Consider the following 60,948-nt stretch of genomic DNA (forward strand, 5'->3'; position numbering starts at 1 on the left):
ACTTGTCTTGTGTGCCGGGACATTCCGCTTACCTCTCACAACACTTCAGTCACGCATCGAGCCTAGGCCTGTTTGCAGCGAAGTGTACCTGCAGGCGGGATGTGGGAAGTACAGGCCATAAGCTCAACACTCAAAAGTGTGTACGCCTGGGAGGCAGATGTCTGCTATCCACTCGTACATGGGAGGTAGAAACTAGCTGCACTCTGATAGAAGAAGGCCGTTGGAAATCGCTGTATTCAACTCAGATATGCGTGAGTTCAGGCCCAACGCTTCCACATGCTTTTCTCACCACATCTCCCAGCACCTAACATAAGGATGTTAGCCTCTACGTCTACAGTCTGGCAGGATGCGGGAGGGAGGGTCCTGCCCTGAGCTCTGCTCTCAAAAGGAAGCATGCCTGCAAGCTAGCTTTCCACTAGCTGAGTTGTTATGGCCGTGAAAAAGAAGCAGCATTGTAAGTCAGGACGTTCCGTCAATACCGCTCTACCACCCCTGGAGACACAAACGTTGAAGACTGCACCTTGGCCCTTGCGTCCCACGAGCTTCCGACAAACAAGTCTAGTGAGGATATTCGTAAATCCATGTGCAGGCAGTGTGGAACTGGGAAGCACCGCGTGTCAGCTCACCTCACAGGAGGAAGTTCCCCAGAGAGATAGCTTTCAACAAGGTACTCGGGTTTGGAAGTTAGTATGCAGCTCCCTTCTGAGGGAGGAATTGCTCGGAAGTCGCTGGGATTGAGCTAAGAGTCACGTGCCGCTCACAAAGCTTGCGTCCCGTATCGAACGAAATCCTTTGGAAGCGAAGCATACAGGCGGTCAACGTGTGGGAGGTACAAACCATAAGCTCAATCCAAAGGAGTGCGCATGCCTTGGAGGCAGCCGTCTGCTGGGCGCGAAACTGACAAGGCAGACACTTGGGTCTCACTTCGCTACTGTCCCGCATACAACGAAATGCTGTGGAAGCGGACCGTACAGGCAGTCAGGATGGCCGAGGTAAAGGCCATGAGCTCAACTCTCAAACTGTGTATGCTTTGCAGGCCGATGTCTGCTAGGCACTTATTCAGGGGAGCTAGAACCGAGCTACACTCAAACTGAACAAGGACGTTGGCAATCGCTGTGTTGAACTCAGATACACGAGAGTGCAGGCCTGTCACTTCCACAAGATTTTCACAAAACCCCTTCCAGCACCTCACGTACTTATGCTACGACCTATGTCTACGGGCAGTCAGGATGCGGGAGGGTTCTGCCCTGACCTCAGCTCTCACGAGGAAGCATGCCTAGAAGCCAGCTTTCAACCAGCTGCGTTCTCATGGCAGTGAGAACGCAGCAGTATTCTGAGTCAGGAGGTTCCAAGATTACCACTCTCCTGCACCTGGACATACCCTCCAGGCCTGCATTGTTCCACTTGTGTCTCAGAAGCCTCTGACAAACGTCTGTGGTGAAGATGTTGGAAACTCATTCTGCAGGCAGTGTGGACCTGTGAGGGACTGAGTGTGAGCTCAACTCTCAGAAGTAAGTTGCCTGTGGACAGGGCGTTCAGCCAGCTTCTCACCTATGGAACTTCGTGTGTAGCACCAGTCTCAGACAGAAATTACTAGGAAATCGCTGGATTGAGCTTGGAGGCACTTGTCTTGTGTGCCGGGACATTCCGCTTACCTCTCACAACACTTCAGTCACGCATCGAGCCTAGGCCTGTTTGCAGCGAAGTGTACCTGCAGGCGGGATGTGGGAAGTACAGGCCATAAGCTCAACACTCAAAAGTGTGTACGCCTGGGAGGCAGATGTCTGCTATCCACTCGTACATGGGAGGTAGAAACTAGCTGCACTCTGATAGAAGAAGGCCGTTGGAAATCGCTGTATTCAACTCAGATATGCGTGAGTTCAGGCCCAACGCTTCCACATGCTTTTCTCACCACATCTCCCAGCACCTAACATAAGGATGTTAGCCTCTACGTCTACAGTCTGACAGGATGCGGGAGGGAGGGTCCTGCCCTGAGCTCTGCTCTCAAAAGGAAGCATGCCTGCAAGCTAGCTTTCCACTAGCTGAGTTGTTATGGCCGTGAAAAAGAAGCAGCATTGTAAGTCAGGACGTTCCGTCAATACCGCTCTACCACCCCTGGAGACACAAACGTTGAAGACTGCACCTTGGCCCTTGCGTTCCACGAGCTTCCGACAAACAAGTCTAGTGAGGATATTCGTAAATCCATGTGCAGGCAGTGTGGAACTGGGAAGCACCGCGTGTCAGCTCACCTCACAGGAGGAAGTTCCCCAGAGAGATAGCTTTCAACAAGGTACTCGGGTTTGGAAGTTAGTATGCAGCTCCCTTCTGAGGGAGGAATTGCTCGGAAGTCGCTGGGATTGAGCTAAGAGTCACGTGCCGCTCACAAAGCTTGCGTCCCGTATCGAACGAAATCCTTTGGAAGCGAAGCATACAGGCGGTCAACGTGTGGGAGGTACAAACCATAAGCTCAATCCAAAGGAGTGCGCATGCCTTGGAGGCAGCCGTCTGCTGGGCGCGAAACTGACAAGGCAGACACTTGGGTCTCACTTCGCTACTGTCCCGCATAAAACGAAATGCTGTGGAAGCGGACCGTACAGGCAGTCAGGATGGCCGAGGTAAAGGCCATGAGCTCAACTCTCAAACTGTGTATGCTTTGCAGGCCGATGTCTGCTAGGCACTTATTCAGGGGAGCTAGAACCGAGCTACACTCAAACTGAACAAGGACGTTGGCAATCGCTGTGTTGAACTCAGATACACGAGAGTGCAGGCCTGTCACTTCCACAAGATTTTCACAAAACCCCTTCCAGCACCTCACGTACTTATGCTACGACCTATGTCTACGGGCAGTCAGGATGCGGGAGGGTTCTGCCCTGACCTCAGCTCTCACGAGGAAGCATGCCTAGAAGCCAGCTTTCAACCAGCTGCGTTCTCATGGCAGTGAGAACGCAGCAGTATTCTGAGTCAGGAGGTTCCAAGATTACCACTCTCCTGCACCTGGACATACCCTCCAGGTCTGCATTGTTCCACTTGTGTCTCAGAAGCCTCTGACAAACGTCTGTGGTGAAGATGTTGGAAACTCATTCTGCAGGCAGTGTGGACCTGTGAGGGACTGAGTGTGAGCTCAACTCTCAGAAGTAAGTTGCCTGTGGACAGGGCGTTCAGCCAGCTTCTCACCTATGGAACTTCGTGTGTAGCACCAGTCTCAGACAGAAATTACTAGGAAATCGCTGGATTGAGCTTGGAGGCACTTGTCTTGTGTGCCGGGACATTCCGCTTACCTCTCACAACACTTCAGTCACGCATCGAGCCTAGGCCTGTTTGCAGCGAAGTGTACCTGCAGGCGGGATGTGGGAAGTACAGGCCATAAGCTCAACACTCAAAAGTGTGTACGCCTGGGAGGCAGATGTCTGCTATCCACTCGTACATGGGAGGTAGAAACTAGCTGCACTCTGATAGAAGAAGGCCGTTGGAAATCGCTGTATTCAACTCAGATATGCGTGAGTTCAGGCCCAACGCTTCCACATGCTTTTCTCACCACATCTCCCAGCACCTAACATAAGGATGTTAGCCTCTACGTCTACAGTCTGGCAGGATGCGGGAGGGAGGGTCCTGCCCTGAGCTCTGCTCTCAAAAGGAAGCATGCCTGCAAGCTAGCTTTCCACTAGCTGAGTTGTTATGGCCGTGAAAAAGAAGCAGCATTGTAAGTCAGGACGTTCCGTCAATACCGCTCTACCACCCCTGGAGACACAAACGTTGAAGACTGCACCTTGGCCCTTGCGTCCCACGAGCTTCCGACAAACAAGTCTAGTGAGGATATTCGTAAATCCATGTGCAGGCAGTGTGGAACTGGGAAGCACCGCGTGTCAGCTCACCTCACAGGAGGAAGTTCCCCAGAGAGATAGCTTTCAACAAGGTACTCGGGTTTGGAAGTTAGTATGCAGCTCCCTTCTGAGGGAGGAATTGCTCGGAAGTCGCTGGGATTGAGCTAAGAGTCACGTGCCGCTCACAAAGCTTGCGTCCCGTATCGAACGAAATCCTTTGGAAGCGAAGCATACAGGCGGTCAACGTGTGGGAGGTACAAACCATAAGCTCAATCCAAAGGAGTGCGCATGCCTTGGAGGCAGCCGTCTGCTGGGCGCGAAACTGACAAGGCAGACACTTGGGTCTCACTTCGCTACTGTCCCGCATACAACGAAATGCTGTGGAAGCGGACCGTACAGGCAGTCAGGATGGCCGAGGTAAAGGCCATGAGCTCAACTCTCAAACTGTGTATGCTTTGCAGGCCGATGTCTGCTAGGCACTTATTCAGGGGAGCTAGAACCGAGCTACACTCAAACTGAACAAGGACGTTGGCAATCGCTGTGTTGAACTCAGATACACGAGAGTGCAGGCCTGTCACTTCCACAAGATTTTCACAAAACCCCTTCCAGCACCTCACGTACTTATGCTACGACCTATGTCTACGGGCAGTCAGGATGCGGGAGGGTTCTGCCCTGACCTCAGCTCTCACGAGGAAGCATGCCTAGAAGCCAGCTTTCAACCAGCTGCGTTCTCACTGAGTCAGGAGGTTCCAAGATTACCACTCTCCTGCACCTGGACATACCCTCCAGGTCTGCATTGTTCCACTTGTGTCTCAGAAGCCTCTGACAAACGTCTGTGGTGAAGATGTTGGAAACTCATTCTGCAGGCAGTGTGGACCTGTGAGGGACTGAGTGTGAGCTCAACTCTCAGAAGTAAGTTGCCTGTGGACAGGGCGTTCAGCCAGCTTCTCACCTATGGAACTTCGTGTGTAGCACCAGTCTCAGACAGAAATTACTAGGAAATCGCTGGATTGAGCTTGGAGGCACTTGTCTTGTGTGCCGGGACATTCCGCTTACCTCTCACAACACTTCAGTCACGCATCGAGCCTAGGCCTGTTTGCAGCGAAGTGTACCTGCAGGCGGGATGTGGGAAGTACAGGCCATAAGCTCAACACTCAAAAGTGTGTACGCCTGGGAGGCAGATGTCTGCTATCCACTCGTACATGGGAGGTAGAAACTAGCTGCACTCTGATAGAAGAAGGCCGTTGGAAATCGCTGTATTCAACTCAGATATGCGTGAGTTCAGGCCCAACGCTTCCACATGCTTTTCTCACCACATCTCCCAGCACCTAACATAAGGATGTTAGCCTCTACGTCTACAGTCTGGCAGGATGCGGGAGGGAGGGTCCTGCCCTGAGCTCTGCTCTCAAAAGGAAGCATGCCTGCAAGCTAGCTTTCCACTAGCTGAGTTGTTATGGCCGTGAAAAAGAAGCAGCATTGTAAGTCAGGACGTTCCGTCAATACCGCTCTACCACCCCTGGAGACACAAACGTTGAAGACTGCACCTTGGCCCTTGCGTCCCACGAGCTTCCGACAAACAAGTCTAGTGAGGATATTCGTAAATCCATGTGCAGGCAGTGTGGAACTGGGAAGCACCGCGTGTCAGCTCACCTCACAGGAGGAAGTTCCCCAGAGAGATAGCTTTCAACAAGGTACTCGGGTTTGGAAGTTAGTATGCAGCTCCCTTCTGAGGGAGGAATTGCTCGGAAGTCGCTGGGATTGAGCTAAGAGTCACGTGCCGCTCACAAAGCTTGCGTCCCGTATCGAACGAAATCCTTTGGAAGCGAAGCATACAGGCGGTCAACGTGTGGGAGGTACAAACCATAAGCTCAATCCAAAGGAGTGCGCATGCCTTGGAGGCAGCCGTCTGCTGGGCGCGAAACTGACAAGGCAGACACTTGGGTCTCACTTCGCTACTGTCCCGCATACAACGAAATGCTGTGGAAGCGGACCGTACAGGCAGTCAGGATGGCCGAGGTAAAGGCCATGAGCTCAACTCTCAAACTGTGTATGCTTTGCAGGCCGATGTCTGCTAGGCACTTATTCAGGGGAGCTAGAACCGAGCTACACTCAAACTGAACAAGGACGTTGGCAATCGCTGTGTTGAACTCAGATACACGAGAGTGCAGGCCTGTCACTTCCACAAGATTTTCACAAAACCCCTTCCAGCACCTCACGTACTTATGCTACGACCTATGTCTACGGGCAGTCAGGATGCGGGAGGGTTCTGCCCTGACCTCAGCTCTCACGAGGAAGCATGCCTAGAAGCCAGCTTTCAACCAGCTGCGTTCTCATGGCAGTGAGAACGCAGCAGTATTCTGAGTCAGGAGGTTCCAAGATTACCACTCTCCTGCACCTGGACATACCCTCCAGGTCTGCATTGTTCCACTTGTGTCTCAGAAGCCTCTGACAAACGTCTGTGGTGAAGATGTTGGAAACTCATTCTGCAGGCAGTGTGGACCTGTGAGGGACTGAGTGTGAGCTCAACTCTCAGAAGTAAGTTGCCTGTGGACAGGGCGTTCAGCCAGCTTCTCACCTATGGAACTTCGTGTGTAGCACCAGTCTCAGACAGAAATTACTAGGAAATCGCTGGATTGAGCTTGGAGGCACTTGTCTTGTGTGCCGGGACATTCCGCTTACCTCTCACAACACTTCAGTCACGCATCGAGCCTAGGCCTGTTTGCAGCGAAGTGTACCTGCAGGCGGGATGTGGGAAGTACAGGCCATAAGCTCAACACTCAAAAGTGTGTACGCCTGGGAGGCAGATGTCTGCTATCCACTCGTACATGGGAGGTAGAAACTAGCTGCACTCTGATAGAAGAAGGCCGTTGGAAATCGCTGTATTCAACTCAGATATGCGTGAGTTCAGGCCCAACGCTTCCACATGCTTTTCTCACCACATCTCCCAGCACCTAACATAAGGATGTTAGCCTCTACGTCTACAGTCTGGCAGGATGCGGGAGGGAGGGTCCTGCCCTGAGCTCTGCTCTCAAAAGGAAGCATGCCTGCAAGCTAGCTTTCCACTAGCTGAGTTGTTATGGCCGTGAAAAAGAAGCAGCATTGTAAGTCAGGACGTTCCGTCAATACCGCTCTACCACCCCTGGAGACACAAACGTTGAAGACTGCACCTTGGCCCTTGCGTCCCACGAGCTTCCGACAAACAAGTCTAGTGAGGATATTCGTAAATCCATGTGCAGGCAGTGTGGAACTGGGAAGCACCGCGTGTCAGCTCACCTCACAGGAGGAAGTTCCCCAGAGAGATAGCTTTCAACAAGGTACTCGGGTTTGGAAGTTAGTATGCAGCTCCCTTCTGAGGGAGGAATTGCTCGGAAGTCGCTGGGATTGAGCTAAGAGTCACGTGCCGCTCACAAAGCTTGCGTCCCGTATCGAACGAAATCCTTTGGAAGCGAAGCATACAGGCGGTCAACGTGTGGGAGGTACAAACCATAAGCTCAATCCAAAGGAGTGCGCATGCCTTGGAGGCAGCCGTCTGCTGGGCGCGAAACTGACAAGGCAGACACTTGGGTCTCACTTCGCTACTGTCCCGCATACAACGAAATGCTGTGGAAGCGGACCGTACAGGCAGTCAGGATGGCCGAGGTAAAGGCCATGAGCTCAACTCTCAAACTGTGTATGCTTTGCAGGCCGATGTCTGCTAGGCACTTATTCAGGGGAGCTAGAACCGAGCTACACTCAAACTGAACAAGGACGTTGGCAATCGCTGTGTTGAACTCAGATACACGAGAGTGCAGGCCTGTCACTTCCACAAGATTTTCACAAAACCCCTTCCAGCACCTCACGTACTTATGCTACGACCTATGTCTACGGGCAGTCAGGATGCGGGAGGGTTCTGCCCTGACCTCAGCTCTCACGAGGAAGCATGCCTAGAAGCCAGCTTTCAACCAGCTGCGTTCTCACTGAGTCAGGAGGTTCCAAGATTACCACTCTCCTGCACCTGGACATACCCTCCAGGTCTGCATTGTTCCACTTGTGTCTCAGAAGCCTCTGACAAACGTCTGTGGTGAAGATGTTGGAAACTCATTCTGCAGGCAGTGTGGACCTGTGAGGGACTGAGTGTGAGCTCAACTCTCAGAAGTAAGTTGCCTGTGGACAGGGCGTTCAGCCAGCTTCTCACCTATGGAACTTCGTGTGTAGCACCAGTCTCAGACAGAAATTACTAGGAAATCGCTGGATTGAGCTTGGAGGCACTTGTCTTGTGTGCCGGGACATTCCGCTTACCTCTCACAACACTTCAGTCACGCATCGAGCCTAGGCCTGTTTGCAGCGAAGTGTACCTGCAGGCGGGATGTGGGAAGTACAGGCCATAAGCTCAACACTCAAAAGTGTGTACGCCTGGGAGGCAGATGTCTGCTATCCACTCGTACATGGGAGGTAGAAACTAGCTGCACTCTGATAGAAGAAGGCCGTTGGAAATCGCTGTATTCAACTCAGATATGCGTGAGTTCAGGCCCAACGCTTCCACATGCTTTTCTCACCACATCTCCCAGCACCTAACATAAGGATGTTAGCCTCTACGTCTACAGTCTGGCAGGATGCGGGAGGGAGGGTCCTGCCCTGAGCTCTGCTCTCAAAAGGAAGCATGCCTGCAAGCTAGCTTTCCACTAGCTGAGTTGTTATGGCCGTGAAAAAGAAGCAGCATTGTAAGTCAGGACGTTCCGTCAATACCGCTCTACCACCCCTGGAGACACAAACGTTGAAGACTGCACCTTGGCCCTTGCGTCCCACGAGCTTCCGACAAACAAGTCTAGTGAGGATATTCGTAAATCCATGTGCAGGCAGTGTGGAACTGGGAAGCACCGCGTGTCAGCTCACCTCACAGGAGGAAGTTCCCCAGAGAGATAGCTTTCAACAAGGTACTCGGGTTTGGAAGTTAGTATGCAGCTCCCTTCTGAGGGAGGAATTGCTCGGAAGTCGCTGGGATTGAGCTAAGAGTCACGTGCCGCTCACAAAGCTTGCGTCCCGTATCGAACGAAATCCTTTGGAATCGAAGCATACAGGCGGTCAACGTGTGGGAGGTACAAACCATAAGCTCAATCCAAAGGAGTGCGCATGCCTTGGAGGCAGCCGTCTGCTGGGCGCGAAACTGACAAGGCAGACACTTGGGTCACACTTCGCTACTGTCCCGCATACAACGAAATGCTGTGGAAGCGGACCGTACAGGCAGTCAGGATGGCCGAGGTAAAGGCCATGAGCTCAACTCTCAAACTGTGTATGCTTTGCAGGCCGATGTCTGCTAGGCACTTATTCAGGGGAGCTAGAACCGAGCTACACTCAAACTGAACAAGGACGTTGGCAATCGCTGTGTTGAACTCAGATACACGAGAGTGCAGGCCTGTCACTTCCACAAGATTTTCACAAAACCCCTTCCAGCACCTCACGTACTTATGCTACGACCTATGTCTACGGGCAGTCAGGATGCGGGAGGGTTCTGCCCTGACCTCAGCTCTCACGAGGAAGCATGCCTAGAAGCCAGCTTTCAACCAGCTGCGTTCTCATGGCAGTGAGAACGCAGCAGTATTCTGAGTCAGGAGGTTCCAAGATTACCACTCTCCTGCACCTGGACATACCCTCCAGGTCTGCATTGTTCCACTTGTGTCTCAGAAGCCTCTGACAAACGTCTGTGGTGAAGATGTTGGAAACTCATTCTGCAGGCAGTGTGGACCTGTGAGGGACTGAGTGTGAGCTCAACTCTCAGAAGTAAGTTGCCTGTGGACAGGGCGTTCAGCCAGCTTCTCACCTATGGAACTTCGTGTGTAGCACCAGTCTCAGACAGAAATTACTAGGAAATCGCTGGATTGAGCTTGGAGGCACTTGTCTTGTGTGCCGGGACATTCCGCTTACCTCTCACAACACTTCAGTCACGCATCGAGCCTAGGCCTGTTTGCAGCGAAGTGTACCTGCAGGCGGGATGTGGGAAGTACAGGCCATAAGCTCAACACTCAAAAGTGTGTACGCCTGGGAGGCAGATGTCTGCTATCCACTCGTACATGGGAGGTAGAAACTAGCTGCACTCTGATAGAAGAAGGCCGTTGGAAATCGCTGTATTCAACTCAGATATGCGTGAGTTCAGGCCCAACGCTTCCACATGCTTTTCTCACCACATCTCCCAGCACCTAACATAAGGATGTTAGCCTCTACGTCTACAGTCTGGCAGGATGCGGGAGGGAGGGTCCTGCCCTGAGCTCTGCTCTCAAAAGGAAGCATGCCTGCAAGCTAGCTTTCCACTAGCTGAGTTGTTATGGCCGTGAAAAAGAAGCAGCATTGTAAGTCAGGACGTTCCGTCAATACCGCTCTACCACCCCTGGAGACACAAACGTTGAAGACTGCACCTTGGCCCTTGCGTCCCACGAGCTTCCGACAAACAAGTCTAGTGAGGATATTCGTAAATCCATGTGCAGGCAGTGTGGAACTGGGAAGCACCGCGTGTCAGCTCACCTCACAGGAGGAAGTTCCCCAGAGAGATAGCTTTCAACAAGGTACTCGGGTTTGGAAGTTAGTATGCAGCTCCCTTCTGAGGGAGGAATTGCTCGGAAGTCGCTGGGATTGAGCTAAGAGTCACGTGCCGCTCACAAAGCTTGCGTCCCGTATCGAACGAAATCCTTTGGAAGCGAAGCATACAGGCGGTCAACGTGTGGGAGGTACAAACCATAAGCTCAATCCAAAGGAGTGCGCATGCCTTGGAGGCAGCCGTCTGCTGGGCGCGAAACTGACAAGGCAGACACTTGGGTCACACTTCGCTACTGTCCCGCATACAACGAAATGCTGTGGAAGCGGACCGTACAGGCAGTCAGGATGGCCGAGGTAAAGGCCATGAGCTCAACTCTCAAACTGTGTATGCTTTGCAGGCCGATGTCTGCTAGGCACTTATTCAGGGGAGCTAGAACCGAGCTACACTCAAACTGAACAAGGACGTTGGCAATCGCTGTGTTGAACTCAGATACACGAGAGTGCAGGCCTGTCACTTCCACAAGATTTTCACAAAACCCCTTCCAGCACCTCACGTACTTATGCTACGACCTATGTCTACGGGCAGTCAGGATGCGGGAGGGTTCTGCCCTGACCTCAGCTCTCACGAGGAAGCATGCCTAGAAGCCAGCTTTCAACCAGCTGCGTTCTCATGGCAGTGAGAACGCAGCAGTATTCTGAGTCAGGAGGTTCCAAGATTACCACTCTCCTGCACCTGGACATACCCTCCAGGTCTGCATTGTTCCACTTGTGTCTCAGAAGCCTCTGACAAACGTCTGTGGTGAAGATGTTGGAAACTCATTCTGCAGGCAGTGTGGACCTGTGAGGGACTGAGTGTGAGCTCAACTCTCAGAAGTAAGTTGCCTGTGGACAGGGCGTTCAGCCAGCTTCTCACCTATGGAACTTCGTGTGTAGCACCAGTCTCAGACAGAAATTACTAGGAAATCGCTGGATTGAGCTTGGAGGCACTTGTCTTGTGTGCCGGGACATTCCGCTTACCTCTCACAACACTTCAGTCACGCATCGAGCCTAGGCCTGTTTGCAGCGAAGTGTACCTGCAGGCGGGATGTGGGAAGTACAGGCCATAAGCTCAACACTCAAAAGTGTGTACGCCTGGGAGGCAGATGTCTGCTATCCACTCGTACATGGGAGGTAGAAACTAGCTGCACTATGATAGAAGAAGGCCGTTGGAAATCGCTGTATTCAACTCAGATATGCGTGAGTTCAGGCCCAACGCTTCCACATGCTTTTCTCACCACATCTCCCAGCACCTAACATAAGGATGTTAGCCTCTACGTCTACAGTCTGGCAGGATGCGGGAGGGAGGGTCCTGCCCTGAGCTCTGCTCTCAAAAGGAAGCATGCCTGCAAGCTAGCTTTCCACTAGCTGAGTTGTTATGGCCGTGAAAAAGAAGCAGCATTGTAAGTCAGGACGTTCCGTCAATACCGCTCTACCACCCCTGGAGACACAAACGTTGAAGACTGCACCTTGGCCCTTGCGTTCCACGAGCTTCCGACAAACAAGTCTAGTGAGGATATTCGTAAATCCATGTGCAGGCAGTGTGGAACTGGGAAGCACCGCGTGTCAGCTCACCTCACAGGAGGAAGTTCCCCAGAGAGATAGCTTTCAACAAGGTACTCGGGTTTGGAAGTTAGTATGCAGCTCCCTTCTGAGGGAGGAATTGCTCGGAAGTCGCTGGGATTGAGCTAAGAGTCACGTGCCGCTCACAAAGCTTGCGTCCCGTATCGAACGAAATCCTTTGGAAGCGAAGCATACAGGCGGTCAACGTGTGGGAGGTACAAACCATAAGCTCAATCCAAAGGAGTGCGCATGCCTTGGAGGCAGCCGTCTGCTGGGCGCGAAACTGACAAGGCAGACACTTGGGTCTCACTTCGCTACTGTCCCGCATACAACGAAATGCTGTGGAAGCAGACCGTACAGGCAGTCAGGATGGCCGAGGTAAAGGCCATGAGCTCAACTCTCAAACTGTGTATGCTTTGCAGGCTGATGTCTGCTAGGCACTTATTCAGGGGAGCTAGAACCGAGCTACACTCAAACTGAACAAGGACGTTGGCAATCGCTGTGTTGAACTCAGATACACGAGAGTGCAGGCCTGTCACTTCCACAAGATTTTCACAAAACCCCTTCCAGCACCTCACGTACTTATGCTACGACCTATGTCTACGGGCAGTCAGGATGCGGGAGGGTTCTGCCCTGACCTCAGCTCTCACGAGGAAGCATGCCTAGAAGCCAGCTTTCAACCAGCTGCGTTCTCATGGCAGTGAGAACGCAGCAGTATTCTGAGTCAGGAGGTTCCAAGATTACCACTCTCCTGCACCTGGACATACCCTCCAGGTCTGCATTGTTCCACTTGTGTCTCAGAAGCCTCTGACAAACGTCTGTGGTGAAGATGTTGGAAACTCATTCTGCAGGCAGTGTGGACCTATGAGGGACTGAGTGTGAGCTCAACTCTCAGAAGTAAGTTGCCTGTGGACAGGGCGTTCAGCCAGCTTCTCACCTATGGAACTTCGTGTGTAGCACCAGTCTCAGACAGAAATTACTAGGAAATCGCTGGATTGAGCTTGGAGGCACTTGTCTTGTGTGCCGGGACATTCCGCTTACCTCTCACAACACTTCAGTCACGCATCGAGCCTAGGCCTGTTTGCAGCGAAGTGTACCTGCAGGCGGGATGTGGGAAGTACAGGCCATAAGCTCAACACTCAAAAGTGTGTACGCCTGGGAGGCAGATGTCTGCTATCCACTCGTACATGGGAGGTAGAAACTAGCTGCACTCTGATAGAAGAAGGCCGTTGGAAATCGCTGTATTCAACTCAGATATGCGTGAGTTCAGGCCCAACGCTTCCACATGCTTTTCTCACCACATCTCCCAGCACCTAACATAAGGATGTTAGCCTCTACGTCTACAGTCTGGCAGGATGCGGGAGGGAGGGTCCTGCCCTGAGCTCTGCTCTCAAAAGGAAGCATGCCTGCAAGCTAGCTTTCCACTAGCTGAGTTGTTATGGCCGTGAAAAAGAAGCAGCATTGTAAGTCAGGACGTTCCGTCAATACCGCTCTACCACCCCTGGAGACACAAACGTTGAAGACTGCACCTTGGCCCTTGCGTCCCACGAGCTTCCGACAAACAAGTCTAGTGAGGATATTCGTAAATCCATGTGCAGGCAGTGTGGAACTGGGAAGCACCGCGTGTCAGCTCACCTCACAGGAGGAAGTTCCCCAGAGAGATAGCTTTCAACAAGGTACTCGGGTTTGGAAGTTAGTATGCAGCTCCCTTCTGAGGGAGGAATTGCTCGGAAGTCGCTGGGATTGAGCTAAGAGTCACGTGCCGCTCACAAAGCTTGCGTCCCGTATCGAACGAAATCCTTTGGAATCGAAGCATACAGGCGGTCAACGTGTGGGAGGTACAAACCATAAGCTCAATCCAAAGGAGTGCGCATGCCTTGGAGGCAGCCGTCTGCTGGGCGCGAAACTGACAAGGCAGACACTTGGGTCTCACTTCGCTACTGTCCCGCATACAACGAAATGCTGTGGAAGCGGACCGTACAGGCAGTCAGGATGGCCGAGGTAAAGGCCATGAGCTCAACTCTCAAACTGTGTATGCTTTGCAGGCCGATGTCTGCTAGGCACTTATTCAGGGGAGCTAGAACCGAGCTACACTCAAACTGAACAAGGACGTTGGCAATCGCTGTGTTGAACTCAGATACACGAGAGTGCAGGCCTGTCACTTCCACAAGATTTTCACAAAACCCCTTCCAGCACCTCACGTACTTATGCTACGACCTATGTCTACGGGCAGTCAGGATGCGGGAGGGTTCTGCCCTGACCTCAGCTCTCACGAGGAAGCATGCCTAGAAGCCAGCTTTCAACCAGCTGCGTTCTCATGGCAGTGAGAACGCAGCAGTATTCTGAGTCAGGAGGTTCCAAGATTACCACTCTCCTGCACCTGGACATACCCTCCAGGTCTGCATTGTTCCACTTGTGTCTCAGAAGCCTCTGACAAACGTCTGTGGTGAAGATGTTGGAAACTCATTCTGCAGGCAGTGTGGACCTGTGAGGGACTGAGTGTGAGCTCAACTCTCAGAAGTAAGTTGCCTGTGGACAGGGCGTTCAGCCAGCTTCTCACCTATGGAACTTCATGTGTAGCACCAGTCTCAGACAGAAATTACTAGGAAATCGCTGGATTGAGCTTGGAGGCACTTGTCTTGTGTGCCGGGACATTCCGCTTACCTCTCACAACACTTCAGTCACGCATCGAGCCTAGGCCTGTTTGCAGCGAAGTGTACCTGCAGGCGGGATGTGGGAAGTACAGGCCATAAGCTCAACACTCAAAAGTGTGTATGCCTGGGAGGCAGATGTCTGCTATCCACTCGTACATGGGAGGTAGAAACTAGCTGCACTCTGATAGAAGAAGGCCGTTGGAAATCGCTGTATTCAACTCAGATATGCGTGAGTTCAGGCCCAACGCTTCCACATGCTTTTCTCACCACATCTCCCAGCACCTAACATAAGGATGTTAGCCTCTACGTCTACAGTCTGGCAGGATGCGGGAGGGAGGGTCCTGCCCTGAGCTCTGCTCTCAAAAGGAAGCATGCCTGCAAGCTAGCTTTCCACTAGCTGAGTTGTTATGGCCGTGAAAAAGAAGCAGCATTGTAAGTCAGGACGTTCCGTCAATACCGCTCTACCACCCCTGGAGACACAAACGTTGAAGACTGCACCTTGGCCCTTGCGTCCCACGAGCTTCCGACAAACAAGTCTAGTGAGGATATTCGTAAATCCATGTGCAGGCAGTGTGGAACTGGGAAGCACCGCGTGTCAGCTCACCTCACAGGAGGAAGTTCCCCAGAGAGATAGCTTTCAACAAGGTACTCGGGTTTGGAAGTTAGTATGCAGCTCCCTTCTGAGGGAGGAATTGCTCGGAAGTCGCTGGGATTGAGCTAAGAGTCACGTGCCGCTCACAAAGCTTGCGTCCCGTATCGAACGAAATCCTTTGGAAGCGAAGCATACAGGCGGTCAACGTGTGGGAGGTACAAACCATAAGCTCAATCCAAAGGAGTGCGCATGCCTTGGAGGCAGCCGTCTGCTGGGCGCGAAACTGACAAGGCAGACACTTGGGTCACACTTCGCTACTGTCCCGCATACAACGAAATGCTGTGGAAGCGGACCGTACAGGCAGTCAGGATGGCCGAGGTAAAGGCCATGAGCTCAACTCTCAAACTGTGTATGCTTTGCAGGCCGATGTCTGCTAGGCACTTATTCAGGGGAGCTAGAACCGAGCTACACTCAAACTGAACAAGGACGTTGGCAATCGCTGTGTTGAACTCAGATACACGAGAGTGCAGGCCTGTCACTTCCACAAGATTTTCACAAAACCCCTTCCAGCACCTCACGTACTTATGCTACGACCTATGTCTACGGGCAGTCAGGATGCGGGAGGGTTCTGCCCTGACCTCAGCTCTCACGAGGAAGCATGCCTAGAAGCCAGCTTTCAACCAGCTGCGTTCTCATGGCAGTGAGAACGCAGCAGTATTCTGAGTCAGGAGGTTCCAAGATTACCACTCTCCTGCACCTGGACATACCCTCCAGGTCTGCATTGTTCCACTTGTGTCTCAGAAGCCTCTGACAAACGTCTGTGGTGAAGATGTTGGAAACTCATTCTGCAGGCAGTGTGGACCTGTGAGGGACTGAGTGTGAGCTCAACTCTCAGAAGTAAGTTGCCTGTGGACAGGGCGTTCAGCCAGCTTCTCACCTATGGAACTTCGTGTGTAGCACCAGTCTCAGACAGAAATTACTAGGAAATCGCTGGATTGAGCTTGGAGGCACTTGTCTTGTGTGCCGGGACATTCCGCTTACCTCTCACAACACTTCAGTCACGCATCGAGCCTAGGCCTGTTTGCAGCGAAGTGTACCTGCAGGCGGGATGTGGGAAGTACAGGCCATAAGCTCAACACTCAAAAGTGTGTACGCCTGGGAGGCAGATGTCTGCTATCCACTCGTACATGGGAGGTAGAAACTAGCTGCACTCTGATAGAAGAAGGCCGTTGGAAATCGCTGTATTCAACTCAGATATGCGTGAGTTCAGGCCCAACGCTTCCACATGCTTTTCTCACCACATCTCCCAGCACCTAACATAAGGATGTTAGCCTCTACGTCTACAGTCTGGCAGGATGCGGGAGGGAGGGTCCTGCCCTGAGCTCTGCTCTCAAAAGGAAGCATGCCTGCAAGCTAGCTTTCCACTAGCTGAGTTGTTATGGCCGTGAAAAAGAAGCAGCATTGTAAGTCAGGACGTTCCGTCAATACCGCTCTACCACCCCTGGAGACACAAACGTTGAAGACTGCACCTTGGCCCTTGCGTCCCACGAGCTTCCGACAAACAAGTCTAGTGAGGATATTCGTAAATCCATGTGCAGGCAGTGTGGAACTGGGAAGCACCGCGTGTCAGCTCACCTCACAGGAGGAAGTTCCCCAGAGAGATAGCTTTCAACAAGGTACTCGGGTTTGGAAGTTAGTATGCAGCTCCCTTCTGAGGGAGGAATTGCTCGGAAGTCGCTGGGATTGAGCTAAGAGTCACGTGCCGCTCACAAAGCTTGCGTCCCGTATCGAACGAAATCCTTTGGAATCGAAGCATACAGGCGGTCAACGTGTGGGAGGTACAAACCATAAGCTCAATCCAAAGGAGTGCGCATGCCTTGGAGGCAGCCGTCTGCTGGGCGCGAAACTGACAAGGCAGACACTTGGTTCTCACTTCGCTACTGTCCCGCATACAACGAAATGCTGTGGAAGCGGACCGTACAGGCAGTCAGGATGGCCGAGGTAAAGGCCATGAGCTCAACTCTCAAACTGTGTATGCTTTGCAGGCCGATGTCTGCTAGGCACTTATTCAGGGGAGCTAGAACCGAGCTACACTCAAACTGAACAAGGACGTTGGCAATCGCTGTGTTGAACTCAGATACACGAGAGTGCAGGCCTGTCACTTCCACAAGATTTTCACAAAACCCCTTCCAGCACCTCACGTACTTATGCTACGACCTATGTCTACGGGCAGTCAGGATGCGGGAGGGTTCTGCCCTGACCTCAGCTCTCACGAGGAAGCATGCCTAGAAGCCAGCTTTCAACCAGCTGCGTTCTCATGGCAGTGAGAACGCAGCAGTATTCTGAGTCAGGAGGTTCCAAGATTACCACTCTCCTGCACCTGGACATACCCTCCAGGTCTGCATTGTTCCACTTGTGTCTCAGAAGCCTCTGACAAACGTCTGTGGTGAAGATGTTGGAAACTCATTCTGCAGGCAGTGTGGACCTGTGAGGGACTGAGTGTGAGCTCAACTCTCAGAAGTAAGTTGCCTGTGGACAGGGCGTTCAGCCAGCTTCTCACCTATGGAACTTCATGTGTAGCACCAGTCTCAGACAGAAATTACTAGGAAATCGCTGGATTGAGCTTGGAGGCACTTGTCTTGTGTGCCGGGACATTCCGCTTACCTCTCACAACACTTCAGTCACGCATCGAGCCTAGGCCTGTTTGCAGCGAAGTGTACCTGCAGGCGGGATGTGGGAAGTACAGGCCATAAGCTCAACACTCAAAAGTGTGTATGCCTGGGAGGCAGATGTCTGCTATCCACTCGTACATGGGAGGTAGAAACTAGCTGCACTCTGATAGAAGAAGGCCGTTGGAAATCGCTGTATTCAACTCAGATATGCGTGAGTTCAGGCCCAACGCTTCCACATGCTTTTCTCACCACATCTCCCAGCACCTAACATAAGGATGTTAGCCTCTACGTCTACAGTCTGGCAGGATGCGGGAGGGAGGGTCCTGCCCTGAGCTCTGCTCTCAAAAGGAAGCATGCCTGCAAGCTAGCTTTCCACTAGCTGAGTTGTTATGGCCGTGAAAAAGAAGCAGCATTGTAAGTCAGGACGTTCCGTCAATACCGCTCTACCACCCCTGGAGACACAAACGTTGAAGACTGCACCTTGGCCCTTGCGTCCCACGAGCTTCCGACAAACAAGTCTAGTGAGGATATTCGTAAATCCATGTGCAGGCAGTGTGGAACTGGGAAGCACCGCGTGTCAGCTCACCTCACAGGAGGAAGTTCCCCAGAGAGATAGCTTTCAACAAGGTACTCGGGTTTGGAAGTTAGTATGCAGCTCCCTTCTGAGGGAGGAATTGCTCGGAAGTCGCTGGGATTGAGCTAAGAGTCACGTGCCGCTCACAAAGCTTGCGTCCCGTATCGAACGAAATCCTTTGGAAGCGAAGCATACAGGCGGTCAACGTGTGGGAGGTACAAACCATAAGCTCAATCCAAAGGAGTGCGCATGCCTTGGAGGCAGCCGTCTGCTGGGCGCGAAACTGACAAGGCAGACACTTGGGTCACACTTCGCTACTGTCCCGCATACAACGAAATGCTGTGGAAGCGGACCGTACAGGCAGTCAGGATGGCCGAGGTAAAGGCCATGAGCTCAACTCTCAAACTGTGTATGCTTTGCAGGCCGATGTCTGCTAGGCACTTATTCAGGGGAGCTAGAACCGAGCTACACTCAAACTGAACAAGGACGTTGGCAATCGCTGTGTTGAACTCAGATACACGAGAGTGCAGGCCTGTCACTTCCACAAGATTTTCACAAAACCCCTTCCAGCACCTCACGTACTTATGCTACGACCTATGTCTACGGGCAGTCAGGATGCGGGAGGGTTCTGCCCTGACCTCAGCTCTCACGAGGAAGCATGCCTAGAAGCCAGCTTTCAACCAGCTGCGTTCTCATGGCAGTGAGAACGCAGCAGTATTCTGAGTCAGGAGGTTCCAAGATTACCACTCTCCTGCACCTGGACATACCCTCCAGGTCTGCATTGTTCCACTTGTGTCTCAGAAGCCTCTGACAAACGTCTGTGGTGAAGATGTTGGAAACTCATTCTGCAGGCAGTGTGGACCTGTGAGGGACTGAGTGTGAGCTCAACTCTCAGAAGTAAGTTGCCTGTGGACAGGGCGTTCAGCCAGCTTCTCACCTATGGAACTTCGTGTGTAGCACCAGTCTCAGACAGAAATTACTAGGAAATCGCTGGATTGAGCTTGGAGGCACTTGTCTTGTGTGCCGGGACATTCCGCTTACCTCTCACAACACTTCAGTCACGCATCGAGCCTAGGCCTGTTTGCAGCGAAGTGTACCTGCAGGCGGGATGTGGGAAGTACAGGCCATAAGCTCAACACTCAAAAGTGTGTACGCCTGGGAGGCAGATGTCTGCTATCCACTCGTACATGGGAGGTAGAAACTAGCTGCACTCTGATAGAAGAAGGCCGTTGGAAATCGCTGTATTCAACTCAGATATGCGTGAGTTCAGGCCCAACGCTTCCACATGCTTTTCTCACCACATCTCCCAGCACCTAACATAAGGATGTTAGCCTCTACGTCTACAGTCTGGCAGGATGCGGGAGGGAGGGTCCTGCCCTGAGCTCTGCTCTCAAAAGGAAGCATGCCTGCAAGCTAGCTTTCCACTAGCTGAGTTGTTATGGCCGTGAAAAAGAAGCAGCATTGTAAGTCAGGACGTTCCGTCAATACCGCTCTACCACCCCTGGAGACACAAACGTTGAAGACTGCACCTTGGCCCTTGCGTCCCACGAGCTTCCGACAAACAAGTCTAGTGAGGATATTCGTAAATCCATGTGCAGGCAGTGTGGAACTGGGAAGCACCGCGTGTCAGCTCACCTCACAGGAGGAAGTTCCCCAGAGAGATAGCTTTCAACAAGGTACTCGGGTTTGGAAGTTAGTATGCAGCTCCCTTCTGAGGGAGGAATTGCTCGGAAGTCGCTGGGATTGAGCTAAGAGTCACGTGCCGCTCACAAAGCTTGCGTCCCGTATCGAACGAAATCCTTTGGAATCGAAGCATACAGGCGGTCAACGTGTGGGAGGTACAAACCATAAGCTCAATCCAAAGGAGTGCGCATGCCTTGGAGGCAGCCGTCTGCTGGGCGCGAAACTGACAAGGCAGACACTTGGTTCTCACTTCGCTACTGTCCCGCATACAACGAAATGCTGTGGAAGCGGACCGTACAGGCAGTCAGGATGGCCGAGGTAAAGGCCATGAGCTCAACTCTCAAACTGTGTATGCTTTGCAGGCCGATGTCTGCTAGGCACTTATTCAGGGGAGCTAGAACCGAGCTACACTCAAACTGAACAAGGACGTTGGCAATCGCTGTGTTGAACTCAGATACACGAGAGTGCAGGCCTGTCACTTCCACAAGATTTTCACAAAACCCCTTCCAGCACCTCACGTACTTATGCTACGACCTATGTCTACGGGCAGTCAGGATGCGGGAGGGTTCTGCCCTGACCTCAGCTCTCACGAGGAAGCATGCCTAGAAGCCAGCTTTCAACCAGCTGCGTTCTCATGGCAGTGAGAACGCAGCAGTATTCTGAGTCAGGAGGTTCCAAGATTACCACTCTCCTGCACCTGGACATACCCTCCAGGTCTGCATTGTTCCACTTGTGTCTCAGAAGCCTCTGACAAACGTCTGTGGTGAAGATGTTGGAAACTCATTCTGCAGGCAGTGTGGACCTGTGAGGGACTGAGTGTGAGCTCAACTCTCAGAAGTAAGTTGCCTGTGGACAGGGCGTTCAGCCAGCTTCTCACCTATGGAACTTCGTGTGTAGCACCAGTCTCAGACAGAAATTACTAGGAAATCGCTGGATTGAGCTTGGAGGCACTTGTCTTGTGTGCCGGGACATTCCGCTTACCTCTCACAACACTTCAGTCACGCATCGAGCCTAGGCCTGTTTGCAGCGAAGTGTACCTGCAGGCGGGATGTGGGAAGTACAGGCCATAAGCTCAACACTCAAAAGTGTGTACGCCTGGGAGGCAGATGTCTGCTATCCACTCGTACATGGGAGGTAGAAACTAGCTGCACTCTGATAGAAGAAGGCCGTTGGAAATCGCTGTATTCAACTCAGATATGCGTGAGTTCAGGCCCAACGCTTCCACATGCTTTTCTCACCACATCTCCCAGCACCTAACATAAGGATGTTAGCCTCTACGTCTACAGTCTGGCAGGATGCGGGAGGGAGGGTCCTGCCCTGAGCTCTGCTCTCAAAAGGAAGCATGCCTGCAAGCTAGCTTTCCACTAGCTGAGTTGTTATGGCCGTGAAAAAGAAGCAGCATTGTAAGTCAGGACGTTCCGTCAATACCGCTCTACCACCCCTGGAGACACAAACGTTGAAGACTGCACCTTGGCCCTTGCGTCCCACGAGCTTCCGACAAACAAGTCTAGTGAGGATATTCGTAAATCCATGTGCAGGCAGTGTGGAACTGGGAAGCACCGCGTGTCAGCTCACCTCACAGGAGGAAGTTCCCCAGAGAGATAGCTTTCAACAAGGTACTCGGGTTTGGAAGTTAGTATGCAGCTCCCTTCTGAGGGAGGAATTGCTCGGAAGTCGCTGGGATTGAGCTAAGAGTCACGTGCCGCTCACAAAGCTTGCGTCCCGTATCGAACGAAATCCTTTGGAATCGAAGCATACAGGCGGTCAACGTGTGGGAGGTACAAACCATAAGCTCAATCCAAAGGAGTGCGCATGCCTTGGAGGCAGCCGTCTGCTAGGCGCGAAACTGACAAGGCAGACACTTGGTTCTCACTTCGCTACTGTCCCGCATACAACGAAATGCTGTGGAAGCGGACCGTACAGGCAGTCAGGATGGCCGAGGTAAAGGCCATGAGCTCAACTCTCAAACTGTGTATGCTTTGCAGGCCGATGTCTGCTAGGCACTTATTCAGGGGAGCTAGAACCGAGCTACACTCAAACTGAACAAGGACGTTGGCAATCGCTGTGTTGAACTCAGATACACGAGAGTGCAGGCCTGTCACTTCCACAAGATTTTCACAAAACCCCTTCCAGCACCTCACGTACTTATGCTACGACCTATGTCTACGGGCAGTCAGGATGCGGGAGGGTTCTGCCCTGACCTCAGCTCTCACGAGGAAGCATGCCTAGAAGCCAGCTTTCAACCAGCTGCGTTCTCATGGCAGTGAGAACGCAGCAGTATTCTGAGTCAGGAGGTTCCAAGATTACCACTCTCCTGCACCTGGACATACCCTCCAGGTCTGCATTGTTCCACTTGTGTCTCAGAAGCCTTTGACAAACGTCTGTGGTGAAGATGTTGGAAACTCATTCTGCAGGCAGTGTGGACCTGTGAGGGACTGAGTGTTAGCTCAACTCTCAGAACAGAGATGCTTTTGGACTCGGGGTTCAGCTAGCTTCTGTCGTATGGAACTTAGTATGTAGCACCTAAGACAGGAATTACTGGGAATCGCTGGATTGAGCTGGGAGGCACTAGTTTTGTGTGCCGAGACTTTCTACTTACCTCTCACAGCACTTCAGTCACGCATCGAGCCTAGGCCTGTTTGCAGCGAAGTGTACCTGCAGGCAGGATGTGGGAAGTACAGGCTATAGCTCAACTCTCAAAAGTGTGTACGCCTGGGAGGCAGATGTCTGCTACCCACTCGTACATGGGAGTTAGAAACTAGCTACACTCTTTGAAGAAGGCTGTTTGAAATCGCTGTATTCAACTCAGATAATCGTGAGTAGAGGCCTGACACTTTCGCATGCATTTCGCCACCCTCTCCCAGCACCTAAGGATATTAGCAGTTACGTCTACGGTCAGGCAGGATGCAAGATGGTCCTGCCCTGAACTCAGCCTCAGAGGGAAGCATGCCTAGAAGCCAATTTTCTACTAGCTCGTTCTGATGGCCGTGAGAACGTAGCATTGTAAGGTGGGATGTTCCATGACTACGGCTCTACTGCACCTGGAGACACAACCATTGAACCCTGCCGCTGGCCCTTGCGTCCCATGAGCTTCTGACAAACATGTCTAGTGAGGATGTTCGTAACTGTATCTGTAGGCAGTTTGGAACTGGGAAGGACCATGTTTCAGCTTATCTCCGAGCGGGAAGTTCCCCAAGGGAGAGCTTTCAGCTACGTTCTCAGGTTGGATGTAAGTATGTAGCTCCCATCTTAGGGAGGAATTCCTCAGAAGTCGCTGGATTTTACTAAGAGACACTTGGCTCTTGCAAAAATTGCATCCCGAATCGAACGAAATCCTTTGGAAGTGAAGCGTACAGGCGGTCAGCTTGTGGAAGGTACAAGCCTTAAGCTCAAGCCAAAGGAGTGTGCATGCCTAGTAGGCAGCTGTCCGCTAGGCGTGATATTGACAAGGGAGACACTTGGTTTATACTCCGCTTCTCTCCCGTATACAATGAAATGCTGTGGAAGCCGAACTTTCAGGCAGTCAGGATTGGGGAGGTACATGCCATAAGCTCAACTCTCAGCAATGTGTATGCTTTGCAGGCTGATGTCTGCTAAACACTTATCGAAGCGTGGTATAGCCAAGCTACACTGTAATTGAACAAGGACGTTGGCAATCGCTGTATTGAAGTCAGATGCACGTGAGTACAGTCCTGGCACTTCCACTTGCTTTTCTCCAACCTCTCCCATCATCTCACTTAAGGATGTTAGCAGGTATGACTATGGGCAGGCAGGATGCGGGAGGGTCCTGCCCTGAGCTCAACTCTCACAATAGAGCATGCCTAGAAGCCAGCTTTCAACTGGCTGCATTCTAACGGCCGTAAGATCATAGCAGTCTTCTAACTCAGGAGGTTCGAAGAATACCACTCTACTGCACTTGGAGACACCTTCCAGGCCTGCATTATTCCACTTGCTTCTCAGAAGCTTCTGACAAACGTCTCTGGTGAAGATGTTCAAAACTCATTTTGCAGGCAATGTGGAACTGTGAGGGTTTGGGTGTGAACTCAACTCTTGGAAGAGAGATGCTTTTGGACTTGGGGTTCAGCTTGCTCTCACGTATGGAACTTAGTATGTAGCACCTGTCTAAGACATGAATTACTAGGAAATCACTGGATTGAGCTTCGAGGCCCTAGTCTTGTGTGCCAGGACTTTCGTCTTATCTCTCACAACACTTCAGTCACTCATCAAGCCTAGGCCTGTTACCAGTGCAGTGTACTTGGAGGAGGATGTGGGAAGTACAGGCCATAAGCTCAACTCTCAAAAGTGTGTACGCCTGGGAGGCTGATGTCTGCTACCCACTCGTACATTGGAGTTAGAAACTAGCTACACTCTGATTGAAGAAGGCCGTTTGAAATCGCTATATTCAACTCTGATAATGGTGAGTAGAGGTCTGATACTTCCACATGCAAATGGAATCGAAACAAATAGAATCACATCGAATAGAATCGAAAAGAAAGAATTGGAAACTATCGTATCGATACGAAATAAATGGAATTGAATCGAATCGAATCCAAAAGGATCGAATCGCATCGAATTGAAAAGAATCGAATCGAATCGAAAATAATTGAAACAAATCAAATAAAAAGGAATTGAATTGAAAAAATCGAATTGAAAAGAAATATATTGAATCAAATCGAAAAGAATCGAATTGAATCGAATCGAAAAGAATCGAATTGAAAAGAATTCAATCGAAGAGTTTCCATTCAAATCGAATTGAATCGAAAAGAATCTAATCGAACCAAAAAGATTCGAATGGAATCAGAAAGAAACGAATCAAAAAGAATCGAATCGATTCATAAGAATCAAATCTAGGGATCCCTGGGTGGCGCAGCAGTTTGGCGCCTGCCTTTGGCCCAGGGCGCGATCCTGGAGACCCGGGATCGAATCCCACATAGGGCTCCTGGTTCATGGAGCCTGCTTCTCCCTCTGCCTATGTCTCTGCCTCTCTCTCTCTCTCTCTCTGTGACTATCATAAATAAATAAAAATTTAAAAAAAGCATCGAATCTAATCGAATCGAAAAAGTTTCGAATCCAAATGAATCTAACCGGAAAGAATGGAATGAAAAAGAATCGAATTTTTTCAGAAAAAAACGAATCGAAGTGAATCAAATCGAAAAGAATTGAATCGAATTGATTTTAAAAGAAAGGAATTCGAATTGAAAAGACTCGAATCGAAAGATTCGAATCAAATCGAATCGAAACCAAAAGAATCGAATCGTATAGAATCGAAAAGAATCTAATCGAAAACTATCATATCGAAAAGAAAAAAATCGTATCGAATCAAAAAAATCGAATCGAATTATATCGAAAAGGATCTAATCAATTCTAAACGAATCAAAAAGAATCGAATCGAATCAAAAAGAATAGAATCGAATAGGAAACAATCGAAATAAATCAAATAAAAAAGAATCGCATAGAAAAAATCGAATCGAATCGAAAAGAATCAAATCTAATCGAAAAGAATTGAATCAAATCGAATCGAAAACAATCGAATCCAATCGAATCGAAAACAATTGAATCAAAGAGTTTCGAATCGAATCGAATTGAATCGAAAAGAATCTGATCGAACCGAAAAGATTCGAATGGTTTCAAAAAGAAACGAATCAAAAAGAATTGAATCGAATCGATTTGAAAAGAATCGAATCTAATCGAATCAAAAACTATTGAATCCAAATGAATCTAATCGAAAAAAGTGGAATCAAAAAGAATCGAATTGTTTCAGAAAAAAACGAATCGAATTGAATCGAATCGAATAGAATTGAATGGAATCGATTTTAAAAGAAAGGAATTCGACTCGAAAAGACTCGAATCAAAAGATTCGAATCAAATCTAATCGAAACAAAAAGAATCGAATAGAATCGAAAAGAAACTAATCGAAAACTATCATATCGAAAAGAAAAAAATCGTATCGAATCAAAAAAATCGAATTGAATCGAATCGAAAAGGATCTAATCAATTCTAAACGAATCAAAAAGAATCGAAATGAATAGAAAAGAATCGAATCGAATAGAATAGAAAATAATCGAAACAAATCAAATAAAAAAGAATTGAATATAAAAACATCGAATCGAATCGAAAAGAATCAAATCGAATCGAAAAGAATTGAATTGAATGGAATCGAAACAATCGAATCCAATTGAAAACAATCGAATCGTAGAGTTTCAAATCGAATCGAATTCAATCGAAAAGAATCTAATCGAACCAAAAACATTCAAATGGAATCAAAAAGAAATGAATTAAAAAGAATCAAATCGAATTGAATCGAAAAGAATCGAATCGAATCGAAAATAATCGAATCCAAATGAATCGAGTCGAAAGGAGTGGAATCGAAAAGAATCGAATAGTTTAGAAAGAAACAAATCAAATTGAATTGAATCAAATAGAAAATAATCGAATCGAATCGCACCAAATCAAAAGAATTGAATCGAATGGAAGTGAAAATAATCGAATCAATTTGAATCGAATCAAAATAATCGAATCAGTGATCCCTGTGTGGTGCAGCGGTTTGGAGCCTGCCTTTGGCCCAGGGTGCGATCCTGGAGACCCACGATCGAATCCCACATCAGGTTCCCTGCATGGAGCCTGCTTCTCCCTCTGCCTATGTCTCTGCCTCTCTCTCTCTGTGATGACTATCATAAATAAATAAAAATTTAAAAAAATAAAAAATAAAAAAATAATCGAATCAAATCGAATCGAAAAGAATCGAATCGATTCGAAAAGAAAGGAATTCAAATCAAAAACATTCGATTAGAAAGATTCGAATCGAATCGAATTGAATAGAAAAGAATAGAATCAAATAGAAAAGAAACGAATAGAAAACTGTCGAATGGAAATGAAAAAAATCGAATCGAATCGTATCGAAGAGAATTGAATCGAATCGAAAAAGATCGAATGGAATCGAATATAAAAATCTAATCGAATCGAATAAAAAAGAATCGAATCGAATCGAAAAGGATCGAATCGAATTTTATCGAATGGAAAAGAATCAAATCAAATCGAAAAGAATCGAATCGAATCGAAAAGAATCGAATCGAATTGAATCGAAAAGAATCAAATCAAATCGAAAAGAATCGAATCAAATTGATTCAAAAAGAAAGAAATTCATATAGAAGAGGCTAGAATCGAAAAGAATCGAAATGAAGCGAATCGAAAAATATCGAATCGAATCACACCGTATCAAAAGAATCGAATCGAATGGAAGTGAAAATAATCGAATTGAATCGAATCGAATAAAAAAGAATCGAATCGAATCGAATCAAAAAGAATTGAATCGAATCGAATCGAAAAGAATCAAATCGAATCGATTCGAAAAGAAAGGAATTCAAATAAAAAACACTCGAATAGAAAGATTCGAATCGAATCGAATCGAATAGAAAAGAATCGAATCGAATAGAAAAGAAACGAATAGAAAACTATCGAATGGAAACGAAAAAAATCGAATCGAATCAGAGAGAATCGAATTGAATCGAAAAAGTTCAAATCGAATTGAATATAAGAATCGAATCGAATCAAATTGAAAAGAATCCAATCGAATCGAAAAGGATTGAATCGAATTGTATCGAATAGAAAAGAATCAAATCGAAAATATCGAATCGAATGGAAAAGAATCGAATCAAAAAGAATCTAATCGAATCGAATCGTTTGGTAAAGAAAGGAATTCGAATCAAAAAGACTCGAATCATAAGATTCTAATCGAATCGAATAAAAAAGAAACGAACCAAAAACTATCGAATTGAAACGAAAAAATCGAATCGAAACGAATCGAAAAGAATCGAAGAAATCTAATAAAAAAGAATTGAATCGAATCAAAAAGAATTGAATCTAAGAGTTTTGAATCGAATCGAATTGAATCGAAAAGAATCTAATCGAAACGAAAATATTCGAATAGAATCGAAAAGAAACGAATCAAAAAGAATCGAATCGAATTGAAAAGAATAGAATCTAATCGAGTCGAAAAGAATAGAATCCAAATAAATCAAGTTGAAAGGAGTGGAATCGAAAAGAATTGAATCGATTCGAAAAAAAACGAATCGAATTGAATCTAATCGAATCGAAAATAATCGAATCAAATCGAATTGAAAAGAATACAAAAGAATCGAATCGAATTGAAAAGAATCAAATCGAATTGATTGAATCAAAAAGAATCGAATTGCATCGCATCGAATCGAAAATAATTGAAATGAATAAAAAATAATCAAATCGAATTGAATCGAGCATAATTGGAATTGAATTGAATCGATAATCGAATCGAATCAAATCAATTCGAAAAAAATCGAATCAAATTGCATCGAATCAAAAGTAATCGAATCGTATTGAATCGATTCGAATTGAAAAGAATCAAATCAAATCGAATCGAAAAGAATCAAATCGAATCGAATCAAAAAGAATCGAATCCAAAGAATCGAATTGTAGAGAATCTAATCGAAATGAAAAGATTCGAATCGAATCGAATAAAAAAGAATCGAATCTAAACGAAAAGAATCAAATCGAATCGAATTGAAAAGAATCAAATCGAATTGAAAAGAATCGAATAGAAAAGAATCAAATCGAAAAGAATTGAATCGAAAAGAATTAAATCAAATCAAATCGATTGAAAAGATCGAATCAAAAAAATCAAAGAGAATCGAAACGAATCAAAACGAATCGAATCGAATCGAATTGAAAAGAATCATATTGAATCATATCGAAAAAAATCTAATCGAATCGTATCGAATCAAAAAAACAAATCGAATCAAATCGAAAAGAATAGAATCGTATTTAATTGAATCAAAATAATCGAATCGAATTGAATCGAAAAGAATCGAATCGAATCAAAACGAATCAAATCAAATCGAAAAGAATCGTATTGAGGGGATCCCTGGGTGGCGCAGCGGTTTGGCACCTGCCTTTCGCCCAGGGCGCGATCCTGGAGATCCGGGATCGAATCCCATGTCGGGCTCCCGGTGCATGGAGCCTGCTTCTCCCTCTGCCTGTGTCTCTGCCTCTCTCTCTCTCACTGTGTGCCTATCATAAATAAAAAATAAAAAATTAAAAAAAAGAAAAGAATTGTATTGAATCGAATTGAATCGTAAAGAATCCAATTGAACGTAATCGATTCGAATTGAAAAGAATCGAATTGAAAAGAATCAAATCGAACGGAAAAGAAAGGAATCGAATTGAATAGAATCGAATCGAATGGTATCATTGAATCGAAAAGAATCGAATCATATCGAATTGAATTGAAAAGAAATCGAATAGAATCGAAAAGATTCGAATCGAATCAAAAAGAATCGAATCGTATCGAATCAAATCGAATAGAATCGAGTCGAATACAATGAAAAGAATCAAAATGAATCGAAAAGAATTGAATCAAATCGAATCAAATATTATCGAATCGAATCGAAAAGAATCGAATTGAATAGCATCGAAATGAATTGAATCGAAAAGAATCAAATTGAATAGCATCGAAACGAATCGAATCAAAATGAAAAGAATCGAATCGAATCGAAAAGAATCGAATCGTATCGAATTGAATCGAAAAGAATCGAATCATATCGAATTGAATCGAAAAGAATCGAATCGTATCGAATTGAATCGAAAAGAATCGATTCCAATCGAATTGAATTGAAAAGAATCGAATCGAACAGTACCGAATCGAATTGATAAGAATCGAATCAAAATTGAAAAGAATCTAATTGAAACGAAAAGAGTCGAATCAAATCGAATTGAAAAGAATCGAATCGAAAAAATCGAATCGAATGGAATCGAGTTGAGTTGAATCGAATAGAAAAGAATCGAATCGAATCATATCAAATTGAAAAGAATCGAATCGAATCGAATTGAATTGAAAAGAATCGAATCGAACTGAATCGAAAAGAATCGAATCGAAATGTAACAAATTGAATCCAAATGATCGAATCGAATCAAATCGAAAAGAATCGAATCGAAACGAAAAGAATCGAATAGAATCGAACTAAAAATAATCGAATCTAATCGAATCGAATCGAATAGAATCGAACAGAATTGAATCGAATGAAAAGAATCTTATCGAATTGAATCGAAAAGAATCGAATCGAATTAAATGGAGAAGAATCAAATCGAATCAAAAAGAATAGAATCAAAACGAAAAGAGACGAATTGAATCAAATCGAAAAGAATCGAATAGAAAAAATCGAATCGAATCGAATCGAAAAGAATCTAATTGAAAAGAATAGAATCGAAAAATTCGAATCGAATCGAATCGAAATGAATCGAATCGAATCAAATTGATTGAAAGATCAAATCAAAAAACATCAAAGAGAATCGAAACGAATCGAAACGATCGAATCGAATTGAAAAGAAACGTATCAAATCAAATCTAAAAGAATCGAATCGAATCGAAAAGAATCGAATCGAATTTAATTGAAAAGAATCGAATCAAATTGAATTGAGTCAAAAAGAATTGAATCGAACAGTATCAAATCGAATTGAAAAGAATTGAATCAAATTGAAAAGAATCGAATCAAAACGAAAAGAATCGAATCGAATCGAATTAGAAAGAATCGAATTGAATTGAAATGAGAAGAATCGAATCGAATTGCATCGAAACGAAAATAATTGAATCGAATTGAATAAAAAATAATCGAATCGAATCAAATCGAAAATAATTGAAATTGAATCGAATCGATAATCGAATTGAATCAAATCGAGTCAAATCGAAAATAATCGAATCGAATCAAATGGATTCAAAAACAATTGAATTGAATCGAATTGAAAAGAATCGAATTGAATCGAAAAGAATCAAACCGAATCAAAAAGAATCGAAAAGAATTGAATCAAGAAGAATCGAAATGAATTGAATCGAGTAGAATCGAATCGAAGCTAGGGGAAAAGAATTGAATCGAATCAAAAATTATCTAAACGAATCCAATTAAATCCAAAAGAATTGAATCGAATCGAATCGAATCGAATCAAAAAGAATCAAATCGAAATGTAACAAATCGAATCCAAATGATCGAATCGAATCTAATCAAAAAGAATCGAATCGAAAAGAATCGAATTGAATTGAATCGATTCGAGAAGAATCGAATTGAATGGTATCGAATCGAAAAGAATTGAATTGTATCAAATTGAATCGAATCGAAAAGAATCGAATCGAAGAGAATCGAATCGAAACGAAAAGAATCGAATCGAATCGAATTGAAAAGAATCGAATCGAATTGAAACGAAAAGAATCAAATCGAAAAGAATGGAATTGAAAAGAATCAAATTGAAAAAATCGAATCGAAAAGAATCGAATCAAATGGAATCGAATCGAATGAATCGAAAAGAATCAATCGAATCGAATTGAATAGAAAAGAATCGAATAGGGGATCCCTGGGTGGCGCAGCGGTTTAGTGCCTGCCTTTGGCCCGGGGCGCAATCCTGGAGACCCGGGATCGAATCCCACATCGGGCTCCCGGTGCATGGAGCCTGCTTCTTCCTCTGCCTGTGTCTCTGCCTCTCTCTCTCTCTCTCTCTCTCTGATGACTATCATAAATAAAAATTTTTAAAAAATGTTTAAAAAAAAGAATCTAATAGATTCGAATCGAAACGAATCGAAAAAATCGAAATGAATGGAATCATATCGAATGGAAAAGAATCCAATCGAATTGAAAAGAATCGAATCGAACGTAATCGAAAAGAATCGAATCGAAATGTAACAAATTGAATCCAAATGATCGAATCGAATCAAATCGAAAAGAATCGAATCGAAACGAAAAAAATCGAATAAAATCGAATTGAAAACAATCGAATCGAATCAAATGGAATAGAATCGAACAGAATTGAATCGAACGAAAAGAACCTTATCGAATTGAATCGAAAAGAATCAAATCGAATCGAATGGAGAAGAATCAAATCGAATCAAAAAGAATCGAATAGAAAAGAATCTAATCGAAACGAAAAGAATCAAATCGAATCGAAAAGAATCGAAACGAAGAGTCGAGTCGAATCGAATCTAAAAGAATCGAATAGAAAAAAAATCGAATCAGGGATCCCTGGGTGGCGCAGCGGTTTGGCGCCTGCCTTTGGCCCAGGGCGCGATCCTGGAGACCCGGGATCGAATCCCACATCGCGCTCCCGGTGCATGGAGCCTGCTTCTCCCTCTGCCTGTGTCTCTGCCTCTCTCTCTCTCTCTGTGACTATCATGAATAAATAAATAAAAATCTTTAAAAAAAAAAAAAAAAAAAAAGAAAAAAATCGAATCAAATCGAATCGAAAAGAATCGAATTGGAAAGAATAGAATCGAAAAATTCGAATCGAATCGAATCGAAATGAATCGAATCGAATTAAATCGATTGAAAAGATCGAATCAAAAAACATCAAAGAGAATCGAAACGAATTGAATTGAATCAAATTGAATTGAAAAGAATCGTATCAAATCAAATCTAAAAGAATTGAATCAATCAAATCAAAAAGAATGGAATCGAATTGATTCGCATTGAAAAGAATCAATCGAATCGTATTGAATCGAAAAGAATCGAATCGAATCGAAAAGAATCGAATCGAATGGAATCGAATCGAATCGAATCGAAATTAATCGAAAAGAATCGAATCGAATCGAATTGAATCGAAAAGAATTGAATCGAAGAATATCAAATCGAATTGAAAAGAATTGAATCAAATCGAAAAAAATCGAATCGAAACGAAAAGAATCGAATCGAATCAAATTCGAAAGAATCGAATTGAATTGAAATGAGAAGAATCAAATCAAATTGCATCGAATCGAAAATAATTGAATTGAATTGAATAAAAAATAATCAAATAGAATCGAATTGAAAATAACTGGAATTGAATCGGATTGATAATCGAATCGAATCAAATCAAGTCGAATCGAAAATAATCGAATCGAATCAAATGGATTCAAAAACAATTAAATCGAATCGAATTGAAAAGAATCGAATTGAATCGAAAAGGATCAAACCGAATCAAAAAGAATCAAAAAGAATTGAATCAAGAAGAATCGAAATGAATTGAATCGAGTAGAATCAAATCGAAGCTAGGGTAAAAAGATTGAATCGAATCAAAAATTATCTAAACGAATCCAATTAAATCCAAAAGAATTGAATTGAATCGAATCGAAAAGAATCGAATCAAAATGTAACAAATCGAATCCAAATGATCGAATCGAATCAAATCGAAAAGAATCGAATCGAAAAGAATCGAATCGAATCGAAAATAATCGAATTGAATCGATTCGAGAAGAATCGAATCGAAATGGTATCGAATCGAAAAGAATTGAATCGTATCGAATCGAATCGAAAAGAATCGAATCGAAGATAATATAATCGAAACGAAAAGAGTCGAATCGAATCGAATCAAAAAGAGTCGAATTGAAACGACAAGAGGCGAAGCGAATCGAATCGAAAAGAATCAAATTTAAAAGAATCGAATCGGGGATCCCTGGGTGGCACAGCGGTTTGGCGCCTGCCTTTGGCCCAGGGCACGATCCTGGAAATCCGGGATCGAATCCCACATCAGGCTCCCGGTGCATGGAGCCTGCTTCTCCCTCTGCCTATGTCTCTGCCTCTCTCTCTCTCTGTGACTATCATAAATATATAAAAAATAAAAGAATTGAATCGAATTGAAAAGAATCAAATCGAACAATCGAATCAAAAAGAATCGAATTGAATTGTATCGAATCGAAAAGAATCGAATCGAATCGAAAAGAATCGAATCGAATCGAAAAGAATTGAATCGAATTGAATAGAAAAGAATCAAATAGATTCGAATCGAAAAAAATCGAAACGAATCGAATCATATCAAATCGAAAAGAATCGAATCGAATCAAAAAGAATCGAATCGAACTGAATCGAAAAGAATCAAATTGAACAGACCGAAAAGAATCGAATCGAAAAGAATCGTATCGAATCGAATCAAATAGAATCGAAAGAATCGAATCGATTCCAATCGACTTGAATCGAAAAGAATCGAATCGAACAGTATCGAATCTAATTGAAATGAATCGAATCAAATAAAATAGAAAAGAATCAAATCGAAACGAAAGGAATCGAATTGAATCGAATTGAAAAGAATTGAATCGAATCGAAATGAAAAGAATCGAATCGAATCGATCAAAATGATCGAATTGAAAAGTATCGAATTGAATCGAATCAAATTGAAAAGAATCAAATCGAATCGTATCGAATCAAAAAGAATCAAATCAAATCGAATCGAAAAGAATAGAATCGTATTTAATTGAATCGAAAAGAATTGAATCGAAAAGAATCGAGTCGAATCAAAATGAATCGAATCAAATCAAAAAGAATCGTATCAAATCGAATCGAATTGAATCGAAAAGAATCGGATCGAATCTTATATACTTGAATCAAAAAGATTCGAGTCGATTCGAATCGAAAATATCAAACCGAATAGAAAAGAATTGAATCGGGATCCCTGGGTGGCGCAGCGGTTTGGCGCCTGCCTTTGGCCCAGGGCGCGATCCTGGAAACCCGGGATCGAATCCCACGTCAGGCTCCCGGTGCATGGAGCCTGCTTCTCCCTCTGCCTCTGCCTCTCTCTCTCTCTCTCTGTGACTATCATAAATAAATACAAATTTTAAAAAAAATTTAAAAAAAAATAAAAAATAATAAAAAATGAAAAGAATCGAATCGAAAAGAAAAGAATCGATTCAAATCGAAAATAATCGAATTGAATCAAAATGATTCGAATCGATACAAAACGAATCGAATCGAAAATAATAGAATCGAATCGAACCGAATCGAAATGAAAATAATCAAATTGAATCGAATTGAAAATAATCGAATCAAATCAAATCGAAAATAATTGAATCGAATCTAATAGAAAATAATCGATTCGCATTGAATTGAATCGAAAATAATCGAATTGAATTGAATTGAAAATAATGAAATCGAATTGAAAATAATCTAATCGAAAGTAATCTTATCGAATCGAAAATAATCAAATCGAATCGAAAATAATTGAACCGAATCGATCGAATTGAGTTGAAAATAATCGAATCAAACCGAATTGAATTGAAAATAATTGAATCGAATCGAATCGAAAAGAATCGAATCAAAACAAAAAGAATCGATCGAATCAAAAATAATCGGATCAAGTTGAAAAAAATTGAATCGAATCCAATCAAGTCGAATCGAAAATAATCAAATTGAATTCAAATGAATCGAAAATAATCGAATTGAACCGAAATGAATCAAATCAAATAAAAAATTATCGAATCGAATTGAATAAAAAATAATCGAATCTAATGCAATCGAATCGAATCAAAAATATTTGAATAGCATCGAATTGAATCGAAAATAATCCAATCGAATTGATAAGAATCGAATCAAATCGAATAGAAAATAATGGAATCAAACCATCGAATTGAGTCGAATCAAAAATAATCGAATCGCATTGAAAAGAATCAAATCGAATCGAATCAAATTGAAAAGAATCGATCAAATCAAAAGGAATCGAATCGAATCGAAAAAATAGAATCAAATCGAAAGAATAGAATCGAATTGAATCGAAGAGAAACAAATTGAAAAGAATAGAATTGAATCGTATCGAAAAGAATCGAATCAAATCGAATGGAAAAGAATCGAATCGAATAGAAAAAAATCGAGTCGAATTGAAAAGAATCAAATCGATTCATAAAGAATCGAATTGAATCACATCGAAAAGATTTCAATCGAATCGAACTGAAAAGAATCAAATCGAAACAAATCGAATCAAAAAGACTCGAATCGAATCGAATCAAATTGAACCAAATAGAAAAGAATCTATCAAATTGAAAAGAATCAAATCGATAAGAATCGAATTGAAAGAATTGCATCGAATCAATTCGAATCGAAAAGAATTGAATCGAGTCGAATCGAAAAGAATCGAATCAAATCAAATCCCTAACCCTAACCCCTAACCCTAACACTAAACCTATCCTAAACCTAACTCTTAACCCTACCCCTTAACCCTAACACTTAACCCTAACCCTAACCCTAACCGTAACGCTACCCCTAACCCTAACCCATAACCCTAACCCTAACCCTACCCCGAACACTAACCCTAAACTTAACCCGTACCCTAACCAAACCCATACCCTAACCATAACAGGTACACTAACACTAACCTGCACCCCAACCCTAACCCGGACCCTAACCCGTACCCTAACCCTAAGCCCGTCCCCTAACCCGTACACTAACCCGTCCCCTAAACCTAACCTAACCAGTACTCTAACACTACCCTGTACCCTAACCCGTACCCTAACCCGTATCCTAACCCTAACACTAACACGTACCTAACCATAACCCTAACCCTAACCCCTAACCCTAACACCTAACCCTAACCCTAACCCATAACCACTAACCCTAACCCTAAACCAAAACCTAACCCTAACCCCTAACCTTAACCCCTACCCCTACCCCTAACAAGAACCCCTAACCACTAATCCTAAACCTAACACTAACCTTTAATCCTAACCCTTAACCCTAACCCTAACCCTAATCCTAACACTAACCCAAACCCAACCCTAAACACTAACCCTAACCTTAACCCCTAACCTTAACCCTAACACTAACACTAACCCTAACACCTAACCACTAACCCTAGTCCTACCTCCTAACCGCTAACCCCTAACCCTACCCCTAACCCTTAACCCTAACCCTTAACCCGAACCCTAACCCTAACCCAAAACCTAACCCCTAACCCTAACCAAAACCCGTAACCCCTAACCCTAACCCTAACCCTTAACCCTACCCTTAGCCTAACCCTAACCCAAACCCTAACCCCAAACCCTATCAGTAACCCCAAACCTTAACCCTAACCCTAACGCTAACACTACCCCTAACCCTAACACCTAACCCCTAACCCTAACCTCTAATGCTCTCCGTAACCCTTAAACTCAACACTTAACCCTAAACCTAACCCTAACCCTTACCCTAAACCGTACCCTAACCCTAACCGAACCCTAACCGTAACCCGTACCCTAACCCTAACCCGTACCCTAACCCTGACCCATACCCTAACCCCAACCTTAACCCGTACACTAACCCTAACCCGTATCCTAACACTAACCCATACCCTAACCCTAACACGTAACCTAAATCTAACCCTGACCCTAACCCAAACAATAACCTAACCCTAACCCTAACCCGTGCCCTAACCCTTACACTAACCCCAACCCTAACGCTAACCCGTACACTAACCCTAAATGGTACCCTAACACTAACCCTAACCCGTACCCTAAACCTAACCCTAAAATTAACCCTAACCCGTACCCTAACCCTATAACATACCTTACCCTAACCCTAAACATAACCCGTACCCTAACACTAAAACTACCCCTAAACCAAACGCTAACTCTAATCATAACCCTAACCCTATCTCTAAACCTAATCCTAAACCTAACCTAACTGTAACCCTCACCCTAACCGTATCCCTAACACAGAAACTAACCCTAACCCTAACCCATAAACTAAACCTAACCCTAACCCTAACCATAAACAGTGCCCTAACCCTAACCCTAACATGTACCTTAACCCTAAACCTAACCCTAAACCTAACCCTAAGCAGTACCCTAACCCTAACCCTAATCCGTACCCTAACCCATACCGTGACCCTAAACCTAACCCGTACCCTAAACCTAACCCAAACCCTAACCGTTACCAGTACCCTAACCCATAACTTAACCCGTACCGTAATCCATACCATATCTCTAAACCGTACCCTAACCCTAACCCGAACCCTAATCTGTACCCTAAACCTAAGCCTAAACCAAACCCTAATCATAACCCTAATACTAACCCTAACCCGTAGCCTAACCCTAACCCGAACCCTAAACATAACCCAAACTCTAACTCTAACCCTAACCCGTACTCTAACCCTAACCGTAACCCTAACCTGTAACCTAACCCTAACCCTAACGCTGAACAGTACCCTAAACCTAACCCTATCCCATACACTAACCCTAAACCTAACCCTAAACCTAACCCTAAAACTAACCTTAACCCATACCCTAATCCTAACCCGTACCCTAACGCTTACCCTAAGCCTCACCCGTACCCTAACCCAAACTCTAACCCATACCCTAACCCTAATCTTAGCCCAACCCTAAACCTAATGAAACCCAATCCCTAATCATAACCTTAACCCTTACCCTATCCCTAACCCTAACTCGTAACCTAACCCTATCCCTAAACAGTACCCTAACTTTAACCCTAACCCATACCCTAACCCTAACCCTAACCATAAACCTAAACCGAACCCTAACCCGTACCCTACCCTAACACTAACACTAACCCATACCCTAACCCGTAACCTAACCCTAACACTAACCCTAATCCTAACCCGTAGCCTACCCCTAACCCTAACTTGAACCCTAACCCTAACCCTAACCCTAAGCTTAAACAGGACCCTACCCCTAACCCTAACTTGAACCCTAACCCTAACCCTAACCCTAAGCTTAAACAGGACCCTAACCCTAACCCTAACCCGTAACCTAACTCAAACTTTACAGCGTTGGAAGTCAGGTCGTTCCATGAATAAAGCTCTACTGCACCTGGAGACACAACCTTGAAGCCTGCAGCTTGCCCCTTGCGTCCCATGAGCGTCTGACAAACATGTCTAGTGAGGATGTTCGTAACTCCATCTGCAGGCAGTGTGGAACTGGGAAGGACCACGTGTCAGCTCATCTTGCAGAAGGAAGTTCCCCAGAGAGACAGCTTTCAACTAGGTACTCAGGTTTGGAAGTTAGTATGTAGCTCCCTTCTGAGGGAGGAATTACTCAGAAGTTGGATTGGGCTAGGAGACACTTGCCTCTCACAAAAATTGTGTCCCGTATCGAACGACGTCCTTTCGAAGTGAAAGGTACAGGCGGTCAGCATGTGGGAGGAACAAGGCATAAGCTCATCCAAAGGAGTGTGCATCACTTGGAGGCAGGTGTCCGGTAGTCGTGAATTGACAATGCAGACACTTGGTTCTCACTCCGCTACTGTCCCGCATAGAAGGGAATGCTGTGGAAGCGATCCGTACAGGCCGTCAGATTGTGGGAGGTACAGGCCATAAGCTCAACTCTGAGAAGCGTGTATGCCTTGCAGGCTCTGCTAGCCACTCTTTTATGGGAGTTAGAACCTAGCTATACTTTAATTGAACAAGGCTGTTGGAAATCGCTGTATTGAACTCAGTTACAAGTGACTACAAGCCCGAAACGTCTACATGCTTTTCACAACCTCTTCCAGCACCTAACATAAGGATGTTAGGACCTATGTCTACAGGCAGTCAGGTTGCGGGAGGGTCCTGCCCTCACCTCAACTCTCACAAGGAAGCATGTCTAGAAGCCAGCTTTCAACTAGCTGCATTCTTCTGGCCCTGAGAACGCAGCAGTATTCTAACTCAGGAGGTTCCAAGAATACCACTCTACTCCACCTGGAGACACCTTCCAGGCCTGCATTATTCCACTTGCGTCTCACAAGCTTCTGACAAGGGTCTCTGGTGAAGACGTTGGAAAGACATTCTGCAGGCAGTGTGGAACTGTGAGGGACTGCGTGTGAGCCCAACTCTCGGATGTAAGTTGTCGGTGGATGCAGGGTTCTATTAGCTACTATGGAACTTAGTATGTAGCACCAGTCTAAGACAGGAACTACTAGGAAATCGAGGGACTGAGCTTGGAGGCGCTGCACTTGTGGGCCTCACCTGGACGAGGTGACTGGTTCCCACCTGGGACTCACCTGGACCTGATAACTTTGCTCCACACTTTGGCCTCAACTGGCCCTGATGACTTGGGCCCCCCACCTAGGCCTCAATCTAGACCTAGTGACTGTGGTCCCCACCTGGGTCTCACCAGGACCTGGTGACTCTCGTTCCCACATGACCCACACCTGGACCTGGTGACTGTGGTGTTCTTGTAGACACATTTACCTGGTCACTCCAGTCCCCACCAGGGCCTCACCTGGATCTGGTGACTCTGGCCTGCAGGTTGGCCTCACCTGGACCTGGTGAGTGGGGTTGCCACCTGGGCCTCACCCATACCTGGTGACACAGGTCCCCACATGGGCCTCACCTGGACCTGGTGAATCTGGTCCCCATCTGGGCCTCACCCAGTCCTGGTGACTTTGTTCCCCACCTGGACCTGATTGCTGTGGACTCCTTCTTGGCCTCACCTGGAACTGGTGACTCTGATCCTAACTGGGTCTCACCCAGATCTGGTGACTCTGGTCCTCACCTGTGGACCATTATGACGTGGTTACTCTGTTCCACACCTGAGCCTCACCTGGACATGATGACTCTGGAAACTCTCTGGGCCTCACCCTGACCTGGTGACTCTGGTCCCCATCTGGATGTCACCTGGACCAGGTGATTCTGGTACCCCTCTAGGCCTCAAACAGACCTGGTGACTCTGGTCCTCAACTGGGCCTCACCTGGACCTAGTGAATATGCTCCCCATCTGGGCCTCATCTGGACCTGGTGACTCTGGTCCCTACCTGGGCATCATCGGGACATGGTTCCACTGCATGGCCTACAGGCTGGCCTCACCTGGACCTGGTAACTCTGGTCCATATCTGGGCATCATCGGGACATGGTTCCTCTGCATGGCCTGCAGGTTGGCCTCACCTGGACCCGGTAACTCTTGTCCACACTTTGGCCTCTTCTGTACCAGATGACTCTGGCCCCACCTGGGCATTACCTGGAATGGGTGACTCTGATCCTCAGCAGCATGCCTAAAATGCACCTTTCCACTAGCTGCGTTCATATGGCCGTGAGAATGTAGCTACATTGTAAGCCAAGAGGTTCCATGTATACCACTCTACTGCACCTAGAGACACAAACATTGAAGCCTGCAGCTACCTCCTTTTGTCCTATGAGCTTCTGACCAACACGTCTAGTGAAGATGTTCGAAATTTCATCTGAAGGCCATGTGGAACTGTGAGGGACTGGAGATGAGCTCAAGTCTCAGAAGAAAGTACCCTTTGGACACTGCATTCCACTAGCTTCTCATGTATGGGACTTACTATGTAGCACCAATCGTAGAGTGCAGCTCCTCACATATCTCTGGATTGGGCTTGGAAACACTAGGCGCGTGGGCCGGCACCTTGCACTAACCTCTCACAACCCTTCTGTCACGATTCAAGCCTAGGCCTGATAGGAGCGAAGTGTACCTGCAGTCAGCATGTGGGAGGTACAGGGCATAATTTCAACTCTCAGAAGTGTGTATGCTTTACAGGCAGATGTCTGCTAGACACTTATTGATGGGAGGTAGAACCGAGGTACACTCTAATTAAATAAGGACGTTGGAAATCGCTGCATTTAACTCAGATATATGTGAGTCAGGCCTGTCACTTCCACATGCTTTTCACACAACCTCTTCCATCACCTAACATAAAGATGCTAGGACTTATGTCTACAGGAAGTCAGGATGCAGGACGGTCCTGCCCTGACCTCAGCTCGTACAAAGAAGCATGTCTAGAAGTCAGCTTTCAACTAGCTGCGTTCTTATGGCAGTGAGAATGTAGCAGTATTCTAATTCAGGAGGTTCCAAGATTACCACTCTCCTGCACCTGGAGACACCTTCCAAGCCTGCATTATTCCACTTGCGTCTCACAAGCTTCTGACAAACGGCTCTGGTGAAGATGATCAAAACTCATTCTGCAGGCAGTGGGAACTGTGAGGGACTGGGTGTGAGCTCAACTCTCAGAAGAGAGACTCTTTTGGACTCGGGGTTCAGCTAGCTTCTCAAGTATGGAAATTAGTATGTAGCACCTGTCTAAGACAGGAATTACTAGGAAGTCGCTGGATTGAGCTTGGAGGCACTAGTCTTGTGTGCCAGGACTTTCCACTTACCTCTCACAACACTTCAGTCATGCATCGAGCCTAGGCCTTTTAGCAGTGAAGTGTACCTGCAGGCAGGATGTGGGAAATACAGGCCATAAGCTCAACTCTCAAAAGTGTGTACGCCTGGGAAGCAGATGTCTGCTACCCACTCATTCATGGGAGTTAGAAACTAGCTACACTCTTTGAAGAAGGCCGTTTGAAATCGCTGTATTCAATTCAGATAATCGGGAGTACGGGTCTGAAACTTCCACATGCATTTCACCAACCTCTCCCAGCACCTAACATAAGCATATTAGCAGGTACGTGTATGGGCAGGCAGGATGTGGGAGGGTCCTTCCATGAGCTCAGCTCTCAGAAGGAAGCATGCCTAGAAGCCAGCTTTTTACTAGCTCGTTCGGATGGCCGTGAGAACGTAGCAGCATTGTAAGGCAGGACGTTCCATGAATACTGCTCTACTGCACCTGGAGACACAACCATTGAAGCCTGCAGCTGGCCCTTGCATCCCATGAGCTTCGGACAAACATGTTTAGTGGGGATTTTTGTAACTGCATCTGCAGGCAGTGTGGAACTGGGAAGGACCGCGTGTCAGCTCATCTCTGAAAGGGAAGTTCCCCAGAGAGAGAGCTTTCAGCCAGGTACTCAGGTTTCAAAGTTAGTATGGAGATCCCATCTGAGGGAGGAATTCCTCAGAATTCGCTGGATGGAGCTAAGAGACACTTGCCTCTCACAAAACTTGCATCCCGTATCGAACGAAATCCTTTAGAAGCATAGCGTACAGGCGGTCAACCTGTGGGAGTTTCAAGTCCTAAGCTCAATCCAAAGGAGTGTGCATGCCTGGGAGGCAGCTGTCTGCTAGGCGCGAAATTGACAAGGCAGACACTTGGTTCTCACTCCGCTCCTCTCCTGCATACACCAAATGCTGTGGAAGTGGAACGTCCATGCAGTCAGGATCGGGGAGGTACAGGCCATAAGCTCAACTCTCAGAAGTGTGTACGCTTTGCAGGCCGATGTCTGCTAGACACTTATCGAGGCGAGGTATACCCGAGCTACACTCTAATTGAACAAGGACATTGGCAATCCCTGTATTGAACTCAGATACACGTGAGTAGAGTCCTTACACTTCCACTGGCATTTCTCCAAATCTCCCAGCACCTCACTTAAGGATGTTAGCAGCTATGACTATGGGCAGCCAGGATTCGGGAGGGTCCTGCCCTGAGCTCAGATCTCACAAGTGAGCAAGGGTAGAAGCCAGTTTTCCACTAGCTTCGTTCTAATGGCCGTGAGACCATAGCAGTCTTCTAACACAGGAGGTTCGAAGAATACCACTCTCCTGCACCTGGAGATACCTTCCAGGCCAGCATTATTCCACTTGCGTCTCATAAGCTTCTGACAAACGTCTCAGGTGAAGATGTTCAAAACTCATTCTGCAGGCAGTGTGGAACTGTGAGGGACTGGGTGTGAACTCAACTCTTGGAAGAGAGATGCTTTTGGACTCGGGGTTCAGCTAGCTTCTGTCGTATGGAACTTAGTATGTAGCACCTAAGACAGGAATTACTGGGAATCGCTGGATTGAGCTGGGAGGCACTAGTCTTGTGTGCCAGGACTTTCCACTTACCTCTCACAACAATTCCGTCACGCCTCGAGCCTAGGCCTGTTTGCAGCGAAGGGTACCTGCAGGCAGGATGTGAGAAATACAGGCCATAAGCTCAACTCTCAAAAGTGTGTACGCCTGGGAGGCAGATGTCTGCTACCCAGTTGTACATGGGAGTTAGAAACTGGCTACACTCTTTGAAGAAGCCCGTGTGAAATCGCTGTATTCAACTCAGATAATCGTGAGTACAGGCCTGACACTTCCACAAGCATTTCGCCGCCCTCTCCCAGCACCTAACATAAGCATATTAGCAGTTACCTCTATAGGCTGAAGGATGAGGGAGGGTCCTGACCTGAGCTTAGCTCTCAAAAGTAAGCATGCCTAGAAGCCAGCTTTCTACTAGCTCGTTCTGATGGCCATGAGAACGTGACAGCATTGTAAGGAGGTATGCTTACAATGAATACCGCTTTACTGCACCTGGAGACACAACCTTGAAGCCTACAGCTGGCCCTTGTGTCCCATGAGCTTCTGAAAACCAGTCTAGTGAGGATGTTCATAACTGCATCTGCAGGCAGTGTGGAACTGGGAAGGACTGCTTGTAAGCTCATCCTGCAGAAGGAAATTCCGCAGAGAGAGAGCTTTCAGCTAGGTACTCAGGTTTGGAAGTTAGTATGTAGCACCCCTCTGAGGGAGGAATTCCTCAGAAGTCGCTGGATGGAACTAAGAGACACTTGCCTCTCGCAAAACTTGCGTCCCGTATTGGACGAAATCCTTTGGAAGTGAAGCATACAGGCCGTCAGCATGTGGAAATACAAGCCATAAGCTCAATCCAAAGGAGCGTGCATGCCTTGATGGCAGCTGTCTTCTACGCACAAAATTGACAAGGGAGACACGTGGTTTTCACTCCGCTACTGTCCCGGATACAACGAAATGCTGTGGACGTGGAACATACAGGCAGTCAAGATGGGGGAGGTACAGGCCATAAGTTGAACTCGCAGAAGTGTGTTTGCTTTGCAGGCCAATGTCTGCTAGACACTAATCGAGACGAGGTATACAGGAGCTACACTCTAATTGAACATGGATATTGGAAATCGCTCTATTGAACTCAGATACATATGAGTACAGTCCTGACACTTCCACTGCATTTCTCCAACCTCTCCGAACACCTAATATAAGGATGTTAGCAGCTACGACTACGGGCAGGCAGGATGTGGGAGGCTCCTGCCCTGAGCTCAGCTTTCAAAGGAGGCATGCCTGGAGGCCAGCTTTCTACTAACTGCGTTCTGATGGGCATGAGAACGTGGCAGCATTGTAATTCAGGATGTTCCATGAATACCGGTTTACTGCACCTGGAGACACAACTCCGAGAGGGAAGTTCCCGAGAGTGAGCTTTCAGGTAGGTTCTCAGGTTTGGAAGTTAGTATGTAGCTCCCATCTGAGGGAAGAATTCCTCAGATGTTGCTGTATTGAAAAGAAAGAAAAGAAAGAAAGAGAAAGAAAGAAAGAAAGAAAGAAAGAAGGAAGGAAGGAAGGAAGGAAGGAAGGAAGGAAGGAAGGAAGGAAGGAAGAGTGGCACCTGTGTGGCTCTGTCAGTTAAGCTTCTGCCTTAGGCTCAGATCATGATCCAGGTCCCAAGGCAGGCTCCCTGTTCAACAGAGAACCTGCTTCTCCCTCTCCCTCTTCCCCTCTCACTCATGCTTTATCTCTACTCTCTCTCTCAAATAAATAACATCTTTGAAAAAGAAACAAACAAACAAATCCACAAGGAAGAGAAATTGCCCATGTAGAATAATTTCAAACAATTTGTGAAGACATTCCACCCTCAAGTTCATGAGCATAGCTTCCCACTCTTAAGTGTGGAATACACATAGTAACTTCCATCTACAAAATATAATATGAAAACCTTAAAATAATAATGATAATATAATAATAATAATTAATAATAATAATAATAAAGATCAGTTTACTACTGAGAAAGCTGACAAACACTACTTCAGCAAGATGATCAGATCGATACCAAGACTGATAAATCATGTTGATAGTATCTATCCTTTATATGATATAATGAAAATGGCAGTATATCTCTGTATATAATCCACAAAAACAGTTCAGTCATGAGATAAACAACAGACATGTCCCAACTGAGGGAAATTTTACAAAATACTCTACTTGTCAAAGTGTTCCAGTTCAACAACAAGAAAAGGCTGAAAGACTGTCACAATCCAGATGAGCCTAAGGAAAGAGGACAAATGGAATGTGATTTGAGGATTGGTAACTTAGCAAAAACTAAGGAAATCTGAATAAACTATGGTCTTTGTTTTTTTTTGTCTTTGTTTAATGCTAATTTTTTAATATTGATTCATTAGCTCATATTTGTACCGTACTAATATAAGATATCAATAATTGGAGAAATTGAGTGCAAGTGCATGCGAATGCTCTGTACTATCTTCTCAGTTTCCCTATAAATCTTTGTTTTTTTCCTAATAAATAAGATTTATTTTGAAAATTGACTTAAATGAACCAGGCTCCAAGTGTGAAGACATTTTAAGAATCGTTGAATTAACTTTTTCCTTATTCTTAAAGAGTTCCTTTGATGGAAACAATTAAGAATTTTAGATCAAAGGAAAGAAAAACACTTAAGAACACGTATAATGCCTCCTCAACCTGAAAAGCAGGAAAGGATAATAAACAGCAAAAATCAGATAAAAATACTTCTAGTATAATAGACACCATATTGCAAGTGCATTTAAAATTAGCAATGCATAACATTTATTTCCTTGACATTTGACTTCCAAAGAGTTCAAAGTGTTTCAGTGTCAGTTGAAACAGGGGAAGAATCTCAGGGAAGGATCCTTCACATAAATAATAGGACCATTGGTAATAATGTCTCTCAGTTCTTTCCAAATCGATAAAGATGCATTTCCTGATGAGTGACTGAGCTGTGAAGAAAGAGATGAGAAACCCTCATCCCTCTGAATTACTTGTGTCAGAATATTTTGACCATAGTACCACGGATAGTAAATTATCCTTATTAACAGGAAATATGTCTCAGATTGGAATCTGAGCAACCAGATGGGCAGAGAAAAAATGCTTTGACTCGCTCTTCATCTTTTAAAGACAAAGGAGAGCTTTTTTATGTACAAAGTCTATTGTCAAGATAGCCTTAGGGAATAAGAGTCTGCAGCATCGAATCCCCCTGCACATCTGGGAAGCCCGTGCCCCAGGTCTTCCTGATTCGAAATCCCTGGGCCTGTCCCCCAACACAGGCTGCCACGCTGAGGTCATTTGCAATTGCTCTCTTAGGAGCTCTGGGGAAGGGGGAAGGAGCTAGATAGGATGTTACTGGAAGCATGGAGGCCTAGAAAATTAAGGCCATTCCAATTTAAATTCAGTGTTAGCACAAGTCCAGCCATCCCAGGTCCCTGTGAAGAACAGCTGAAATTAACATTACTTCAGTTACCGGAAAAAGCAAAAGTTTACAGCTTAATGTCCTAGAAAGCCCCACAATAGAAACAAAACTGAGTCAAGGCCAAGGACAGGAAGCCTCTATTAGAATGAGAACAGAGCTCAATGCCCTTGAATGTCCCATATCAAAATGTAAACAGAACTTGAGGAATTGCTCCACCCCTTCTGGAGGTCCCTTTAGCCAGCCCTTAATACTAAGCTAAAACCCACCTCGGGGTCCAAGTCCCTGCTCCACTCTGTCCGGTATACTTGCACACAAGCTCTAGCTTGTAAATAAACCCTCATGTGTTTGCATCAGTGTCGGCTTCTCGGTGGTTTCTCGGATTCACAATCTTGGGCACAACACTCTGAGATAAAAAAAAAACAAAGCCAAAAGAAGCTCAGACGCAGGTAGAGTAAATGCAGGGTTCTGAGAGAATCGGCGGAGACCCAGGGGCTTGGGAGCTCTTCTGTGGAGGCCCATGCAGACTGGGGGGCAGGATGCTCAGCCCCAGAGCCAGAGGACCCAGAGACCCCACCCGCATCCGGCCAATCAGGGGGGGTCTCAAGGAGCAGCACTGTGCCGCCCACTGGAGGCTAGAGGTGCTGATGCCCACCCCACCTCTGATCCCGCAGGTGCATCTACCACACAGATGTGCACCTGCTAATCAGTGCCAGAGCCCATCCCCAGACCCTGCACAGACCACTCACTGCCACCAATTTGTCGGACCACAGAGGATGCATAGATTCAGCTCTGCCTGGAAAGTAGGATATAGCTTCCTTTGTACTTTGTGCTTTATTGTCATTTATTTTCCTTGATTTTTTTGTTAATTGACTTATTTTAATTTTATGTATGTACCTTATATATTTCTTTCTTTCTTTTTTTTACCTTATATATTTCTTAATTTTACATTCATGGTACTTTAATTGTGTTTCATATTTGGGGTTTAGAATCTTTTGAAATGCAGGCCAAAATAATCTGGTGTTTTTTTTTGGAGAGCAGTTGTTATTGTTTTCCTTGGTTTTTCTTTTTCTTCCCTCTCTCTTTTCTGGAAAAGGTAATGAAATGGAGAAATTCACCTCCATAAAATAACATGAGATAGTACTCACAGCCAGGAAGTCCATCAATACACATATATGATGTCTAACTACATTTTAAAACAATGATTATAAAGATAGCAGCTGGGCTGGATAAAGAGCACAGAAGAAAACTAGAGAATCCCTTACTGTAGAAGTAAAACAACTAAAATCTAGTCAGGCCAACGTTAAAAATGCTATAACTGAGATGCAGTCCCACGTGGAAGCCATAAAAACAAGAAAGGTTATGGACCACAGAGACAGACATAGGGAAGTCAGCCACTTATTAAAAAATAACATTCATATCTTAGGAGACTCAGAAGATGAAGAGAGAGAACAGATGGGCCTTGCTCAGCCATTAAAAATGACAAATACCCACCATTTGCTTCAACGTGAATGGAACTGGAAGGTATTATGCTGAGTGAAGTAAGTCAATCAGAGAAGGACAAACATTGTATGTTCTCATTCATTTGGGGAATATAGATAATAGTGAAAGGGAATATAAGGGAACGGAGAAGAAATGTGTGGGAATATCAGAAAGGGAGACAGAACATAAAGACTACTAACTCAGGGGATCCCTGGGTGGTGCAGCGGTTTAGTGCCTGCCTTTGGCCCAGGGTGCGATCCTGGAGACCCGGGATCGAATCCCACATCGGGTTGCCGATGCATGGAGCCTGCTTCTCCCTCTGCCTATGTCTCTGCCTCTCTTTCTCTCTCTCTGTGTGTGTGACTATCATAAATAAAATTAAAAAAAAGACTCCTAACTCAGGGAAATGAATTAGGGGTGATGGAAGGGGAGGAGGGCGGGTGGTGGGGGTGAATGTGTGATGGGCACTGAGGGGGGCACTTGATGGGATGAGCACTGGGTGTTATTCTGTATGCTGGCAAATTGAACACCAATAAAAATAAAATTATTATTAAAATAAAAGAAAGAAATAAATAAAGAAGAAAGAAATAGAAAGAATGAAAGAAAGAAAGAAAGATGAAAGAAAGAAAGAAAGAAAGAGAAAGAAAGAAAGAAAGAAAGAAAGAAAGAAAGAAAGAAAGAAAGAAAGAAAGAAAGAAAAAGAAAGAAAGAAAGGAGTGGCACCTGGGTGGCTCAGTCAGTTAAGCTTCTGCATTAGGCTCAGATCATGATCCAGGTCCCAAGGCAGGCTCCCTGTTTAGCAGGGAACCTGCTTCTCCCTCTCCCTCTGCCCCTCTTGCTCATGCTTTTTCTCCTCTCTCTCTCTCTCTCATATAAATAAATAACATCTTTGAAAAAGAAACAAACAAACTCAGAAGGAAGAGAAATCACCCATGTAGAAGAATTTCAAACAATTCGTGGAGACATAACACACTCAAGTTCATGAGCATAGCTTCCCACTCTTATGTGTGGAAAACACATAGTAACTTCCTTCTGCAAAGTATATTATGAAAAACCTAAAATAATAATGATAATATAATAATAATAATAATAATAATAATAATAATAATAATAAAAGAATCACTTTATTACGGAGAAAGCTGACAAACACTACCTCAGCAAGATGATCAGATCGATACCAAGACTGATAAATCATGTTGATAGTATCTATCCTTTATATGATATAATGAAAATGGCAGTATATCTCTGTATATAATCCACAAAAACAGTTCAGTCATGAGATAAACAACAGACATGTCCCAACTGAGGGAAATTTTACAAAATACTCTACTTCTCAAAGTGTTCCAGTTCAACAACAACAAGGAAAGGCTGAAAGACTGTTACAATCCAGAGGAGCCTAAGAAAACAGGAGGACAAATGGAATGTGATATGAGGGATGGTAACTTAGCAAAAGCTAAGGAAATCTGAATAAAGTATGGTCTTTGGTTAATGCGAATATTTTAATATTGATTCATTAGCTCATATTTGTACCATACTAATATAAGATATCAATAATTGGAGAAATTGAGTGCCAATGCATGCAAATGCTCTGTACTATCTTCTCAATTTCCCTATAAATTCCCTAAATTCCCTATAAATCTTTGTTTTTTTCCTAATAAATAAGATTTATTTTGAAAATTGACTCATTTCTTGATGAGTGACTGAGCTGTGAATAAAGAGATGAGAAACCCTCATCCCTCTGAATTACTTGTGTCAGAATATTTTAACCATAGTACTACGGATAGTAAATTATTCTTAGTAACAGGAAATACGTCTCAGATTGGAATCTGAGCAATTAGATGGGCAGAGAAAAATAACTTTGACTCGCTCCTCATCTTTTAAAGATAAAGGACAGCTTTTCTATGTACAAAGTCAGTTGTCAAGATAGCCTTAGGGAATAAGAGTCTGCAGCATCGAATCCCACTGCACAGCTGGGACGCCCATGCCCCAGGTCTTCCTGATCCCAAATCCTTGGGCCTGTCTCCCAACACAGGCTGCCAAGCTGAGGTCATTTGCAATTGCTCTCTTAGGAGCTCCAGGGAAGGGGAAAGAGCTAGCTAGGATGGGACTGGATGCAAGGAGGCCGAGAAAATGAAGGCCTTTCTACTTTAAGTTCAGTGTTCGAACAAGACCAGCCATCCCAGGTCCCTGTGAAGAAGAGCTGAAATTTACATTACTTCAGTTACAGGAAAAAAACAAACAAACAAACAAAAGTTTACAGCTTAATGTCCTAGAAAGCCCCACAATAGAATGAAACTGAGCCCATGCCAAGGGCTGGAAGCGCCTATTAGAATGAGAGCAGAGTTCAATACCCTTGAAGGCCCCATAACAAAATGTAAACAGAACTTGAGGAATTGCTCCAGCCCTTCTGGAGGACCCCGAGACAAGCCCTTAAAACTAAGCTAAAACCCACCTCGGGGTCCAAGTCCCTGCTCCGCAGTGTTGGGTGTACTTGGACACAAGCTCGAGTTTGGAAATCAACCCTTGTGTGTTTGCATTGGTGTCAGCTCCTTAGTGGTTTCTTGGATTCGCAATCTTGGTCACAACACCCCCATGTCCCCTCCCACCTTGGTTGAACCGCTATCCCTTCCCACCCAGGGTGACACTCAGTCACCTCCCTCCCTACAACAGCTTGGCACAGGCAGTCACACATATCCCATGGGCACGGTGGGCACTCTCACCGTCCCTGGCCTCCCAGAGGAAGGAAGGAGGTTTTGGCAGTACCCACTCCATGGTGGCCCCAGGGCTCCCTGCCCAGGACAGACAGGTTAGGGTCTGTGTCCCTGACGCCAGCTCCTCCTCCCCGGTTTTCCCACAGAAAATGAAGGAGGAGGCCCTGGTCTCCTCTAGGGACATCACGCTGGGGGACCTGGACGTCAACAGGATATTCAGCAGTCACGTCATGTTTTGGGACTACTATGGGTTAGGGTGAAGCTGAGGGGCCAGGGGGATTGGGACCCAGGAGGACCGGGGGCTTCTGGGTAGGGAACATGGGGCTTCAGAGCCTGGGAGAAGAACAGCAGCCAACAACACACGGCTGCATGGTAGGTTGTTGGGGATGAACACTGTGCCCCCACCCTCGGGGTCTCAGGGATGAGGAGGTCACTAGGACTGGGCCTCCAGGGATTGCCATGTTAGCTGAACCCCAAAAGGGTGAGGGACAGCCCCCTGAAAAGCAGGGGGCTGGGGTGGGGGCCGTCGGGCCAGTAAGGGGACCTGGGGGCAGGGTGCATGGCCGTGACTGGAGGAAGACACACATCGATCTGATGAGGGTCGGACGGGTCAGGGTGATACCCACCCTCAGGACTTCATATATTTCTAAATTCTATGCATTAAATTTGAGACAATTTGAAATTTGTAAACATACATTGTATGATGACCCCCAGATAATGCCCCTGGTCCAGCCAGGGCCCTGTACTCACCACACGGGGCCCCAGGGGCAGGTGTCACAGCATACCCCAGACTGGGGTCGCCTTTATCTGTGGACGTCTCAGTGTGCATCTTAGAGAAAGAGGATGCCCTGTGTCCGCCGGCCCCCCACACCATCCTCCCATTCCCCAGACCCACACCATCCCCTAACATCATCATCCCCCATGGCATAGACCCTACACCATCCCCCTCACACACACACAGCCTCACACAATCCCCACCCGCACTATACTCAAACACCATCCCCCCTACACCATCCCCCACACCCCACCACCATCATACCCATGCCTCCACACCATCGGCCCTGAGCAAGGACCCAGTGCAGCTGCACCCTGTGGGACATGCTCAGACTCCCCGGGGTTCTCTGGATACCCTGCTCCCATCAGAAGCCTGGGTGTCTCATTGAGTACCAGGGGTGGCAGGGAGGAGGGAAGGCAGCGAGCCCTGGACAGTGTGTGTGCAGGAGAGTGGTGCAGAGGACACACTGTGCCTGCCTCCACCCTCTGTCCCTCCTGGATGGTGGGACACCCTGCACAGGACACCAGGCCCTAACCCAGAGGGACCTGGGCTGACTTGGGCCCAGGCTCTGTGGGCGCTGGGTTGATTTGAGCCCACACCAGTCCCAACTCAAAGACTAATGGAATCAGGCCCCCATGGCCCTCGACAACCCTGGATTCTGGCGCCGGGCTCAGTGAGCCCTCTCAAAGCTGGATGTGGCCTACTGGGCCCTGGACATGTCACACAGATACAGGTCGCTTATCTAGGGCAGCCCTGGGGATCCCAGGACACACCAGTGTGGGGAGTGGAGGGGTAAGCCGGTGGGCCACACCCGCACCCACACCATAAGGCAGGCTCCTCCAGGTGCTGGGACCCTAGAGGGCCCGAGGCCGGGGTCCAGCTGCCCTGCGGGGACCCAGAGCAGGAGCCCATGAGCTACAGGTCCAGGTCAGCTCTGCTGTCCTCAGAACCGTCACTCAGGCTGAAACCTCAGGACACATGCCCCCACCCAGAGTCCACACATGCTCCCAGGTGGGAGACTCCAGCACCAGCCCACCCACCCCGTGTGATTCTTGCTCCCACTTAAAGGACAGAAAGGTCTCCTTCTCCAGGGGAAGGCACGCACCCACGGCTCTGAGCCCGTTTGCTGTAGAAAGTCAATAAAGTGATGTGGTGCAAAAATGCACAGCCAGCCCATTTTTGTGTCTCCCAGAACTCTGTGAACGGGGCGTAGAGAGACCCCCAGAGAGGAGGAGGGGGCACCACCTAGGCCCCAACCAGCCCCTGCAGGGCCACCGCCAGGCAAACACAGCTGACGTCCCCACGTGTCTTTCAGGGAAGGCCTGACCCACTGCCGGACATGGGAATGTGGCCGAGCCGGAACTTCCAGCTCAGCTGACCCTCCAGCTGAAAGTTCCTGCACGAGTTAGCCCCGGCGTAACCAGGAGAGCTCATCTAGCCGCCAAGCGCCAGCATCAGAAATGATATTCTGACAAACATTTTGGTTTTTTTTTTTTTTCCATTTTGGGGTTTTGGGTGACCCAGACAGAGGATCCGATAGCTGCATGGGATAGCTGCATGTGATAGACACACATGCACCTCAAAACCAACAAAAGTCAGAATCCCCCCAATGTTGTCAAACAGCAGCCAGATGGTTACATACACTAAGCCGTGGTCCCCAATAGGATACATGGAAAACGCTATAAGCCATGACTGCAGAGGTGCTGGAGGCACGTAGATGTGCCTGCTTGTGTTCCAACAAGGAGGGCAGAGGGGCAGGAAGCATCCTCCGGATGGGGGGCACTCCTAGGAAAGGACATCAGGTCCCTATGAAGGCTACGGAGGGTGAAATCTGTCCTCCTCTCTTTCTGCTTCTGGTTTTCCTCCTAAATGCCATTTTCCTCAATCATATTAGCAAGAATTTTTTTTTTTGTTTTTAAATTTCTTTTTATTGGAGTCTAATTTGTATGAATTCTTTCTTCAGCAAGTGTGTCATTCAGGAGGGAAAGAGAGATAAAGATTTTCCCAGACAGGCAACATATAAAGGAGTTCAGGACCACTTAACCAATCCAGTAAGGAATTTTAAGACGGACTCTTCTAGTGGGGGAAAAAGAGACAAAAAGCAACAAAGACGAGAAAGGCCCAGAGAACGTCACCAGAAACACCAACTCTTCCGGTAACACAAATGCACAAAGTTCATATCTTTGAATAATCACTCTGAATGCTGATAGACTAAATGCTTCAATCAAAAGATATAGGGTATCAGAGTGGCTTAAAAAGCAGGATCTGGGATGCCTGGGTGGCTCAGGGTTTGACCCTCTGCCTTTGACTCAGGGTGTGATCCTGGAGTCTGGGATCGAGTCCCATATTGGGCTCCTGGTGGGGACCCTGTTTCTCTCTCTGCCTAATTTTCAGCCTCTCTCTCTCTCTCTCTCTCACACACACACACACACACACTATCATAAATAACATTATTATTAAAAAACAACATCCATCTGTACGCTGCCTACTAGAGGCTCACCTTAGACCTATAGACACCAACAGATTGAAAGTCAGGGGACAGAAAATCATTTATGATGCTAATAGATATCAAAAGAAAGATGGAGGACCCATACTTATATCAGACAAACGAGATTTGAAACCAAACCCTGGGGGACACCTGGTGGCTCAGTGGTTGAGCATCTGCCTTTGGCTCAGGGTGTGATCCTGGGATCCCAGGATCGAGTCCCACATCAGCCTCCCTTTGGGGAGCCTGCCTCTCACTCTGCTATGTTCCTTCCTCTGCTTCTCTGTGTATCTCATGAATAAATAAGTAATTTAAATTTCAAAAAAGAAAGAACAAATACTGTAAGAAGAGATGAAGAAGGGCATTATTTCATAATTAAAAAGACTCTCTATCAAGATCAAACAACTAAATATTTATGCTGCCAACATGGGAGTATCTAAATATAGAAACCACTGTCGGTGGGAATGTGAACTGGTGCAGCCACTCTGGAAAACTCTGTGGCAGTCCCTCAATGAGAAAAAAATAGACCTGCACAACGACCCAGAAATTGCACTGTTGGGGATTTACCCCAAAGATTCACATGCAATGAAATGCCGGACACCTGCACCCTGATGTTTATATTAGGAATGTCCACAATAGACAAACTGTGGAAGGAGCCTCGCTGTCCATCAAAAGATAAATGGATACAGAAGATGTGGTTTATGTATACAATGGAATATTACTCAGCCATTAGAAATGACAGATACCCACCATTTGCTTCAATGTGGATGGAACTGGAAGGTATTATACTGAGTGAAGTAAGTCAATCGGAGTAGGACAGTGTGTGTTCTCATTCATTTGGTGAATATAAATAATGCTGAAAGGGAATATAAGGGAATGGAGAAGAATTGTGTAGGAATTATCAGAAAGGGAGACAGAACATAAAGACTCCTAACTCTGGGAAACGAACTAGGGGGGCTGGGAGGGGAGGAGGGCGGAAGTGTGGGTGAATGGGTGATGGGCACTGAGGGGGACACTTGATGGGATGAGCACTGGGTGTTATTCGGAATGTTGGTCAATTCAACATCAATACAAAATAAATTTATTAAAAAAAAAAGATCCAACAACTAAATATTTATGCTGCAACATGGGAGTACCTAAATATAGAAACGAATTAACAACAAACATACAGGAACTCACTGATAATAATACAATGACAGGGGTTTTAACACCCACTTATGGCAATGGACCGATCGTCTATGCAGAAAATCAACAGGGGAACAATAGCCTTGACACACTGGACCACAGGGACTCAACAGATATAGTCTGAACATTTCTTTCTAAAGCAGAATACACATTCCTTTCAAGTGCACATGGGACATTCCCCAGAACAGATCATATCATGGCCCACAAATCAGACCTCAACAGGTACAACAGGTACAAGAAGGTTGATATAACATGCTGTACATTTTCGGAACACGATGCTATGAAACTCGAAGTCGACAGTAAGAAAAAAAAATTGGACAGACAAAAAATACATGGAGATTATGAACATCCTACTAGAGAATGAATGGATCAACCAGGAAATTAAACAGGAAATTTAAAACAAATGAAAATGAAAATATGTTTTTCCAAAATTCTGGGATGTAGCAAAGGCAGTCCTAAGAGGTAAGTACATAGCAATACAGGACTACCTCAAGAAACAAGAAGTCTCCAATACACAACCTAACCCTACACCTAAAGGAGCTGGAAAAGAAATAGCAAACAAAGCCTAAAGCCTACAGAAGAAGGGAAAAAATAAAGATGACAGCAGAAATAAACAATACAAAAACAACAAAACAGTAGAATGGAATAACGAATCTAAGAGCTGGTTCTTCAAAATAATTAATAAAATGGATCAAGCTCTAGCCAGCTTTATCAATGAGAAAAGAGAAAACACCTAAATAAATAAAATAACAGATGAGAGAAGAGAGATCACAATCAACACCAGCAAAATTAGACAATTATAAGGGAATACTATGAAATTATACGCAAACAAACTGGAAGACCTGGAAGAAATGGACAAATCCCTAGAAATGTGCAAACGAGCAGAACTGAAATAGGAAGAAATAGAAAATGTGAACAGACCCATAACTAGCAAAGGAATTGAATCAGCAAGGTACCTGGGTGCATCAGGGGTTGAGCATCTGCTTTGGCTCAGATCATGATCCCGGGGTCCGGGGGAATCATGTCCAACATCAGGGCCCACTGGAGACTCATTTTCCCTCTGCCTTTACCTCTGCCTTTCTGTGTCTCCCATGAATACATAAATAAAATATTTAAAAAAGAAAAAAGATAAAAAGTGAGAAAGGACCCAAATAAAATCACAAATGGGAAAAGAGAAATAACAACCAACACTAGAGAAATAGAAACGATTATAAGAGAACATTATGAAAAATTATATGCCAGCAACATAGAACCTGGAAGAAATAGATCAATTCTGGAAATATATAACATAGCAAAAATGAAAAAGGAAGAAATAAGGAACTTGAACAGACATATAACCAGCAGAGAAATTGAATAAGCAATCAAGGATCTCCCAACAGGAGACGCTTAGATCAACAGAACAGAATGGAAAGCCGAAACAAGATACAAACCTGTAACTCTGTGATCCATTAATCGACAACAAGGCAGCAAGGAATATCCAATGGCACAAAGACAGTCTCTTCAACAAACCCTAACCCTGACCCCAAGAAAAGAACAAATAGTGTTGGGAAAACCAGGCAGCCACATGCAGAAGAATCAAAGTGGACCACTTTCTTACACCATATATATAAAAAATAAATTCAAAATGGATGAAAGACCTAAATGTGAGACCTGAAACCATATACAAAGAAGAAAAGATAGGCAGCAACGTCTTTGATATTGGCCATTGGATCTTCTTTCTAGATATGCCTCTGACGTGAGGGAAACAAAAGCAAAAATACTATTGGGACTTCATCAAATGTAAAAGCTTCTGCAAAGTGAAGGAAACAACCAAAGCTAAAAGGCAACATACAAAATGAGAGGAGATATTTATAAACAACCCATCCAATAAAGAGTTAGTATGCAAAATACATAAAGCAAACATAAATCTCAGCATCCTAAACACAAATTATCCAACTACAGATGGGCAGAAGAGATGAATGGACTTTGTCTCTGACAAGACATCCAGATGGCCACCAGACACACGGAGAGACACTCAGCATCACCCATCATCAGGGAAATGCATACCACAATGAGATGTCACCTGACAGCCGTCAGATTGGCTAAAATTAACAGCACAAGAAACAACAGGTGTTGGTGAGGCTATGGAGAAGGAGAGCCCCCTTACACTCCTGGTGGGCATGCGAAAATGTACAACCACTGTGGAAAACAGTGTGGAGGGTCCTCGAAATTTTAAAAATAGGGGATCCCTGGGTGGTGCAGCAGATTGGCACCTGCCTTTGGCCCATGGCGCAATCCTGGACAGCTGGGTTTGAATGGTACTTCGGACTCTTGGTGCATGGAGACAGCTTCTCACTCTGCCTGTGTCTCTGCCTCTCTCTCTGTGACTATCATAAAAAAATAAAATAAAAAGAAGTTAAAAATAGAGCTAACCTATGATTCAAAAATTGCACAGCTAGGTATTTACCACAAGGATACAAAAGTAGTTTAGTAGATTGGAAGAGGGACACGCAGCCCAGTGTTTGCAGCTGTGTTATCAACAAAAGCCAATCTGTGGATACAGCCCAGATGTCCATCAACAGATGAATGGGCAGAGACGATGTGCTAAATATACACACTGTGACATCACTGGGTCATCAGAAGGGATGAAATGAAGCCATTTAAAATGATGTGGGAGAAGTGGAAAGGACTTACGCTAAATGAACTCAGTCAGTCAGAGAAAGACAGATACCAAATACCATACAATGGCATTCACATGTGAATTTTAAAAAACCAAACAAACTGGCAAAGGGGCAGAGGGGGGGATGAGAGAAGCAAAACAAGATACACACTCTAACCAAAGAGAATAAACTAATCAACACCAGAGGATGGTGGGGGAAAGGGGAATCAGGGCATGGGGATACTGGAGGGCACCTGTGACCAGTACCAGGCGTTGTATCCAAGGGTTGAATCACTATGTGGTAAACCTGAAAGTATATCATACTGTGTTTACAAACAGGAATTCAAGTAAAACTTTATTTTTTTATTTTTTTTTAATTTTTTTTTAATTTATTTATGATAGTCACACAGAAAGAGAGAGAGAGAGAGGCAGAGACATAGGCAGAGGGAGAAGCAGGCTCCATGCACCGGGAGCCCGACGTGGGATTCGATCCCGAGTCTCCAGGATCGCGCCCTGGGCCAAAGGCAGGCGCCAAACTTCTGCGCCACCCAGGGATCCCTCAAGTAAAACTTTAAAATGATAATTGGTAGGATTGATGAAACATGTGCACACAAGAGATAAAATCAGAAAGGCAACTGAAAATCCAAATAGAGTATTTAGAGGCACAAATCCCCTCCTTAGCTCAGCTCAGGAGAAGCCTGCCATGTCTATTCTGACCCCAGCAGAAGCCTGGATTTTGATTCTCTGGGGAGGCCACTGACTTGGTGGAGTCAGGCTATCTTTGAACCCAAAACCTAAATAGAGTGCATAAAACTAAACTGCCCAAGATACTAGGAGTCCCAGTGAGGCACATGCCAAGACCCAAAGTCTAACCATACACAGACATAACCCTAACCCTACACTTAATCCTAATGTTAACCTAAACCTTAAACAAGATCCATCACTAATCAAAAACCAAACACAAACCCCAAGACCAAAACACATTCACTAAACCTTCCTGCCAACCCTCACCCTAACTCCTAAACCTATTCTAAACCCTTAGGCCTGACCCCTAAATTAAATCTAAACCTAAGCCTACCCTCTAACCCTAACCTTAACTTAATATACTCAAATCCTATTCCTAACCTTAACCAGTACCCTAACCCTAACACTCTAATACTAATCCTATCTCATACCCCAAACTGTACCCTAACCCGTACCGTAAAACTAACCCCTAACCCACTCCCTAACTGTATCTCTTACCCTTTTCCAAATCCGTACCCTGACCCTGACCTGAACCTAAACCTAACCCCTAACCAAACACTAACCCTAACCCTAGCCCTAATCCCTATCTTAACCCTAACCCTAACCCTCGCCCTAACCCTAAACCTAGCCCTTCTTTAACTCTAACCCCTAACCCTTAACCCTAACCCTAACTCACACCCTAACCCCTAACCTTAAATGCAAACCTAAGCTCAACCCTAACTCTAACCATAACCCTAACCCCAACTCCAAACCTCCTGCCCTAATCCCTAGAGCCTAAACCCTAACCCTAACTCTAAATCCTGTCCCTAACCCTAACCCCCATCCTAACTCTTAACTACTGACCCTTACACTTATGCCTCACCTAACCTCTAATCCGTAACCATAAGCATAATCATAACTCCTAACATCTAACCTAAGCCTAACCACCAACTGCCTCCCCTCCCCTGACCCTACCATTTATTCTACCCATTCACTTACCCTATGGTTGTGAGTAGTCCCTTCTGATATGGACGTGGCCCCCAATGGCGCCTCCAGAGTCCTCCACGGGGTCCTGAGTAATCCAGGATCATGTGAGTGCGGACGTGGCCCCACATGTTCCTGAGTCATAGTCAGCAGGTCCTGAGGACGCTGGGTCTCCTATGACTGTGGACTATGCCTCACATCCTCTGGAAACCTCACAGCAGGTCCTTAGGAGGCCGGGGGGTCCTGTCAGCCTGAGCATGGCCCCACATCCCCCAGAAAACTCACCGCAAGTCCTGAGGAAGGGCTCCTATCAGCATAGACACATCCCCATACGTCCCAAAGCCAAAGTGCAGGTGCTGAGGATGATGGGGGTCCTGTCACTGTGAATGCGGCACCCAGCTTCCAGAAGCCTCAACTTATGTCCGGAGGGGGCCTGGAGCTCCTGCCAGAGTGGAAGCGGTGCCACATATTCCTGGAGTGTCCCCCTGGGTCCTGAAGCAGCTCAGGGGCTCCTGTCAGCGTAGATGCCGGCCCACAATTTCCTGAAGCCTCCCCGAGGACCTGAGGCGGCCCAGGCCTCCTGGCAGCGTGATGCGGGCCCACATCTTCCTGAACCTCACTGCTGGTCCTGAGGAGACCAGGGCTCCTGTCAGCGTGAACGCGGCCCAATTTCCCCATGAGACTTCCCGCGGGTCCTGAGGAGGCTGGGATTCATCACCGTGGACTCGTCCCCATGTCCTCCTCAGGCCTCCCCAGCACAGGCAGTCTCCTGTTAGTGAAGGCAGAGGAGGCCTACTGCACATGCGCACCCCTGGGTGGGGCCTGGAGTCGGGCGCCCCCTGCGGGACGCTCAGGCGCTGCAGGAGGCCATGCAGGAAGAGTCGGGTGCTCCACAGGCCACACCTGCCTCATCCAGGTTCCAGCTGTGGCCTGTTAGCTTCGGAAACATCTCACTGAAATGGAGCCCAACACCCGGATTCCCCAGAAATACTTAAAGATAAGGAATTGTAGCCACAGGACACGAAATGAAATGTGGACCAGACT

General features: G+C 45.9%; 1 long non-coding RNA gene across 2 annotated transcripts; it reads right to left on the reverse strand.

Moving 5' to 3' along the window:
- Positions 1–42,197: 42,197 nt before the first annotated feature.
- LOC140609351 (uncharacterized) lies at positions 42,198–60,653 on the reverse strand. Of its 2 annotated transcripts, none has more exons than XR_012011235.1 (6): positions 60,190–60,653; positions 47,191–47,327; positions 45,685–45,747; positions 44,251–44,448; positions 43,540–43,595; positions 42,198–42,843 (listed from the first exon to the last, which is right to left on the reverse strand). It is a non-coding gene; the product is annotated as an uncharacterized lncRNA (long non-coding RNA). The 2 variants fall into 2 exon arrangements; XR_012011234.1 differs by lacking the exon at positions 60,190–60,653 and adding an exon at positions 59,920–60,174.
- Between the last annotated feature and the right edge of the window lie 295 nt (positions 60,654–60,948).

Source organism: Canis lupus, chromosome 18 (assembly GCF_048164855.1).
Source record: "Canis lupus baileyi chromosome 18, mCanLup2.hap1, whole genome shotgun sequence".
NCBI lineage: Eukaryota > Metazoa > Chordata > Mammalia > Carnivora > Canidae > Canis > Canis lupus.